The 60,948-nt window shown below is 47.9% G+C and overlaps 3 protein-coding genes across 4 annotated transcripts; 1 reads left to right on the forward strand and 2 right to left on the reverse strand.

Moving 5' to 3' along the window:
- Positions 1 to 207: 207 nt before the first annotated feature.
- On the reverse strand, positions 208 to 14,860 carry LOC137300234 (cytosolic 5'-nucleotidase 3-like). Its single transcript, XM_067969335.1, has 9 exons — positions 14,614 to 14,860; positions 11,534 to 11,632; positions 10,395 to 10,464; positions 10,034 to 10,080; positions 7,325 to 7,410; positions 5,497 to 5,586; positions 4,801 to 4,963; positions 3,534 to 3,734; positions 208 to 851 (listed from the first exon to the last, which is right to left on the reverse strand). Exons 1-9 carry the CDS (start codon positions 14,614 to 14,616, stop codon positions 714 to 716), a joined length of 897 nt encoding a protein of 298 aa, XP_067825436.1. The 5' UTR covers positions 14,617 to 14,860; the 3' UTR covers positions 208 to 713.
- Positions 14,861 to 22,368: 7,508 nt separating this feature from the next.
- On the forward strand, positions 22,369 to 40,360 carry LOC137300236 (kelch-like protein 10). Of its 2 annotated transcripts, XM_067969337.1 has the most exons (4): positions 22,369 to 22,803; positions 24,440 to 25,057; positions 36,297 to 36,446; positions 39,916 to 40,360. In XM_067969337.1, the coding sequence occupies exons 1-4, from the start codon at positions 22,384 to 22,386 to the stop codon at positions 40,291 to 40,293; spliced, it is 1,566 nt and encodes a 521-aa protein (XP_067825438.1). In that variant the 5' UTR covers positions 22,369 to 22,383; the 3' UTR covers positions 40,294 to 40,360. The 2 variants fall into 2 exon arrangements, with proteins under 2 accessions (XP_067825438.1, XP_067825439.1); XM_067969338.1 differs by lacking the exon at positions 36,297 to 36,446.
- Positions 40,361 to 42,877: 2,517 nt separating this feature from the next.
- Positions 42,878 to 60,457, reverse strand: klhl11 (kelch-like family member 11). The gene is made up of 2 exons (XM_067969336.1): positions 60,041 to 60,457; positions 42,878 to 49,756 (listed from the first exon to the last, which is right to left on the reverse strand). Exons 1-2 carry the CDS (start codon positions 60,424 to 60,426, stop codon positions 48,172 to 48,174), a joined length of 1,971 nt encoding a protein of 656 aa, XP_067825437.1. The 5' UTR covers positions 60,427 to 60,457; the 3' UTR covers positions 42,878 to 48,171.
- Positions 60,458 to 60,948: the final 491 nt, after the last annotated feature.

The following is a 60,948-nucleotide window of genomic DNA, read 5'->3' on the forward strand; positions in this document are numbered from 1 at the left end:
ACTGATTCCAGATTTTATTTAATTAATTGAATTTAAATTCCCCAGTTGGTGGTCATCGAGGTGGGGTTCTGTGGAGCTCCGTAATCCACCCGGAGTGAATACCTTCAGAGGTTAGAGAATCAGAAGGGAGAATAATGGCAAAACCAGAACAATAATTCACGGCAGGTTACCAGGGCAACCTGCAATCAGTAACAAAAGACCCACCGATCCACACGTCCCTTCTCGGGCCTGATTTATTGCCTCGTCTCTCCACGCTCCCAACTAAACATTTAGACATTCCTTAGAATCTTGTTTTACGTTGCAAAACTTTTATTTAAAATCAGAACTGTGAAGTGTAAGGACGGCCAGTGACAGGGACAGTGAGGGAGACCGAGAGTTCCTCCATTTTACCCGTGACTGCTTTAAAAAAAATTTCACACATAATTTCCCCACACAAATAAGCAAAACACTGAATGAAGTAGATTCTCCGAGGCCTGTTTAGACATGGGACTCTATGGTCGAACTGTAAGAGTCTCCAGAGGCCTCCGTTTGGCCTCTGCTCATTTAAAATACTGTACAGAGTGGGTGGTCCAATTGTCCCAACCCTGTTTAGCAAGGGTGCCTTGTTTGTGCATCACAGACCACTTTGATCAAACCCCCTCACATCTCTCCAGGCCTGGCCCAACTCTATTTTGTTGGATAATACAGGTAGCTCAACAGTTCTTGCCAGACGCCTAATCGTCCAGACAGTTACGTGACGATGATACAGTTTGGAGAATGTGCTCGAGGATTCCATTCACCACGTCCAAGGTCTCATCCTTCACGAGGACAATGTCGTAGGAGGCCAGGTATTTGTCTAGGAGTTCATCCACCTGCAGGAGAAACATGGATACTGAACACAGGCACGGGGCAGGGAGTGGCACGGGCGCGGCGCCGGGAGTGGCACGGGCGCGGCGCCGGGAGTGGCACGGGCGCGGCGCCGGGAGTGGCACGGGCGCGGCGCCGGGAGTGGCACGGGCGCGGCGCCGGGAGTGGCACGGGCGCGGCGCCGGGAGTGGCACGGGCGCGGCGCCGGGAGTGGCACGGGCGCGGCGCCGGGAGTGGCACGGGCGCGGCGCCGGGAGTGGCACGGGCGCGGCGCCGGGAGTGGCACGGGCGCGGCGCCGGGAGTGGCACGGGCGCGGCGCCGGGAGTGGCACGGGCATCATAGTAGGTACAGCACAGGAGGAGGCCAGTCGGCCCATCGTGCTGTGCTGGCTCTGTGAAAGATCTATCCAATTAGTCCCAATCCCCCTACTCTATCCCCAGAGCCCTGTAAATTTTTTCCCTTCAAGTATTTATCCAATTCCCTTTTGAAAGTTATTATTGAATCTGCTTCCACCGCCCTTCAGGCAGCGCATTTCAGATCAGAACAACTCGCTGCATAAAAAAGGTTTCCTCATGTCGCCTCTGGCTCTTTTGCCAATTACCTTAAATCTGTGTCCTCTGGTTACCGACCCTCCTGCCACTGGAAACAGTTTCTCCTTATTTACTCTCCTAAAACCCCTCATGATTTTGAGCACCTCTATCAAATCTCCCCCTAACCTTCTCTGTTCTAAGGAGAACAATCCCAGCTTCTCCAGTCTCTCCACATAACTGAAGTCCCTCACCCCTGGTACCATTCTGGTAAATCTCCTCTGCACCCTCTCTAAGGCCTTGACATCCTTCCTAAAGTGCAGTGCCCAGAATTGAACTCAATACTCCAGCTGAGGCCTAACCAGAGTTTTATAAAGGTTTAGCATAACTTCCTTGCTTTTGTACTCAATGCCTCTATTAATAAAGCCCAGGATTCCATATGCTTTTTTAACAACCTTCTCAACTTGTCCTGCCACCTTCAAAGATTTGTGTACATACACCCCCAGGTCTCTCTATTCCTGCACCCCCTTTAAAATTGTACCATTTAGTTTATATTGCCTCTCCTCATTCTTCCTACCAAAATGAATCACTTCACACTTCTCTACTTTAAATTGCATCTGCCATGTGTCTGCCCATTTCACCAGTCTGTCTCTGTCCTCCTGAAGTCTGTTACTATCCTCCACATTGTTCACTACATTTCAGAGTTTCGTATCATCTGCAAACTTTGAAATTACACCCTGTATATCCAAGTCCAGGTCATTAATACATATCGAAAAGAGCAGTGGTCCCAATACTGACCCCTGGGGAACACCACTGTAAACTTCCCTCCAGTCTGAAAAACAACCGTTCACCACTACTCTCTGCTTTCTGTCACTTGGCCAATTTTGTATCCACGCGGTCACTGTCCCTTTAATCCTTGTGATTTAAGTTTGCTAACAAATCTATTATGTGGTACTTCATCAAATGCCTTTTGAAAGTCCATATACACAACATCCACCGCACTACCCTCATCAACCCCCTCCTGTTACTTCATCAAAGAACTCAAATCAATGAATCAATCCACAGTGCAGGGAGTAACACGGACCGCGAACACGGGCACAGCGCAGGGAGTAACACGGACCGCGAACACGGGCACAGCGCAGGGAGTAACACGGACCGCGAACACGGGCACAGCGCAGGGAGTAACACGGACCGCGAACACGGGCACAGCGCAGGGAGTAACACGGACCGCGAACATGGGCACAGCGCAAGTGCAGGGAGTAACACGGACCGTGAACACAGCGCAGGGAGTAACACGGACCGCGAACACGGGCACAGCGCAGGGAGTAACACGCACCGCGAACACGGGCACAGCGCAGGGAGTAACACGGATACAGAGAACACGGGCACAGCGCAGGGAGTAACACGGATACAGAGAACAGGCGAGGTGTGGGTGCACAGACACTGCTCTTGCAGTTTTTATATTATAATCTACAATGAACCCGCCCCAATGGGTGAACACCCTGCCCATTGTGTACCAAGACTTGGAGACAGGGCAGCTCCCAGGTTTGCTCCCTGGTCTGTGCCAGGGCAGTGGTAGCAACACTTAATCTGGCTTCAGTGACTCTGGGATTTGAGAGAGGATCAGCCCCCGTTCCAGTGACCCCTTGCTGGAAAAGGTGTGTGGCTGTGGGGCGAGGACAGGATTGGGTGTTGGCTGTGATGCTCCCCCTGGTTGAGCAGTTTGCCCACACTCACTGTCTGGGTACATGAAGAACGTCTTTGTGGGCGAGAACCCCACGTGCGTAGCCGTACCCCGACGTGGGCTAGCAAACGGACTTCGAACATGAGCAACACCTGAGTTAATATCCTGCAGGTCCTGGGACGCCAAATATCTTTGACTGAATCCCACTGCCGAGGGGCAAAGCCAGGAATGTGCGCTCCTCGCTCACCGGGCCTCTCCCCACCCCCCGCCCCACTCTGCCCACCGGGCCTCTCCCCCCACCCCCCCCACTCTGCCCAACGGGCCTCTCCCCCCCACTCTGCCCAACGGGCCTCTTCCCCCGCCCCACTCTGCCCACCGGGCCTCTCCCCCCACCCCCCCCACTCTGCCCAACGGGCCTCTCTCCCCCACTCTGCCCACCGGGCCTCTCCCCCCCGCCCCGCCCCACTCTGCCCACCTTGTCATTCAGAAATCCAATTTTCAGGATGTTCTCCTGGTTCTGGACTCCGTCGGCCATGTTGAGATCTCCCAGCGAATCTCCCAGGAGAAAGACATTACTGTAATTCTCCAGGTTCTGGAAATGTTCTGCGTTCCTCAGTGCCGCTTCCCGCTTGTTGTAAATGTGGATCAATTCACCTTTAAATCCTTTCAGAACTCCCTGAGCAATAAAAAAACAAATGGAATGATAAACTTGTAACAGGAAAGGCCACAGGTCCATCGAGTTCATCCCCAGTCTAAAGTTGTTCTCGACACTGTATCATTATGGGATGTTTAGGCATCGCTCTCCCACTTTCACTCAGCAGTCCCTGTAGCTCGACTTCTATTTGAAGACTCGCAGAACAAACCCACAGGATCAACTCCCCATTGTTTACTTCACAGAAATCAGCACCCCCACCCCCACCCTCCCTCCCCCTCCCACCCATACCCCACCCATACCCCACCCCCACCCTCCCTCTCCCACCCATACCCCACCCCACCCATACCCCACCCCCACCCTCCCTCTCCCACCCATACCCCACCCCACCCATACCCCACCCCCACCCTCCCTCCCTCCCCCTCCCTCCCTCCCCCTCCCATACCCCACCCCCACTCCCCCACCCATTCCCCACCCCCACTCCCCCACCCATTCCCCACCCCCACTCCCCCACCCATTCCCCACTCCCCCACCCCCACCCCCACCCTCCCTCCCCCAACCAGACCCCACCCCCACCCATACCACACCCCTCTTCCCCTCCCCAACCTCCCACCCCCTTCCCCACCCACTCTCGCACCCCCACCCCCCAGAAGCAGGAAGGTTCACGTGTGTAAGTTTCTCTATTTGCGTTCACACTGAGTGTCACCAACAGGGGGGGGGCGGCGGGGGAGTCTTCAATTGCGCCCCAGTGTCAGTATTGGTACAGACCTTTCCACAATCATTAAACTCCCCGCCTCATTAACTGTGATATTAGATCCTGAAGATTCCCAAATCCGCCAGCAACTCATCAACTCCTCCCCCGCACTCGATTACCCCGGGGCTACTCCCAAGAATCAAAGTCTCGAACCAGCCCCAGAAATACTTCACTTCGCACCTCACCTCCCAGAGGACCCCACACGAGAAGCCCCGCCCCCACCTCAGCCCCGCCCCCCACACGCACCTCAGCCCCGCCCCCCACACGCACCTCAGCCCCGCCCCCCCACACGCACCTCAGCCCCGCCCCCCACACGCACCTCAGCCCCTCACTCACATTCTCATCAAAGTCCATGAAGTTTGACACCACTGTGATGTTGGAGGAATAGACCTCGACCTGTTTGATTATTTCCATCAAAATGTCACCAACACCGGCCGAGAATATGAAGACAGGAATTCTGCACTGGTAAAGTTTATGGAAGAAATCCTTGTACCCGTCTCTGCGAGAGAAATCAATACATCACACACAGCAATCAGTCAGCGTCTCACAGCTGAAAGAAAGGGAGTTAGAGAGAAAGGGAGGAAAGAACTAACTAACTTGCATTTATATAGCGCCTTTCACGACCTCAGGACGTCCCAAAGCGCTTTACAGCCAAATAAGTACTTTTGAAGTGTAGTCACTGTTGTAATGTAGGAAATGCAGCAGCCAATTTGCGCACAGCAAGATCCCACAAACAGCAATGTGATAATGACCAGATAATCTGTATTAGTGATTTCGTTTGAGGGATAAATATTGGCCCAGGACCCCGGGGAGAACTCCCCAGCTCTTGTCCACCTGAGAGGGCAGACGGGGCCTCGATTTAAAGTCTCATCTGAAAGACGGCACCTCCGACAGTGCAGCGCTCCCTCGGTACTGGCACTGGGAGTGTCAGCCTGGATTATGTGCTCAAGTCTCTGGAGTGGGATTTGAACCCGCGACCTTCTGAGTCCAGGGCGAGAGTGCTGCCCACTGACACCTAAACATCTCAGTTACCTCAGCACAGCATTCGACTCCCTCACGGTTTCTGCCAGCTTGTTCTTTTGAATCCTCTGTCCCACGAGCAGCTCGTGTGCCTTCGTCCACCTGCCAAGAGAACAGAGATCCCTCGGGATCAATCCGGGGCTGACCAGCAACATTTCCACCAGTTACCTGGCACTTGTAACAACAACACTCGAGAAGCTCGACACCATCCAGGACAAAGCAGCCCGCTTGATTGGCACCCCATCCACCACCCTAAACATTCACTCCCTTCACCACCGGCGCACTGTGGCTGCAGTGTGTACCATCCACAGGATGCACTGCAGCAACTCGCCAAGGCTTCTTCGACAGCACCTCCCAAACCCGCGACCTCTACCACCTAGAAGGACAAGAGCAGCAGGCACATGGGAACAACACCACCAGCACGTTCCCCTCCAAGTCACACACCATCCCGACTTGGAAATATATCGCCGTTCCTTCATCATCGCTGGGTCAAAATCCTGGAACTCCCTTCCTAACAGCACTGTGGGAGAACCTTCACCACACGGACTGCAGTGGTTCAAGAAGGCGGCTCACCACCACCTTCTCAAGGGGCAACTAGGGATGGGCAATAAATGCCGGCCTCGCCAGGGACGCCCACATCCCGTGAATGAATTTTAAAAAAGCAGAGACCTCAGGTTACTGGTAATGATCAGAAGTGATTCTGTTTCTGTCCCTCCCTAACCCAGGTCCTGAGGCCAAATGCAGCATCCCTCCCCTCCCCCTTCCCTTCCCCATCCCCCTCCCAGCACCCCTCCCCCTTCCCTTCCCCATCCCCCTCCCAGCACCCCTCCCCCTTCCCTTCCCCATCCCCCTCCCAGCATCCCTCCCCTCTCCCTCCCACTCCCACTCCTCTCCCTCCCCCCCCCATCCTCCTCTCCCTCCCCATCGAGATTAGATAACTCAGGACATATATGAGTTGCTGGATGAAAGTAGTTCACCTTCTCCCATCCTGCTAGTCACCTGATCCAATGTTAGAGTTGTTGACTAATCACAGTAATCAATCTCCATCAATTAGACTCCAACTGACCCAGACACGAGGCGAGGAAAACCCCCAGTGGGGGAGAGCTTTGGGAACCAGAGGTCCAAAGTCACCAGTTTTTCCCGAGCCTGTTACACTCACCACACATCATGTCTCAAATTACTCACATACTGGATCCCAAAAAGTTATTTTCATTTGAATCAATACAAACTGCTTCCACCGTCTCCCGACAACAACAACTTGCATTTATATAGCGCCTTTAACTGAGTAAAATGTCCCAAGGCGCTTCACAGGAGCGATTATCAAACAAAATTTGACACCGAGCCACATAGAGATATTAGGACAGGTGACCAAAACCTTGGTCAAAGAGGTAGGTTTTAAGGAGCATCTTAAAGGAAGAGAGAGAGTGGGAGAGGTTTAGGGAGGGAATTCCAGAGCTTAGGGCCGAGGCAGCTGAAGGCACGGCCGCCAATGGTGGAGCGAAGGAAAATCAGGGATGCGCAAGACGCCAGAATTGGAGGAGCGCAGAGATCTCGGAGGGTTGTAGGGCTGGAGGAGGATACAGAGATAGGGAGGGGGGAGGCCGTGGAGGGATTTGAATGCGGGGGTGAGGGAGCCTGTTCCATACATTGCCCACTCGCTCGCTGAAATATTGTTTCCGCGGATTAGTTTTGAATTGAACCCCCTTCGAGCGCAGGCCGTGTCGCCTGGTTCTACAGTTCTGGACAAGGCCAGGATGGATCCCAAATCCTTTCTGCTCCAAGCGGTTCGGTGGTTGGGAGGGGGGAGAACAGAAGGAGACTCTGAGCATCGTGACCCTACCATTCAATCATCAGCGGCAGCTTCTCCTCGATGCTGCGAGAGGGGTCGATCTCGATGGGATAGTAGGTGTTGAGAAGGTCCTTCAGCTGCAATGGGAGGAGGAGAATCGTTAGCCCCCTGTGGTACGGTGGAGTCACTCCTGTTTATTTTACTTTTCCCAGCTTCGATCAGCCCTCCGCACTGACTGGACCCCCCGGGATGGGGCGGGGGTTCCCGTGTCAGAGACGGTGATTTGAGCCTGCGATCCCTAGAGCTGACTCTCCCTCCTTGTGTCGACAACTGCTCCGCGCGGTAGAACTCATCAGGAAACTCACTGCGAGGGCTCGTAGAATCGACAGCACAGGAGGATCCCATCACAACCAGTGCTGGAGGTGTGAACTCTAACCCCATTTAAACTCTCCCCGAATCATAGAAAGAAAGACTTGCATTTATATAGCACCTTTCACAACCTCGGGATGTCCCAAAGCGCTTTACAGCCAAAGAAATACTTTTTGAAGTGTAGTCACTGCTGTAATGTAGGAAACGCAGCAGCCAATTTGCGCACAGCAAGATCCCACAAACAGCAATGTGATAATGAGCAAATAATCTGTTTTAGTGATGTTGGGTGAGGGGTAAATATTGGCCCCAGGACACCGGGGAGAACTCCCCTGCTCTTCTTCAAAATAGTGCCATGAGATCTTTACACGGTGACTCGGTTTAAAGTCAAATCCGAAAGACGGCACCTCCGACAGTGCAGCGCTCCCTCAGTACTGACCCTCCGACAGTGCAGCGCTCTCAGTACTGACCCTCCGACAGTGCAGCGCTCCCTCAGTACTGACCCTCCGACAGTGCAGCGCTCCCTCAGTACTGACCCTCCGACAGTGCAGCGCTCCCTCAGTACTGACCCTCCGACAGTGCAGCGCTCCCTCAGTACTGACCCTCCGACAGTGCAGCGCTCCCTCAGTACTGACCCTCCGACAGTGCAGCGCTCCCTCAGTACTGACCCTCCGACAGTGCAGCGCTCCCTCAGTACTGACCCTCCGACAGTGCAGCGCTCCCTCAGTACTGACCCTCCGACAGTGCAGCGCTCCCTCAGTACTGACCCTCCGACAGTGCAGCGCTCCCTCAGTACTGACCCTCCGACAGTGCAGCGCTCCCTCAGTACTGACCCTCCGACAGTGCAGCGCTCCCTCAGTACTGACCCTCCGACAGTGCAGCGCTCCCTCAGTACTGACCCTCCGACAGTGCAGCGCTCCCTCAGTACTGACCCTCCGACAGTGCAACACTCCCTCAGTCCTGACCCTCCGACAGTGCAGCGCTCCCTCAGTCCTGACCCTCCGACAGTGCAGCGCTCCCTCAGTACTGACCCTCCGACAGTGCAGCGCTCCCTCAGTACTGACCCTCCGACAGTGTATCACTCCCTCAGTACTGACCCTCCGACTGTGCAGCGCTCCCTCAGTACTGACCCTCCGACTGTGCAGCGCTCCCTCAGTACTGACCCTCCGACAGTGCAGCGCTCCCTCAGTACTGACCCTCCGACAGTGTATCACTCCCTCAGTACTGACCCTCCGACTGTGCAGCGCTCCCTCAGTACTGACCCTCCGACTGTGCAGCGCTCCCTCAGTACTGACCCTCCGACTGTGCAGCGCTCCCTCAGTACTGCCCTGGAGTGCAGGCCTACTGCGACCCACCAGGGGGCAGTCCGTGGCCCCGGACCGTACCCCAACTGGGTCGGGGCAGGTGGGCGGGGCGGGGAAGAGACGGGGGAGGGGGGTGGCGGTGGGCATCTGTGACTTCAGCAGAGGAAGGGAGAAAATTGGGGAAAATCTCAAACATTCGGGGATTGAATCTGCACAGAGGCAAGTAACAGGGCAGGGAATTGTAATCCTTTCCCACTTTACATGAGCCTAAGATACAGCAGATTCTCCCACCCCCAAACTCACAAGCACCCAGAATTTCACTATTTCCTTTTTACAAAATGGCCACTCAGGAAACGAAGGCAATCGGGAGGATGGGGCTGTTCCTGTCGGTCCTTCATTGGGTGTGAACGGTGTCTCGGAGATTAGTGACTGCTGACACCAGGAGGCGACCGGCAACATTGCAATGGGTGAACAAAATTAATTCACAGAAAGGCACCTATTGGAAAGAAATATATAAAGTCTTGCCTTTATACAGCTCCGAAACACAGCACAAGACATCCTGAAACGCTTCAGGTGCAATGAACCATTTTGAAGTGCAGTGACTATTGCTATGTAAGCAAACACGGCAGCTTCGGTACACAGGGGGCTGTTCGACTCCTCGTTTCTGTGACAATGCTAGCCCCTCTCCTGGAACTATTAATTCTACTCCCATTTCTCTGCTCTTTGTGTTTTAAATAAATTCAACAAGGATGTTTTCAAGGGTAAAATAAATGTTACATCCTCGGCAGTCACAATTCTCTCTCTTATTTGTCAACAGAGAATCTAAAGGCCAAATTCAATCCCTCTGAAATTCAACAGGAATTTTAACTTCCTGCTTCACCTGCATTTTTCTGCACAGTGAGAAAGGGCAGGGAATTGGGATTAAAATGACAACAGTTGGGTGAGGTATTCCAAACCCACGATCCTTCCCCGAGAGTTCAGGGCACTGAAATTGTTCCTAATCTGGATTCTAATGTCACTGACAATCCGCTGCTCCTCCCCAAGTCCTGGGGAGAGCCACGGTTTATGTAAACGTGGAGACACCAGTTACCTTTCTCCTGCATTCCTCGCTGACTAATTTGCTGTCATCAATAATATCTGCAAATAATCAAAAAAAAAACACAAAAACAGAGATATCACAGGTCTGACCGAGAGCGGAACATTAAACAATCATCTGACAAAAAAATAAGCAAACAATAAACAACGAGTGGGTTTTCCTCTGCTCCCAGGATCCATCCCCTTGGAGACTCTTTGTGTCCCCAGGAGATCCCCTGTATCCCCCCCCCCAGGAGACCTCCTTCTTACCCCCCCTCCCCCAGGAGACCCTTTGTCCCCTCACCCCCCAGAAGACCCTTGCCCCCCTCCCCCTCCTCCAAGAGACCCCTGTAGCAGAAACGGATAACAGAACTCACTGTGACAGGTCGGGCTCCTTTTCCCATTGCAGGCGAATCGAGTTAAAGTCATATCGAAATCTGTAATGACCTGGAACAGAAAAAGCAGCCCAGCGGTGGGAGCAGGTCGCACTGACATTTCACAGCTCTAACATCCCCTAAAACATAGAAAAACATGGACCGGAGACCCTGCATAGAATTCAGCTCCTGCCTTTTATACAGAGCCCCCGTTCCAATTGCCCCCCACACACCAATACCCAGACCCTCCACGTACACACCCCACCCCACGCGGACACAGAGACTGATGTGATGGTGTTTAATTCATGGCTAACAGGCAAAGTTATTCTCTTTTTAACCTCAAAGTTGCCATAACTAAAAGACAGAACAAACAAACGATGATACATTGAATTTCATCACATCGTGCTCTGTACGTGAAAGGGGCTGTGTTATTTCCATTTGTTCTTTGGGCATCATTGGCCAGGCCGGCATTTATTGCCCATCCCTAGTTGCCCCTTGAGAAGGTGGTGGTGAGCCGCCTTCTTGAACCGCTGCAGTCCGTGTGGTGAAGGTTCTCCCACAGTGCTGTTATGGAGGGAGTCCCAGGATTTTGACCCAGCGATGATGAAGGAACGACCAATATATGTCCAAGTCGGGATGGTGTGTGAACTGGAGGGGGTGGTGTTCCCATGATATTGCTGCTGTTGTCCTTCTAGTTGGTGGATCGCAGGTTTGGGAGGTGCTGTCAAAGTAACCGTGGCGAGTTGCAGCAATGCATCCTGTAGACAGTACGCACTGCAGCCACGGTGCGCCGGTGGCGGAGGGAGTGGATACTGAGTCTGGTGGTCAAGTGAACTGCTGTGTCCTGGATGGTGTCGAGCTACGCAAGTGTTGTTGGGGGAGATGGTCGGGACTTTCTGTGTTGGACGTGGTCACTTGTACGGTGCAAATGTTTTACCTGCCGCTTGTCAGCCCAATCCTGAATGTTGTCCAAGTCCTGGTGCAGGCTGAATAGGTTGTCTTATTACTGCTCAACATAAACCCACAACTCAGGGTAACTAAAGAGCGCCCACCCACCCATTGAGGGCCGTAACTAAGGGCTCTTTAATCCCTGAAACCCACACTAGGAGTAACGAAGGACTGCTCCCTCACTGTAAACCCACCTGCAGTTTGGACGCTCCCCCATCACGGAGGGAAGAAATTATTTCTCTGACCCGCTCCGGTTCCCGGATGTGAACTGTGCTGTTTTTTAATTCTGGTACCTGCAGGAAAATGAAAACAGTCACCCAGAGAATATTAAATCAATCACTCCGAATAACGTCAGACACAGTATATCATCATATAGAGGGGAGCGATAAACCCAGTGACACATGGCGTGTTACAATTTATTATATATTAAGTACGGTGAGTGCTCTCGAGATTCTGATGGTATTTGAACTGTAGATGGTGTCGATGTGTAACGTTATGTGACCAAGTGATTCTAATGGGATCGGCCCAGCGTTAAGCAATGGACCCTGAACCAGATCACAGAAACTATAGCCACCTGTCCCCTAGGTAAAACTTCTCCCCCCACCCATGAACAAAGATTTCATGCTCAATCTCCCCCCTCCCCCACTGAGCAAATTCTTGCCTCTTAACTTCTCACCCCCATCACCAAGCTTCAGAATCTCCCCCGCCCCAGCTCCTGCTGTAATTCTCGCCCTCAATGTCTGGCTGTTCTTGGGCTCAATTATCCCTACCCCACTGATCTCAATCCCCCTCACCCTCCCACCGTCTTCTCCCTCCACCACTGCCTCCTATTTGCCCCCCCCCTCCTCTTGTCTGCTCCCTCCTCCCCTTCCCCCACATTAGCTCATTGTCCCCCACTGTTTAACCCTACTTGATCGGAGAGATTCAAACTGAACATAGGTAGTCGATCAACGCCACGGGAGATCGACAAGTATAATAAACATGTATACACATACGCGCACACAAGTACATGTACATGCACCGATGCACACCCACGCATAAACACGCACATACATATGCGCATATACACGCACACATGCATGCACAGGCACATATACACACGCACATGTCCACATACACACACACGGATACACAGATGCACACATACACATATACCCGCAAGCACAAGTGTTACACCCAGTTAACAGTGTTACTATACAATACATACACACGCTGTAACTCACGGTGCCTTACATGCACGAGCTGTAACGCATGGTGCATTATGTACACACACATGCATTAATACACGGTGCATTGCGCGCGCAGTAACACGGTGCATTGCGCGCGCGCGCCCGCGCAGTAACACGGTGCATTGCGCGCGCGCGCCCGCGCAGTAACACGGTGCATTGCGCGCGCGCGCCCGCGCAGTAACACGGTGCATTGCGCGCGCGCGCCCGCGCAGTAACACGGTGCATTGCGCGCGCGCGCCCGCGCAGTAACACGGTGCATTGCGCGCGCGCGCCCGCGCAGTAACACGGTGCATTGCGCGCGCGCGCCCGCAGTAACACGGTGCATTGCGCGCGCCCGCCCGCAGTAACACGGTGCATTGCGCGCGCCCGCCCGCAGTAACACGGTGCATTGCGCGCGCCCGCCCGCAGTAACACGGTGCATTGCGCGCGCGCGCCCGCAGTAACACGGTGCATTGCGCGCGCGCGCACGCAGTAACACGGTGCATTGCGCGCGCGCGCACGCAGTAACACGGTGCATTACATGCGCACGCACGCAGTAACACGGTGCATTACATGCGCACACACGCAGTAACACACAGTGCATTACATGCGCACACACGCAGTAACACACAGTGCATTACATGTGCACACACGCAGTAACACACAGTGATCACTGGCCACTTTGACACTAAGGCCACTTGTTGATCACAAGTTTCTGGAGCATGCTGTACTAGTAGGGAGTAACAATCACTACAGATACACATCTGTGAACCTTGCCCATCTAACAGGCTCATCTAACACAGGAACGGCACAGCACTCAGTTACCAATGCAGGGTCTGCGATGGTCACTGCAATGGAATTAAACAGAGGGGCTGGAGTCACCCTGTGCCACATTAATGAACACCCTTCGTTAAAATGGGGAGGGGCAAAGGAATTTAATACAAAAATATATAAACACTTGTATTACTAAAATCGCACAGCATCATCAGCCACTGTGCAATGCACACCTGGGAGGCAACAGCATAAAAACACCCAACAAATGCCATCTCCACCTGAGAGGACCTCTCATCTGAAAGACAGCAGCTCCGGCAGTACAGCACTCCCTCGGTACTGCACCGGGAATGTCAGCCTGGATATGTGCTCAAGTCTCATATCGTAGTAAGTACAGCACAGGAGGAGGCCGTTCAGCCCATCGTGCCTGTGCCAGCTCTTTGAGAGAGCTCTCCAACTAGTCCCACTCCTCCTGCTCTTCCCCCAAAGCCCTGCAAAATTTCTCCTTTTCAAGTATTTATCCAATTCCCTTTTGGATCTGCTTCCACCGCCCTTTCAGGAAGCGCATTCCAGATCGTAACAACTCATTGCGTAAATAAAACGTTTCCTCATATCGCCTCTGGCTCTTTTGCCGATCACCTTAAACCTGTGCCCTCTGGTTACCGACCACTGGAAACAGTTTCTCCTTATTTACTCTATCAAAACCGTTCAAGATTTTGATCACCTCGATCAAGTCTCCCCTTAACCGTCTCTGTTCCGAGGAGAACAATCCCGGCTTCTCCACATAACTGAGGTCCCTCATCCCTGGCACCATTCTAGTAAATTTCTCCTCCGCCCTCCCCAAGGCCTGGACATCCTTCCTGAGGTGCGGTGCCCACAATATTCCAGGGTTTTTATAAAGGTTTAGCACAACTTCCTTGTTTTTATAGCCAACGCCTCTGATGATATAAAGCCCAGGCTCTGGAGTGGGGCCTGAATCCACGGCCCTCTGACTGAACCTCCACCCACACCTTCCAATGGGCTATTTGACCATGAAGGGCATCGCAGCCTGATCCTCGCTCAAAATCAACTCAAACCTTCCAACAGGATCAGCTCCGGGGGGGGACCCGGGGCCCGGACCCGACCCGCCGGCGCTGGGGCTCGATGCAACTTTAGATCGTGTCGAGCGCCTGGATCTGGGCCCCGGGGTCGAGTCTAAAGGCTCGCCCCCCCCCCGCCCTCTCCCCCCTTATTTAGGGGGTGCCCCCCTCCCCCCTCCCCTTTACCCGGTCTCCCGGCGGGTTTGCGCCGCTCACCATCTTTGTTCCGGCTCAGGATCCAAAACTCGGCAACCGGAGGCCCCGGGACAGGGGACAGGGGGTCGGAGGCCGCAGACTGGCCGGCTCGCAAGGCCCAGAGTCCGGGGTGGGCTCTCGGCGATCCCGGGGTCCGATCCCGCCTCTGATTCCGGGGTCGAAGCAAATACCGAAAAAAAAACCCCCGACTTCAGACCAAACAATGCGGCGCAGGCGGAAGCGGCAAACACCCTGACCCCGCCCCGAACCCCACCCCTGAACCCCAAACCCCGCCCCCGAACCCCACCCCTGAACCCCAAACCCCGCCCCCTGAACCCCAAACCCCGCCCCGAACCCCCAAACCCCGCCCCTGAACCCCGCCCCGAACCCCCAAACCCCGCCCCTTGAACCCCGAACCGCGCCCAGAACCCCAAACCCCGCCCCCTGAACCCCAAACCCTCTCCCCAAACTCAAACCCCACTCTGAACCCCAAAGCCCACACCACACCCTGTCCTTCACCCCAAACCGCCGCCCTGATCCTCACACCCTGAACCCCACACCCTGCCCTTCACCCCGAACCCCATGCCCCGCCCTTCACCCCACACCCTGCCCTTCACCCCGAACCCCATGCCCCGCCCTTCACCCCAAAACCAAACCATGCCCTTCTCCCCGAAACCTACACCCCACCCTTCACTCCAAACCCCACACCCCACCCTTCACCCCTCACCCCTATCATTCACCCCGAAACCCTCACCCCCACCCTTCACCCCACTCCCTACACCCTGTCCTTCGCCCCGCTTCCCAAACCCTACCCTTCACCCCACTCCCCACACCCCGTCCTTCGCCCTGCTCCCCACACCCCGTCCTTTGCCCCACTCCCTACATCCCACCCTTTGCCCCGAACCCCACATCCCATCTTTCACTCCTCTCCCCATGGCCCGCCCTTCGCCCCACTCCCCACACCCCACTCTTCAACCCACAACTTTCTGACTCCGAGGTGTGAGCGCTATCACTGAGCCAAGGCTGACACTTAAATTGTTTTAACAACTGGCCGATGGTGAACGGCTCACAAGTCAAAGTTTGATGCCTCTTTGCAAATTTAAGAAGATGAAACTCATGGGCAGCCCTCAGAAGGACCATTAAACTCAAACACAGTTTGTGAGGGGTTAAATGAGGAGCTGACTGTCAGAGCTACTTTTGTGAGTCTATATTTTAGGGCCATTTGTGATTTATTGCCCATCCCTAATTGCCCTTGAGAAGGTGGTGATGAGCCGCCTTCTTGAACCGCTGCAGTCCGTGTGGTGAAGGTTCTCCCACAGTGCTGTTAGGTCGGGAGTTTCAGGATTTTGACCCAGTGATGATGAAGGAACGGCCGATATATGACCAAGAGTGCTACCAACTGAGCCAAACAGAAACACATCTTTGGATCGGGAGTTGGAGTAAAAAGTGGAAGGAAATTAGAAGAAGTGTCAAAAAGTGATGAAATTTGGGTTCATTGAGAAAGACAAAAGTAGGTTGACCAGAGATGGAAATGGTCAGCATCAAGGCGATGCCAAGAATGTTGCAGAAGAGCAGCTAAAATGGAGAAGCATCAGCAGTGGGTGGGAAAGTATGGTCCTGGGTATCTCAATTATACTCCGACTGTGTAATGTACCATATGCTTTAAGTCAGACTTTATTACAGTACACTTACTGTACTCTCATCCATGCCATTGTTACCTCTAGATTTGACTATTCCAATGCTCTCCTGGCCGACTTCCCATCTTCCACACTCCATAAACTTAAGCTCATCCAAAACTCTGCTGCCCGTTTCTTAACTCACACCAAGTTCCGTTCACCCATCACCCTTGTGCTCGATGACCTACATTGGCTCCTGATCCAGGAACGCCTCACTTTTAAAATTCCCATCCTTGTTTTCAAATCCCTCCATGGCCTCGCCCCTCCCTATCTCTGTAACCTCCTCCAGCCCTACAACCCTCTGAGATCTCTGCGTTCTTCCAACTCTGGCCTTGCGCGCATCCCTGATTTTAATCGCTCCACCACTGGCGGCCGTGCCTTCAGCTGCCTAAGATCTGGAATTCCCTCCTAAAACTCTCCACCTCTCTATCCTCCTTTAAAAGGCTCCTTAAAACCTACCTCTGTGACCAACCTAGTGTGGCTCAGTGTCAAATTTTGTTTGATAATCGCTCCTGTGAAACGCCTTGGGACGTTTTACTCCGTGAAAGGTGCTCTATAAATGCAGGTTGTTGTCGTTACACCATAATCTGCACCACACCATGGTATATAATGACCTGTATATTATACACTTAACTACACAAAGCTCATTATATATTTCATGCATTACAATGACCGATTGAAATTTGTCATTTCCGTTCCTTCGCTGATCGCTAAGAATGGCATTCGCCCTGTAAACATTAATAAACGTGTGGGTAGAGTTGGAATCCAGTAGAATGTTGGTAATTGGAAAATCTCCTGCCTCCTCTTACATAAAAAGGGTCGGATTCCCTCTTCCTTCCTGTCTTTTTTTTTCACGATAGAAAGTTAGTTACCCGACAGCCTGTAAATTACAAACATTGTCTTTTGTTGTGTCATTTTAAAACGTACACCCTCAATGTTTACGTTATGAGAACAATCAATAATAGGGTTACATACAAACCAAGGGCACCCACAAATCCTAGCTCACAAATACACGATGTGAGTTGATAGGAGCAGGGAGTTGGTCGGCGGGGTCTGCTGGGGAATGTGAGCGGGTAACAGTACTGACTCGGGGCCCAGTAGATGCTGAACGATCAGCCATTAAACTGAGGCAAGGACCTTTGATTGTCCATGTCACCAAATGGAAGTCCACCAGATGTGCTGGGGACCTTCTCCTTAGTGATGTTACAATTGGATGTGTTCTGGAACCCTGAGCAGCGCCTCTAAAAACACAAATCGTGACAACCAGCTCACACACTGACCTTTTCCACCACATCCACCCAATCTCATTGGGAAAAGTTCTTTTCGCTTTTAGTTTGAAAGCTTCATTATGGAGGAACCCTCAACCTCAACTCGGCAGTTAAGGCAGAGCACTATGGAGAGGAAGATGAGTGCCATGGCTTGTACCATCTTCAACGAGCTTCGCCTTGAGGGAAAACTCTGCGACGTGGTTATCAGGGTGAACGGCATCGACTTCAACGCCCATAAGAACATCTTATGCAGCTGCAGCTCGTACTTTCGGTCAGTAACTGCAGCAAATAGGCTTCCTCCTTCTCCCATTCTTCTTAGTGTGTTTTAGTCCCGAAAGTGACGATGCTGAAGAGAACAAAGTGTTCGAGATGATTCACCATAAATTATTCTTTGAAGCTCAACTAATTCAAATTGTAAAGTGAAATTCAGAATTCACCCGGATTTCGCCAAATGATAAGTTGCAACCGTTTTAATGCAACACAATTGTTGTATAGCCCGCCTGAGATGGTGTTAATCTGAATACATAACTTTGTAACACCTCACAGAAAGACCATAATATTCCTGGAAATCGCCTACACTCATTGCAAGAGAAAGTGCTGAGCAATGAGTATCTTCTATTCTTATCTATCCAGTCCCAGACAGGCAATCTCCTACAATGGCTTCTCTTCCCGCTCCCATACTGTTACCTCTGGAGTCCCCCAAGGATCTATCCTTGGCCCCTTCCTATTTTTCATCTACAGTCTGCCCCTCGGCAACATCATCCGAAAACACATCAGATTCCACATGTATGCTGCCGACACCCAGCTCTACCCTACCCCCATCTTTCTCCACTCCTCCACTGCCTCTGATTTGTCACGTTTGTCTTACATCCAGTATTCTTCAAATTTCTTCCAATTAAGTATTGGGAAGACCAAAGCCATTGTCTTTGGCCCCTGCCACAAGCATCATTTCCTCACCACCGACTCCATTCCTCTCCCTGGCCACCGCCTGAGGCTGAACCAAACCGTTTGCAACCTTGGCATCCTATATGGCCCTGAGCTGAGCTTCAGACCCTGTAACCTCTCCATCACCAAGACCACCTCCTTCCACATCCATAACATCGCCCGTCTCCGCCACTGCCTCATCTCATCTGCTGCTGAAATCCTCATCCATGCTTTTGTTAACTCCAGACTCGACTATTCCAATGCTCTCCTGGCTGGCCTCCCATCTTCCACCCTCCATAAACTTGAGCTCATCCAAAACTCTGCTGTCAGTATCCTAACTCGCAGCAAGTCCCATTCACCCATCACCTCTGTGCTCACTGACCTACATTTGCTCCCATAGGAACATAGGAACAGGAGTAGGCCATTCAGCCCCTTGAGCACGCTCCGCCATTTGATAAGATCATGGCTGATCTGTGATCTAACTCCATATACCTGCCTTTGGCCCATATCCCTCAATACCTTTGGTTGCCAAAAAGCTATCTTATCTCAGATTTAAAATTAGCAATTGAGCTAGTATCAATTGCCATTTGCGGAAGAGAGTTCCAAATTTCTACAACCCTTTATGTATAGGAGTGTTTTCTAATCTCACTCCTGAAAGGTCTGGCTATAATTTTTAGACTGTGCCCCCTACTCCTAGAATCCCCAACCAGCGGAAATAGTTTCTCCCTATCCGCCGTATCTGTTCCCCTTAATATCTTATAAACTTCGATCAGATCACCCCTTAACCTTCGAAACTCTAGAGAATACAACCCCAATTTGTGTAATCTCTCCTCAGAACTTAACCCTTGAAGTCCGAGTATCATTCTAGTAAACCTACGCTGCACTCCCTCCAAGGCCAATATGTCCTTCCAAAGGTGCGGTGCCCAGAACTGCTCACAGTACTCCAGGCGCAGTCTAACCAGGGTTTTGTATAGCTGCAGCATAACTTTTGCCCCCTTGTACTCTAGTCCTCTAGATATTAAGGCCAGCATTCCATTAGCCTTACTGATTATTTTCTGCACCTGTTCATGACACTTCAATGATCTATGTACCTGAACCCTAAGTCCCTTTGGACATCCCCTGTTTTTAACTTTTTACCAGTTAGAAAGTACCCTGTTCTATCCTTTATTGGTCCAAAGTGGATGACCTCACATTTGCCTACATTGAATTCCATTTGCCACAGTTTTGCCCATTCACCTAATCTATCAATGTCCCTTTGTAATTTTATGTTTTCATCTACACTGCTTACAGTGCCACCAATCTTTGTGTCATTGGCAAACTTAGATATGAGACGTTCTATGCCTTCATCTAAGTCGTTAATAAATATTGTGAATAACCGAGGCCCCAAGACAGATCCCTGCAGGACTCCAGTAGTCACATCCTGCCAATGTGAGTACCTACCCATTATCCCTACTCTCTGTCGCCTTTCGCTCAGCCAACCTCCTAACCAAGTCCGTACTTTTCCCTCGATTCCATGGGCTTCTATCTTAGCTAACAGTCTCTTATGTGGGACTTTATCAAATGCCTTCTGGAAGTCCATATAAATAACATCCATTGACATTCCTCTGTCCACTACTTTAGTCACCTCTTCAAAAAATTCAATCAGGTTTGTCAGGCATGACCTACCTTTCACAAATCCATGCTGGCTCTCTCTGATTAACTGAAAAATTTCAAGGTGTTCAGTCACCCTATCCTTAATTATAGACTCCAGCATTTCCCCCACAACAGATGTTAGGCCAACTGGTCTATAATTCCCTGGTTTCCCTCTCACTGCCGGTCCAGCAATGCCTCGATTTTAAAATGCTCATCCTTGTGTACCTAGTTGAAAACACTGATAAACTGAGTGCCTAGTTGGTGCATTGATGAGCTGAGTACCAGCTACACAATGTAAAAACGAGGAAAGTCCCCCTCTGTTTATCCAGTTCACCCCATTATTCAGTTTCTGTTTCAGAACTCAATTTGTCCATTTTCATTTTTTCCCACTCCAATACTCATATGTTTCTATTTCCTATTGAACCAGGAATCTATCCAATTGGCTTTTCAATGTTTCAATTGATGTGCCAGGTACATTCCCAAATTCAAATTGTCCCTTTTGCAAATTAAAGGGGAAAAGTCTTCCTTAGTGAAGAGGAGGACCAGGCAGAAGAGCTGTGTATTACTGAGTCATGATGAAGTACCAGCGATGCAGAGACACTTTCACAACACAACAAACCATCTCTACCTGATTTAGGTAACCGTGTGGAGTGTTTATCAATCAGTTTTTGCATAAAGAATGCATGCTTTTAAGAGAAGTAGTGAACCCAATTTTCTTCATCACTTTCTAAACTAGCACCCACACTACTCCACTCTGGCTTCAAAGGCTCCAGATCTGCCTTTGAAATAGGAATCTAATGTTCAACAAAAGCCCGTTGATTCTTTGGATATTCTTGAGTAAAACAAAGTCACCTTTCCCTCGGCCAGGTGATCCTCAGATACTTCTAGATTTTATCAATATGAATAGAAAATTGGGTTGTTACTTTTTATCCAGATTATTGACCAATAGTAATCACATGATTGTGGTGGCACTTTCTAGCAATCTCATTGAACAGTAGTAATGACATGAATGTTCTGTGAGCATTTCCCATTACTTCATTGGCTAATACTAGCTACTTGACTGTTTTGAGTATCCTGTTTTAGCAAAGTAAAGGCTGAACAAAGTGAAGAACTCCTTGAAAACCAACAACTGATGACACAAAACAAATTAAATTAATGTTGTACCAAGAAGCCAAACTATCCAGCATTACCATGTCCCATTTTGGCCTGAACCAGATTGTCTATAAGCCCAGTGGACCAGTGGAACATCAATCACTGACCAATTGGTTTTGGTACTCCATAGATAAACTATTTCTTCTCCGTTGTCTCTTTTATTGGTAAGTGGTCATTCTGAACTGAATATACAACACAGCCAGATGACATTGGTATTGAGACAGCCAATTGGGGCAGGGTGCTGGTACTCACATGTTATGTCACAAAGAGATAAAACGTTTCTCTGTGGTTTCCCACATAAGTGAGTTCCAAATTTAAATTAAAGTGCATTGAGTGAAAGTGACACAAGACACAAGCTACTATTAAGGTGAGTCGATGCACACTAATATAAAGCAACAGGTCATCTTCCCAATCTTATAGTAGCGAAATGACAGGGGAAGAAAAATAACTTACAGTGGAGGAAGGCAATTATCAACAACACATGTTAGCAAACAATCTTTTGCTACTGGATACGAGTCCAGATGTAAAAGTTTTTATTGTTGTTAATACAAATTCCAGGTTAAAATATAGAAAAGAATACTTTCATATTGTACGGTAATTTGACTCTCCAATTACACTCCATCACATCAGTAGAGCAGGACCTACCATGTAAAAAGCTTTGAGGGGAGAGAAAGGGCAGGGAACATTCTTTCTGTCCTTCCCATTTTCTCCTGTAGGTGCCAACTCCTTCAGGAGTCTGGTTCAGGCACGAGCTGTTCTCTGGCACTTTATCCAAGGGCCATTCAACAAGAGTGAGCCGGAACAGTGAGTGTCAATAAGCTACTTAGCAAGAGGAAACATCACGCCAAGTCCAATCCTGGACAGGGAGCACCGTGCAAGGCTTGGTGTGGATTTAAGTCCTCTTGCACTGATTATTTTTTTACCTCGTCCCCTGTTATTTGAAGCATGCTTGTGTTAAAGTACCCACAGGTGGATTAGTATAGAGCAGCCCCAAAAAGAGACAGGTGGAGTGGTTAGGTAAAAGCTTACTCTTATTTATCCTAAGATTTCTGCTTCCTTTGCTTTGCAGGGCTCTATTTACTAGTGGCTGGAACAGCATAGAGAAGAAGGTATACAACATCCCAGGGGTGTCCCCCGATATGATGAAGCTCATTATAGAATATGCATACACTCGAACAGTACCAGTCACCGTGGAAAATGTCGAGAGGCTCCTGGCGGCTGCGGATCAGTTCAATGTCCTGGGAATTGTCAGAGCTTGTTGTGAATTCCTTGAATCCCAGTTATGCCTGGAAAACTGCATTGGGATCTGCAAATTTGCAGATTATTACTTCTGCCCAGAGCTCCGGCACAAAGCTTACATGTACATCCTGCACCATTTTGAGGAGATTGTGAAGGTGAGTGAGGAGTTCCTAGAGCTGTCAGCCTTTGAGCTCAGAGACATCATTGAGAAGGATGAGTTGAATGTGAAACAAGAAGATGTAGTGTTTGATGCCATTCTCAAGTGGATTGCCCAAGACCCAGACATCAGGAAAAAGTGCATTGTCATACTGCTGCCCAAGGTACATTATCAGCTAGATTCACCTTCATTTCTACCAAATAAATATTTTTGTTGTAAAAGAGAAGGATTGAAGAGACTGGTTGGAGCCATGGTTAGCACATTGTCCCTTCACTTACTGCACCCAAGCTTGAGTCCTATCTAGACTGGGAGAATTAGTTTTCTCTCATGTTGGCTCTGTCGGTCCTACATTGGGGCAATTTCAATCCAATTGCTAGTGAGCACTGGTCCACAGCAGAAAACTGCCATTAACCTGGCATTAAATGGGCAACCTTGCTCAGTGAAGCCACAAGGGCAGCTGGTATGGGAAATGGAAAGGTCACACTGTGGTTGATCTGGGGTTGGAGTTCTCCTACCAGGCCATTAGAATCAGGGAGGAGCAAGAAAGACTTGCATTTATATAGCTCCTTTCGCAACCTAAGGCTGTCCCAAAGCACTTTACGGCCCATTAAGTACTTCTGAAGCGTAGTCACTGTTGTAATGTAGGGGTTGACCTGTCAGAGGCTGAAATATATGGGTAATGTACAATGCAAACATAACATTTAGCTTCAAGGTTTGGTGCTTTAAAAAAAAATTAAGTTATTTTACATTTTCTATCTTTGCCTCTTTGGAATCATCCTCCCCACCCCCTGTGGTACAACCCATTCCTCAGCAGAGAGGCAATGAATGGGTCTTCTTCACAGGAATATGCAGCTTTCTTCCTTGTGAGGCAGTACCTGGCACAGCTAGGATCAGGAATTCAACAGTTGGAGGAACCCAGCAGTGCCGATGGGTGTTGGAGCTCGAGCCCATTAACCACTTAATGGCATTTTGTGAATCTTTATGTTTCTTTCTTTAAACTCTTCAGACAGATGATAAATGGGAAGAAAAATATTATTTTATTATTACCCATATTTCTAATTACCTAGTTGCCCTGCGTTAGAGAGCCACATATCCTTGGATGGTCGAATAACTATGGCTGTGTGGTATGAGCTGCTACCTCCAGTTGGTTAGGCTGTCCAGCAACCCACCGACTCCACACCTTTAAGTATAAGCAGGGGCTGGGTCTGGGACTTACAGCTCAAGTTTCCACCTCATGAGCACGTGCACTAATGTGTGGTGCTGCCCAGTCACCATAATCGTTGATCTGCATATCCATTTCTTTTACTGTTTTCCTCCCCTTCTCTCCCAAAGGTGCTGACTCGTGCTGGGGTATTGCACGTCACCCAAGTGGTCATTCTTTGTGGCTGAGCCTAGATGGTGAGTGTTAGGAGGAGGATATTCAACCATAGAGAAAATCAGAGCCAAATCCCAAGCTATCCAGAGCCAACCTCCAGAAGTGTACTTTCCAACAGAGATCATTGGGTAACAAGGTGGAGTGAACCTGGGCTGGTTTTTCTCCTTCTCTATAGCCCAGGGACACTGAGGCCAATGTCAGTGCCCCAATTGCCACCATGGCTGAGATCAGCAAACTCCGCACAGACCAGAGTTCAAACCTGGGCCCTTCCAAGTCTTAGCCACTGAGTTCCACACTGGGCGGTGGATGTACCACATGAGCCATTTTCATGTCAAAGATATCAAAACTGGGCAATAATAGGGACTGGGCAGAATTAATAATCGTGTTCTCAGAACTGATGGATATTAACATTTCTCACTTTCAGGTAAGACTGGCTTTAATGAACGCTGAATACTTCATGAACAACGTTAAGAACAATGACTATGTAAAGGACAACGATGACTGTAAACCCATCATCATCAACGCGCTTAAGGCCATGTACGATCTCAATATGAATGGACCGTCAAACTCGGACTTCCGCAACCCCTTGACCAGACCTCGCCTGCCTTACTCCATCCTCTTCGCAATCGGTGGCTGGAGCGGGGGCAGCCCGACCAACGCCATCGAGGCGTACGATGCCCGTGCAGATCGGTGGGTCAATGTGACCTGTGAGGAGGAGAGCCCGAGAGCTTACCATGGGGCCGCCTACCTCAACGGCTTCGTCTACATCATTGGTGGCTTCGACAGCGTCGACTATTTCAACAGCGTCAAGCGCTTCGACCCGGTCAAGAAAACGTGGCAGCAAGTGGCGCCCATGCATTCCCGCCGGTGCTATGTCAGCGTGACGGTCCTCGACAGTTTCATTTACGCCATGGGAGGATTCGACGGCTACGTTCGGCTGAACACCGCTGAGAGATACGAACCTGAAACAAACCAGTGGACGTTGATTGCTCCAATGCACGAACAACGGAGCGACGCTAGTGCGACAACACTGCACGGAAAGGTAAGCCAAGGGGGGGAAGTGAAGGCTGACTGGGAGTGGAAGCAGGTTGGGTTTTGGTCTTCAAATCTTTAGAAAGGCCAATTGATTCCTTTTTTTTGGTACCAATTCCAACCCTTCGGAACCCAGGCTGATTTTTTCATTCCCTAACCCATGAACACCAAGGCCAATTGCAACACCCAGTTCCTGCTCTCAATGAGATTGGCTAACTTGAACCTGGAACCTTCCGCTTTGCAGGACTCCCTACCACTTGAGTACAAAAGAAAGATTGTGTTACTCCTTATAATGTAGAAACTTAATGCTGACACGGGCCTTCCATATAATTTTTTTAGCTGGCAGAGTAGTCACCGAGATGGTTTCCGTGATTGATGGTATGTTAGAGCTGAGGAATGGAACTTTCCATTTATTTGGGGCAGGGTTGATGGACCAGCTGGTCTTTTTCTGCCCGTCAATTTCATATGTTCATATTTCAGGCACTCAGGCATCAAGCAATCCAAGTCAGGCATCACACAGCTCCCTCGGCCTCAGCCATTTTTGCTATATCCCACTGTGAGATTGCCAATTTGTGCCTGCTTTGAGCTATAAACCCATGCCCAATGGAATTGGATTGAGATTGCTGAAACTCATTTCACATAAGAGCCTTAGAGTCATCAGACGGAGAAGACTTTGGACCTTTGTCCTGGCTCGATTTGAACCCAGGTCCCAGAGGTTAAAAGTCAGTGTTTAACTCACTGCACCACCACCAGTTCCTCCAGAATTCCATTCTCTTGATGCATTGCTCCCTGGTATGCTGCTGCAGACTATTATCCTCTGCATAAGATTTACTGAAATTACATTGATACTCCACACACTACCACACCGTATGACTGACTGACTCCCTGACCATATCACCATTGCTCACTGTATTAGCTCACAGGGTTATTGAGCGATCCAGTAGGATGCAATGGTCATAGAATCCGGTCAACACTGTTCTATCCTCAGTCCCTGCCGGCATAACACCCTGCTGGAACTGCAGGAGTGGAAATTACCGTTAATATTCCCACCTGCCCCATGGAATTTAGGACAAAAGGTTTTAGCTGTTTTGCAACTGAGGGTTCTTGATGGGGCCCATCATTCTTAGACGCCAAACATTTATGCAGCAACATAGGTACTGCAAGACAGGACTGCGGTATGGAGCCTGTTCCAAATGTTAGCAGCCCAACAGGCAGCGGAGAATATGTCAGGAAAATTGGGGTGAAGTAATTGCCCTGCAAACGAGCTCCAAAGTTGTCAACACATTCCCCTAGGAAGCTGGCAATCAGGCGAGGGTCAGACTCTATAGTCAACCCACTTCTCCCTCTGTATTCACATGTGTACACCTTGGCAACAACCAGCCGAGGTCCAAAGTCCCCTCAACTAACTGAACCTTTCCCCCCCGATATAACATTAACCACCTCCAGAGATGGCTTGAAAGGTTCAACCTGAGACACTTTTATTTTCTCATCATCCAACAAAACCACCTCCTTTAGTGTGAATTACCTCCCAGTGACCTCCACCTCCACTTGGAGTTGAGCAGAACCCTTGACGTTAAGTACCATGAATAATAAGTAGCTACTGGAAGACAGGATTAATGCAGGAATAATTAGTACTTATCACTTATAGTAACAGGGCTATGCAGATGAGTCCTCAAAGAGCCAAGTTCCATAAATGCAGCCCAAATAAAGCTTCGAGTGCTCACTCTGAATCGTCCTGCAGCCGGAACCATTTTTTAAACCACTTTGTAAGTCTTTTTTAAAAAAATGTTACAAACTCCACCAGTGGTAAATGCAGTGTCTGGGGTGGTACTGAACCACACAGTCTGTGCTCAGTTTGATATCAGTGAGGATAGTGGTGCGGTTTTACAATTGGTTTCAGCATAACTAGGCTGGGACGATGTGGGGGGCCGGGGGGAATCAGTCAAGGATCTTGCTTCTAACTCCCGTCCAGTGACTCCTGCTGCAATGTGTGTGTGTGTGTGTGTGAGCGTTGCATGAGAACACGACTGGGCTCTATTGCGATACCGGCCATGGGTGAAAGGTCCTCTGACACTTTCTAGATTCACATCTGATGAATAAGCAATTGGGTGAGTTGTGGTGGGGGTTCTGACGCCCATGAAAAATGTGCCTTAATAAGAGTTACAGCTTCGAGAAGAGAGGAAAGGGAGAAATGTGGGATGGGGGGAACAAACTTGGCACCAAATTATTAAAACTTTCATGGTTTTTAAAATTACTATTAAAACCTATTATTCAAATAAATAAATAACCTGGGGCAGACCTATAATTATCTTCAAAGTTAAATGAAAGTTACACCACAGAATGAATAGAACATTGCAGTGAAGCAAGAAGAGTAGAGGGATAGAGCCAATTATAGCTCCAGAAAGCCAAACACACCACATCAGTAAATGGACAAACCTTGGGGCTGAACTCCATCAGCCATGATTCACAGTCATTCTGCTGACCCTTGGTGATCAAATTAAGTCGCCATTCTGTGAGGTTGTCGTGACTGGTAAGAGTGAACACCCAGCAAGATTCTGAGATCCTTATTGAACGCTCAGCCCTAATCACAATTCCATCGAGCACTCTGAAACTAGCAGGCCCATTATCCAATCCTCAGGAGTTCAATAATGGAGAGAAGATTGCTATGGTAATGCTGTTTTGCTCCAGGTTGCTTTAAGCAGACTTTGAAAATATAACAGATTGCTCTTACTTAATGACATGCTACTGACATTTAGTGGCAAAAGAACAATACCACTCAACTTTGATTCTATTTGTACTTGCCAATCTCCAATGGCGTTGCACATGGGGAGTCAAGACCAGGTGTAGTTTTCAGGTGAAGTAGGGTTAGAAGCATAGAACCATAGAAAAGGTACAGCACAGAAGAGGGCCATTCGGCCCATCGTGTCCACGCCGGCTCGAAGAACAACCTGGTGTCCAGTCTAATCCCACCTTCCAGCACCTGCAGCTTACAGCACTTTAGGTGCAGGTCCAGGTACTTTTTAAAAGAGTTGAGGGTCCCTGCCTCTACCACGAATTCAGGCAGCGAATTCCATACACCCACCACCCTCTGGGTAAAAAAGTTTTTCCTCATGTCCCCTCTAATCCTTCTGCCAATCAGTTTAAATCTATGTCCTCTAGTTCTTGAACTCTCCGCTAGGGGAAACAGGTACTTCCTGTCTACTCTATTTAGGCCCCTCATAATTTTGTACACCTCAATCAAGACTCCCCTCAGCCTCCTCTGCTCCAAGGAAAACAACCCCAGCCTATCCAATCTCTCCTCGTAGCTGCAGTTTTCAAGCCCTGGCAACATTCTTGTAAATCTTCTCTGCACTCTCTCCAGAGCAATTATGTCCTTCCTGTAATGTGGTGACCAGAACTGCGCACAATACTCCAGCTGTGGCCTTACCAGTGTTTTATACAGTTCCATCATTACATCCCTGCGTTTGTATTCTGTACCTCAGCTAATAACGGAGAGCATTCCGTATGCCTTCTTCACAACCTTATCTACCTGCACTGCCACCTTCAGGGACCTGTGCACATGCATTCCAAGGTCTCTCATTTCCTCTACCCCTCTCAATATATTCCCATTTACTGCGTATTCCCTTTTACTGTTTGCCCTCCCTAAGTGCATTACTTCACACTTCTCCAGGTTGAACTCCATTTTCCACTTTTCCGCCCACTCCACCAACCCACTGATATCTTCTTGGAGACTACAGCTATCCTCTTCACTATCAACTACATGGCCAATTTTTGTGTCGTCTGCAAATTTGCCAATCGTGCCCCCTACATTCAAGTCCAAATCATTAATATATACCACAAACAGCAAGGGACCCAACACTGAGCCCTGTGGCACACCACTGGAAACGGATTTCCATTCACAAAGATGGTGGGGAATAACTGTACCTGGGTTCAGTCCCCATTCTACAGTTATACAGGCTGGGGAGCTGGGAGATGCAAAACTCAGGTGTTACAATGCTGCCGCTGGTGGAAGGCGCAATTACAGTGTGACACGTTTACATAGGCAGTTTCCATTTTAGAAATGGACATAGGAATTAATAATGGAAAAAAAGTTGACACAAACATGACAACAGGAAGTAAAGTTTTATATACAGGAAGTTTTTTAAAATTGTTCATGGGATGTGGGCGTCACTGGCAGGGCCAGCATTTATTGCCCATCCCTAATTGCCCTTGAGAAGGTAGTGATGAGCCGCCTTCTTGAACCGCTGCAGTCCGTGTGGTGAAGGCTCTCCCACAGTGCTGTTAGGAAGGGAGTTCCAGGATTTTGACCCAGCGACGATGAAGGAACAGCGATATATTTCCAAGTCGGGATGGTGTGTGACTTGGAGGGGAACGTGCAGGTGGTATTCTTCCCAAGTACCTGCTGCTCTTGTCCTTCTAGGTGGTAGAGGTTGCGGGTTTGGGAGGTGCTGTCGAAGAAGCCTTGGTGAGTTGCTGCAGTGCATCCTGTGGATGGTACACACTGCAGCCACTGTGCGCCGGTGATGAAGGGAGTGAATGTTTCGGGTGGTGGATGGGGTGCCAATCAAGCGGGCTGCTTTGTCCTGGATGGTGTCGAGCTTCTTGAGTGTTGTTGTAGCTGCACTCATCCAGGCAAGTGGAGAGTCTTCCATCACACTCCTGACTTGTGCCTTGCAGATGGTGGAAAGGCTTTGGGGAGTCAGGTGGTGAGTCACTCGCCGCAGAACTCCCAGCCTCTGACCTGCTCTCGTAGCCACAGTATTTATATGGCTGGTGCAGTTAAGTTTGTGGTCAATGGTGACCCTCAGGATGTTGATGGTGGGGGATTTGGCGATGGTAATGCCGTTGAATGTCAAGGGGAGGTGGTTGGACTCTCTCTTGTTGGAGATGGTCATTGCCTGGCACTTGTCTGGCGCAAATGTTACTTGCCACTTATCAGCCCAAGCCTGGATGTTGTCCAGGTCTTGCTGCATGTGGGCACGGACTGCTTCATTATCTGAGGGGTTGCGAATGAACATAAGAAATAGGAGCAGGAGTAGGCCAATCGGCCTCTCGAGCCTGCTCTGCCATTCAATGAGATCATGGCTGATCTGATCCTAACCTCAAATCTAAAGAACACAAGTAGGAGCAGGACCCGGCCACTCAGCCCCTGGGCCCGCTCCGCCACCCACAGGGCCTTGACCAATCCGAACTCAGCTTCATGTCCAATTTCCTGCCTGCTCCCCGTAACCCCTAATTCCCTTTACTTCTAGGAAACTGTCTATTTCTGTTTTAAATTTATTTAATGATGTAGCTTCCACAGCTTCCTGGGGCAGCAAATTCCAGAGACCTACTACCCTCTGAGTGAAGAAGTTTCTCCTCATCTCAGTTTTGAAAGAGCAGCCCCTTATTCTAAGATTATGCCCCCGAGTTCTAGTTTCACCCATCCTTGGGAACATCCTTACCGCATCCACCCGATCAAGCCCCTTCACAATCTTATATGGAAGTGAACACTGTGGAATCATCAGCGATCATCCCCATTTCTGACCTTATGATGGAGGGAAGGTCATTGATGAAGCAGCTGAAGATGGTTGGGCCTAGGACACTGCCTTGAGGAACTCCTGCAGCAATGTCCTGGAGCTGAGATAGTTGGCCTCCAACAACCACTACCATCTTCCTTTGTGCTAGGTATGACTCCAGCCACTGGAGAGTTTTCCCCCTGATTCCCATTGACTTCAATTTTACTAGAGCTCCTTGGTGCCACACTCAGTAAAATGCTGCCTTGATGTCAAGGGCAGTCACTCTCACCTCACCTCTGGAATTCAGCTCTTTTGTCCATGTTTGGACCAAGGTTGTGATGAGGTCTGGAGCCGAGTGATCCTGGTGGCACCCAAACTGAGCATCGGTGAGCAGGTTATTGGTGAGTAAGTGCCGCTTGATAGCACTGTCGACGACACCTTCCATCACTTTACTGATGATTGAGAGTAGACTGATGGGGCGGTAATTGACCGGATTGGATTTGTCCTGCTTTTTGTTGACAGGACATACTTGGGCAATTTTCCACATTGTTGGGTAGATGCCAGTGTTGTAGCTGTACTGGAACAGCTTGGCTAGAGGCGCAGCTAGTTCTGGAGCACAAGTCTTCAGCACTACAGCCGGGATATTGTCGGGACCCATAGCCTTTGCTGTATCCAGTGCACTCAGCCGTTTCTTGATATCACGTGGAGTGAATTGAATTGGCCGAAGACTGGCTTCTGTGATGGTGGGGATATCGGGAGGCGGCCGAGATGGATCATCCACTTGGCACTTCTGGCTGAAGATGGTTGCAAACGCTTCAACCTTGTCTTTTGCACTCACGTGCTGGACTCCCCCATCATTGAGATGGGGATGTTTACAGAGCCTCCGCCTCCCGTTAGTTGTTTGATTGTCCACCACCATTCACGACTGGATGTGGCAGGAATGCAGAGCTTTGATTTGATTCGTTGGTTGTGGAATCGCTTAGCTGTCTATAGCATGTTGCTTCCGCTGTTTAGCATGCATGTAGTCCTGAGTTGTAGCTTCACCAGGTTGGCACCTCATTTTTAGGTACGCCTGGTGCTGCTCCTGGCATGCTCTTCTACACTCCTCATTGAACCAGGGTTGATCCCCTGGCTTGTTGGTAATGGTAGAGTGAGGAATATGCCGGGCCATGAGGTTACAGATTGTGCTGGAATACAATTCTGCTGCTGCTGATGGCCCACAGCGCCTCATGGATGCCCAGTTTTGAGCTGCTAGATCTGTTCTGAATCTATCCCATTTAGCACGGTGGTAGTGCCACACAACACGTTGGTGTCCTCAGTGCAAAGACGGGACTTCATCTCCATGAGGACTGTGCGGTGGTCACTCCTACCAATACTGTCATGGACAGATGCATTTGCGACAGGTAGACTGGTGAGGACGAGGTCAAGTAAGTTTTTCCCTCGTGTTGGTTCGCTCACCACCTGCCGCAGGCCCAGTCTAGCAGCTATGTCCTTCAGGACTCGGCCAGCTCGGTCAGTAGTGTTGCTACCAGAGCCACTCTTGATGATGGACATTGAAGTCCCCCACCCAGAGTACATTCTGTGCCCTTGCTACCCTCAGTGCTTCCACCAAGTGGTGCTCAACATGGAGGAGGACTGATTCATCAGCTGAGGGAGGGCGGTAGGTGGTAATCAGCAGGAGGTTTCCTTGCCCATGTTTGACCTGATGCCATGAGATTTCATGGGGTCCAGAGTCAATGTTGAGGACTCCCACGACCACTCCCTCCTGACTGTACCGCCACCTCTGGCTTCTGGTGGGGATATCGGGAGGTGATGGAAGAGTCTGGGACGTTGGCTGAAAGGTATGATTCTGTGAGTATGGCTAGGTCAGGCTGTTGCTTGACTAGTCTGTGGGACAGCTCTCCCAATTTTGGCACAAGCCCCCAGATGTTAACGAGGAGGACTTTGCAGGGTCGACTGGGCTTGGTTTGCCTTTGTCGTGTCCGGTGCCTAGTGGTCCGATGCCGGGTGGTCCGTCCGGTTTTATTCTTATTGTGACTTCTTTTAATGAGATTTTACAACTGAGTGGCTTGCTAGGCCATTTCAGAGGGCAATTAAGAATCAACCACATTGCTGTGGGTCGGGAGTCACATTTCGGCCAGACCGGATAAGGACGGCAGGTTTCCTTCCCTAAAGGACATTAGTGAACCAGATGGGTTTTTACGACAATCCGGTAGTTTCATGGCCACCATTACTGATACTAGTATTTTTATTCCAGATTTTATTTAATTAATTGAATTTAAATTCCCCAGCTGCCGTGGCGGGATTTGAACTCATGACTCCGGATTATCAGTCCAGGCCTCTGCATTACTAGTCCAGTAACATAACCACTATGCTACCGTACCCCATTTACGATGTACTGACTCTGGCTGGGGTAGTTTTCCACAGGTAGTCAGCTTCATTTGTGAACCTTGAGCCTTGTAAGTATAGCAGGCTATTTGACTGTTGGGGGCATCACAGTAAAGCCTGAATCATTCCTTGCCCGACATCCATACACGTGTATGGATAATGCATAAAAGGGTTAAATTATGAGGACAGGTTGCATAGATCAGGCTTATATTCCCTTGATTATAGAAGACTAAGGGGTGATTTAATTGAGGTGTTTAAGATGATTAAATGATTTGAAAGGGTAGATAGAGAGAAACTATTTCCTCTGGTGGGGGGAGTCTAGACCAAGGGGGCATAACCTTAAAATTAGAGCTAGGCCGTTCAGGGGTGATGTCAGGAAGCATGTCTTCACACAAAGGGGAGTGGAAATCTGGAACTCTCTCCCCCAAAAAGCTGTTGAGGCTGGGGGGTCAATTGAAAATTTGAAAACTGAGATTAATAGATCTTTGTTAAGCAAGGGTATTAAGGGTTACGGAACCAAGGCCGGTAAATGGAGTTAATATACAGATCAGCTATGATCTAATTGAATGGTGGAACAGGCTTGAGGGGCTGAATGGCCTCCTCCTGTTCCTATTTTCCAACAGGAGCCACCAAGGAGAGATCAGGAGAGTAAGCCCTGGCTGATTTTAGCCCAGAGGTGTGAAATTCAATATTAAGAGCCAGAGCTGCTGTACCAGACTGAGATCAGCTAAGTTAGCAGAGTCTGGGGATCAGACCTGGGATCTTCCTGATCTGCGAGGTGCGGTACTACACCAGGCAACACGTTTACCCATCAATCCATTGGGTCAGCTATTAACTTGAGCACTTTGAATTCTTTCCATGATATCTGACTAGAATGTCAACTGTCCATTGGACACGAGCACTCTCAATAATGCAATGTCTTATGGAATGGAGACAATCATGGGTTCATCCATCGGTAAGTTATCTCAGTAAACTGCCTCCCCACCGCATTTCTGGACTTCAAGTATCATCGATGTAAACATCTCCACTAAACAGGTAAAGTTCTGCAGCCAGAGCTCAGCTTTTACTTTGACAAGGTTAATCTTAGCAGCATTGTTTAGCCAAAGAACTTAAGAAAGATGGAACGAGAAAACATCAATCAGCCCATCAAACTCACTCTCCACAAACTATCTACCATCCACCCTATCAGGGACTCTGCCCCAGCCATTTAATCTCTTCCACAACCCATGTACATTCTATTCTCTCATGGACCCCACCCCACCCCACCCATTTAGTGGGGATTAAATTGGATGAGGCCCAAATCCAGGCACGGATATCATACGTTAGAATCATGCTGCCTCCTCATTTAGCTGATTGAAGCGCAGCATCAAGGCCGAGCTGCAACGTTCTCTCCAGCATCCGCACTTCTCACCGGCAGGGGGTCCCGAATATCGCATGAGTTGCTCGCACCTCTTAAAGGCAGCCTGTACGTATATATAAGTGCAAAATATAAGATACAGATCCACACGGAGTCTGAACGGAGATCAGACATCGCACATGTAAAATACAGATGCAGGTCCAGTCCCTACGTTTACAAACTGATGAGTTATGTTAAAACATTGAATAAAGGTTGTGCACTACTAAATCGCACATCCTCCAATCTGCACACCAGACCTCACCAATCTGCCGATCTGAGTTTGTACCAGGCCTACGAGAGAGCGTGCACCAAGGTTCTCTGCTGATGCACTGGAGACCTTGATGCAAGCGGTGGACAGGAGGGGTATCCTCTATCCGCAGGGAAGCAAGAGGCCCTCCAGACATATGCTCAAGAGGCAGTAGGGGACGAAGTTAATGCCAGGGGCATAGCACCACGAACATGGATGCAGTGCAGGAAGAAGTTCAGTGCTTTGACACGAGTGGTGAAGGTGAGTGAGGTCAACTGTCAAGTGGCATCTCCTACCAACTGCACCACTAGCCGCATCCACTGCTCCACGCACTACAGCCCTATCTCCCACATACCGACAAACTCTTTCAATCAGTACTCAGCTCTTACAATCAGATGCGTCCTCTCACCCTCGCACATTACCACTGTTTTAAGCTGCATACTGACAACTCACAAATCACACACACTGGCAGCTATTCAACCATGACAGGCACATCACCCAAACATCCTGCAGGACACTCACCAACACACACCCGCTTTCTCGTAGCAAGTGGCAGTTGCATTTAGCCCCTCGAGCCTGTTCCGCCATTCAGTGAGATCATGGTTAATCCGTGACCTAACCCCATATACCCTCTTTAGCCCCATATCCCTTAATATCCTTGGTTCACAGAAATCTATCAATCTCAGACTTAAAATTAAGAGAGCTAACACCAATTACCGTTTGAGGAAGAGCGTTCCAAACTTCTCCCACCCTTTGTATGTAGAAGCATTTTCTAACTTCACTCCTGCAAGTCCTGGTTCTAAACATTAGGCTATGTCCCCTCGTCCTAGTATTCAAGTATAGGAGACCTCCAAAAACGGGTACAACTACATCAGCAGCCTGAAGCAACAATCCAGCAACTAACCTGTAAATCCTGCATGGTCCCTTTAAATAGCACTGGTGGGGGGGGGGGGGTCCTCCAGGCCATCTAAGGCATATTTAGATGGTCGTGGTTAAGACAGTGCATTGGCTTCAGTGTTAAGTGCCAAAATAGTGTCTATCCCTTTAAAATCAGCGTTGCACACTGATCAAACGCATATTCTCCTTACTTTACATGCTGCCGGTGTTCATTATCTGCACCTCCGCGAACCCCTTTACCAGGATAGCTTCCGGCACGTCACGCTAGAAGTGTGTGCGTGCATTTCGGACATAATTTTGGAACTTCAGCAGGCCACATAGCGCCTACACAATGGGCGCGACACAGCCCAGTGTCTTCAGGGAAAGCTGTATATCCACTCCCTGACCACCAAAAGGAATCGAGCAAAACTCCCAAATATTCACCCATCCTCACAGCTCCACTATTCAGCCCTGGCCTCCTGCCCCACACTGAGACCCAGAACAATATTTAACTGAGGCCGAGTTCTAGGGCACAGACAACCTTTTAGGGACCAGCTTGGCAGCTGCTGAGCTTGGGTGTGGAAGGGGACTGTAACAAAACTGTTTCTCTCATTGCTGGTTGTATTTAACCATCCATATTGTTACAGAATTACTAAATTTCAAATTCAGCAATCAGTTCTGATAATTGGCCCTTTATGCCTGAGTTCTGTTGCAACACCTCCTCTTCCCTTGTATTTAGCTCCTCTTCTGGTTTTCCTAAACAATGCCTGGTGTGCCACATCTGACACTCAACACAGCCCTTCCCACTCACGGCCATCTAGCTGTGCTTTCCTCTTCACCTCAGGTCTACATATGCGGAGGATTCAATGGTAATGAGTGCTTGTTCACAGCCGAGTTCTACACTCCCGAAACCAACCAATGGACAACCATAGCGCCCATGAGGAGCAGGCGTAGTGGCGTTGGCGTTATAGCTTACGGTGAATGCGTATACGCAGTAAGTGACAACAGCTTGCAATTATAGAGCACTTTTAATATAGCAAAACATCCCAAGGTGCTTCTCAGCTTGGGGTTAGGAGTAAGAGGGAAAATAGGGGTGAAGTTGAAGAGGTAGGTTTTGAGGAGACATTTTGATGTGGGAGAAATGTGGCAAGGGAAAGAATGAGTTCCAGAGACAGGATGGCCGGAGGACTGAAGGCACTGGCACCAGTTGGAGAGGAGGGAGGGGAACACATTAAAGAAAAAGTCTTGCATTTACATAGGGCCTTTCATGACGTCAGGCCGTCCCAAAGTGGTTTCCAACCAATGAAGTGCTTTTGAAGTTTAGTCACTGTTGTACTATAGGAATAGACCAGAGATTAAGAATAGTAAGGGGTGCAAGCCAGTACATTGGGCTGGAGGGAGTATCAGAGGTAGAGAGGAGTGAGGCCATGGATTTGTAGACAAGGATGAGGATTTTGAAGTAGATGCACTGGAGGGACAGCGGTGGGGGTCATGACCCACCCCACCCAAATCATTTTGAGGTCGGCCAATGGGGCTTTGGAGAACTGCTTCCCGGGAACCTCCATCACTGGTCTCCTAGTTCCAGGTCCCGGCCTCCAGGTTCCACCTGCGACTCTGTGCAGTGCCCAGCTTGGCCTTTGGACTAAGTAAGTGAGCATTCCCCAGTTCTCAGCTCAGTCCTCTTCCAGCTAAGTCGGCCAAATCTTGAGTTCGACCCCCACCGTTCAGCCAAACCTTAGCTCTGCCACTGCAGAGGGACAGGGAGCAAATCGGGGTCAACAAAGACATGGGGTAAGAGGTGAGCAGCACTTTATACGGAATGGATGTCATATGCTTTCCTCATTCTTTTACATTAGTGTGAAGGTTGTTGGGATAACTCACAAACCCTCCCATTATTCAAATGACTTGTTTAGACTTTCCTCACTCCAATATTTTGCCCCAAGTTTCACCACGGGCAGACTGCATTCCTTGGCCAAAGGAATTTTCAGGTAAGAAGGACCATGATCTCCTACACTTCCATGGTGTCTAGCAAACCTCTGGGTGCATGAGAACAGGAGATGCTAACATTCTCTCCCTCTGCCTAGCAGCCAATCAGCTAGGTAAAAAAGCAATTCTGGCAGCATAATGAAGCTGCATATTAAGAGTCCAATCATCTGGATGTTGGAGTGTTAACCATCCAACATCAACTTACATTTGTATGTTTTTAAAATTATGAACAATCCATGGAGTTTGTGAGGGGGGGGACACTAAGTTACTATCAACAAGTTAGGGGAGAGAGATAGAGATGCCCAAAAGTACAGTCAAAAAGGCAGATTTTGAGAAAGCTTTTAATGGCATCAAGGAGGAAGAGGTTAAAGATGAAGTTCTAGAGATTAAAGCCGACAGCTGAAGGCAGAAGTGGGGGGCGGCGGGGGGGGGGGATGAGGGAGAAGCAAGGCACAGGAGGCCAGAGCCAGAGAGCATCCCTCCTGTCCCAAATTCCCAATCTCACTCTCGGCCATACCAGAATAGGGAGGTGGCAAGTGAAGACTGTGGCAATTTAACACTCGGGCTGTTTGAACTTGAATTCCCTGAGCCAACTTCCTAGACACACAGTATTAAATCCACACCTTTATCCCAGCAGGAGACCTAGTTTTTAAGCTGTTCCTGAGAGATGGATGGGAGGGAGGATAGAATGGGGGAGGGGGGGGTGGAAAAGAGTGCCTTTTCTGGGGAGGAGAGGGGCTGTTTTCAGTGAGCTGTCCACATTTACCAGTACAGAACTCTACCTACCAATTGTAAACAATTTTACAACACCAAGTTATAGTCCAGCAATTTTATTTTAAATTCACAAGCTTTCGGAGGCTTCCTCCTTCGTCAGGTGAACGATGTGAAAATGAAATCCTCAAATTTTCGAGGATTTCATTTTCACATCGTTCACCTGACGAAGGAGGAAGCCTCCGAAAGCTTGTGAATTTAAAATAAAATTGCTGGACTATAACTTGGTGTTGTAAAATTGTTTACAATTGTCAACCCCAGTCCATCACCGGCATCTCCACATCATGTCTACCTACCAAAGTCTGGAATGAACCTGTAACCAAGAGATGTAACTAACCACTAACAATGACTGAATTAATGCACAGAAGCTCCTGTATACTCCTCATTCTTCAATACAATGCTTCATCTTAAAATGTGCATGATAACAAGTTGATACTGAGTAAGGAAGACAAATTTAAGGAACAGCTGAACAACCCCATGTCTTTTTGATTGATCTTAACCCCACCTACCCATCTTTGCATCCCATCACAGAATCATAGGAATTACAACACAGGAGGACATTCAGCCCATCCTGTCTGTGCCAGTGTTAGCTTTTCAGCTAAAGCTATCTATTCTAACCAAATTTCCACGCTCTGTTCCTGTATCCCAGCCTATTTCTTCTTTTCGGGTATTAGCCTTGGCTCAGTGGGTAGCACGCTCGCCTCCGAGTCAGAAGGTCATGGGTTCAAGACCCACTCCAGAGACTTGAGCCCATAATCCAGGCTTACAGTTCAGTGCCAGTACCGAAGGAGTGCTGCACTGTCAGAGGGACAGTACTGAGGGAGTGCTGCACTGTCAGAGGGACAGTACTGAGGGAGTGCTGCACTGTGGGAGATGCTGTCTTTCGAATGAGTCGTTAAACCGAGGCCCCGTCTGCCCTCAGGTGGACATAAAAGATCCCATTGGCACTTTGCAAAGAACAGGAAAGTTCTCCCTGATGTCATGCAATATTTATCCCTCAAACAATATTACTAGAACAGATTGTCTGGTCATGTTTGTGGGGCCTTGCTGTGAGCAAATTAGCTGCCGCGTTTCCTACATTACGACAGTGACTACACTTCAAAATTACTTCATTGGCCGTGAAATGTTTTGGGGCATGCTAAGGCCATGAAAGGCGCTATATAAATGCAAGTTCATTCTTTTGTGTCCTTTCAAATATTTATTAAATGTTTCTGGAGAAGGAATTGGGAGATACGGTAAGTTGGTAGGTCTCAGAGACAGGATTTTTGAACTTTTCCCATTTGTGAAAATTCTTCCTTAGCTTCCTAGCTTTTAATGTATGCCATGGTATTTAAACCCTTCACTAGTGAACAACGTTCCTGGATTGGCTTTGATAATCTCCTTCATAATCTTGAATACTCTATTTAAGTCATCTTGAAATCTCTTTGCCAAAGAGAATTAGACCATTTTTAAAAAAAAACCATTTCATAATTAACTTTATTCCACCCATCTCAAGGACACTAATACTCTTTCTTCCTAATGATTAGCTGACCAGATGACACAAAAGTACTCCAGATGGCATCTGACCAACTCCCTATTCACTATAACATTATGTAGGCTTGAAAGTAAGACTGAACATAGTAAACCCATTTCATACTACTTACGTAGTCAAAAAAAAGTAAACCATTTCTCTGTAGTGAACGGCTGCTTTCCCTTTTGAATGGCAGGTCGGAGGCTTCGATGGAGCTAACCGTCTCCGGAGTGCTGAAGCTTACAGCCCACTCACCAACACTTGGCGTACCTTGCCCACCATGTTTAACCCGCGGAGCAATTTTGGCATCGAGGTGGTGGACGATCTCTTGTTTGTCGTGGGTGGCTTCAACGGCTTCACGACGACGTTCAACGTAGAGTGCTATGACGAGAAGACGGACGAATGGTACGACGCCCACGACATGAGCATCTACCGCAGCGCCCTTAGCTGCTGCGTGGTACCAGGACTACCCAACGTCAGAGAATACGCAGCGCCCAGAGACAGCCTGCTGGGATTACTGTCCCGCGAGGAACAAATAAAATACTCTGCCTCTACCAGTCTCTTAGCGGTATGATCTCTGCACTGACAACCCATTACTCTTTTGCTGTTACCAATAAAATATTTTCCTGAAGAATCAACAGTGTAATAACCATAAATAAAACTTATTTTTAAATAAAATTTTAAGCACGGTGTGAAGATTGGTCTGCATATGTTCACTGGTTGTAACGAAGATTCCCAAAGGATGCTTGTGGAACAGTGAGATGAACATCACCATCAATGTGTCTTTTTTCAAAAGGGAACCGGTGTTCTAGGGGCAAGTAACAGTGTCCACGTTGGCTTTAACGCTGGATCTACACGAGGAAGCGTGCATCCATCCCTTGTCACCTCCCCTTTACAGACAAGAACCAAGAGACTGATCCATAGTGGTAACGATCTGAGGTAAGAGAGAAGACTGAAGAAACTTGGGCTCCTCCGCTGAAGGAAAGTGTCTGAGAAGTGATCTTATTTGAGGTTTATAAGATGGGTAAGGGAATGGAAAAGGTAAATCTGGAATAGTTCTTTAAATTAGATTCCAGGAGTGTAGAACAAGGGGACAGAGATTTGAACCAGTAAAAAGGTAAATGTAGGACTGATATTAGAAAGAGTGATCAACTCATGGAATGAAGAAAATCCTGGATTTTAAAAATATTTGTTCTCAGTAAAGTATTAATGGGAGCAAATTGAGGTGATAATTTGTGATCGCAAGAAGCATATTGGCAAAATATTTACTGCAGGAAAATTCAATGTTTATCAGCGGATTAAATAAGCCTAGTTGAAACCTCCTAGAACACAGTGCCAAAGAGCTGCAAAGTGTATTTACTGCAACAGCAATTTGCACTAATACCTAATGTGAGATTGAGTTTGACTTTGGGAAATCTACAAAACCAGTTAATAACAAGGATCTGTCGGACTCTAAAGTCCACAAGGATGGCTGATATAGGAAATGCAGATATCACATTTGTGCAGTTGCTGAGCAGTGGTAGTTTAAATAGATTCATCGTAAAGCTCTCATCTATTCTAGGTGCCCAAATTGTTCCGTGTCCAGACATAATAGCAGTTCAAGAGACAGGGTAGAGGTTGATACTGAATTAGAAAAAGCAACACCTGCCACTGAGCAGACTTCTTCAGCTGGAAGATTCCTTCAGCTGCCTGTTCCAGTGGGCTTTAACTATCCAGTGAGTTTGTTCAAACAGCAGCAGCAGCAGCGTTTTTCCAGCATCCAAGCCTTAACTAACCACCACCTTAACTAACTGATCAGCTGTTCTTTCATCTCATTGCTGCTGTGGGATCTTGTAAACAAAGCACTCTTGTTTTTCCACATACTAAGTTATTGCATTGCAAAGTAATTCAATTCATGAAGCCATTTGAATAACAGGGCAAGATGCTACAATAAATGCAAATCTTTCGTATCCTGTGCCCTCAATGGTTACCCTTGTCAGTGATGTTCAAGATGCAGCCCATCAGCTTCTTTGATCTGGCCCGAGCTCCTGCTGATTCCCTATTTTCTTTGCACTTGTGTACATAAACCTTCAGCACCTGCAAGCTATTTAAAATTCCATGCCTGGAGGACTGGAAAAAGGTTGCTACCCGACTGTCCAAAATTCACCAGTCAGGGAGCAGTCTTTTCCAGCCCAGGAACCATTCTCGCCCACGCCCCGTGCTTTAGTATTTGTCTCCGTCTGCAGCACCCAGAACAGACTTCAATTGTCAAAATGATTGCCAGTCATCTCTACGATATTCTGAAGCTCCTTAATCTTCATGGTAATCGTGATTGTTGATGGTCCATTCTGCCTGGAAAGCTCCAATTTCAACCGAAGTCAGTGAAGGCATTGCAGGCCGGGGACCAACAGCCTGGGGAGGGATGGAGACATCATTTAACAGCAGCAAATCAAGAGCAGGTCCAAGCTGAAGTTGAAGTCACTGAAAATTTCAGGCTTTACTCTAATTATTTTTTTTGCAGTGTTATTCCTTTCTAAAGTGAATTTATACACCCATGGGCGTAAAACAGCAAGAAGACTCAAAAGGATCCAATATGTGAGGAGCACCACAATTAGGGGGAAAAATGGGCGGGGGGGGGGGCCTTATTATTGTGTAATAACTCAGTTTTTGGCAAAGCCCCCATCTGAAGGATATGCAGATAGGGTTAGTTGAAGTAAGGTTATGATGTGGAGATGCCAGTGATGGACTGGGGTTGACAATTGTAAACAATTTTACAACACCAAGTTATAGTCCAACAATTTTATTTTTAATCCCACAAGCTTTCGGAGGCTTCCCCCTTCCTCAGGTAGTGTGGAAAATCCACACCACCTGAGGAAGGGGGAAGCCTCCGAAAGCTTGTGGGATTAAAAATAAAATTGTTGGACTATAACTTGGTGTTGTAAAATTGTTTACAGAAGTAAGGTGAGAGGAGGCTCGTGTGGAGTATAAACACAGGCATGGACCAGTTGGGCCGAATGGCCTGTTTCGGTGCTGTAAATTCTATGTAATCTCCAAGGGGTTGGATGGCCTTGACCAAACTCCAGCCACAGTAGCAAGGCAGGTAATTGAGATTTAATTCTGCCATATCAACTGTGCACAACACCATCCTCAGCCCCCCTAAAGAAAGCAAGACACACATATTGATGATAAACTTAAACTCCTTTATTGACAAGCTACTGTATAATATTTTAGAAAAACAAGAATGCTTGTGTAGTGCACGAGTATCACATTGCTGAACACACGGTGAACATGCATGTGAATGTTAGAATGGATTTGGACAGTCTGAACAATCCAGGTGACAGATATTTCAACTAGTACTCACACAATGACCCCTCTATTTGTAAAATACGCCTTCCCTTACCCCCTTTAATTCAACGTTAGTCATGATCACACTCAGCCAGCTGCACAATGTATTTAAGAGAGTGGTGAAAAATTTTTTTTAGGCAAAGCTTTTTAAAGAAGGGACAGGAACACACATCATGCCTGAATACAAGACAGAAGTACAGCTCATAGCTCCAAGATCAAATCACATTCCACATTGGAATTGAAAGTCATTACTTACAGACCCACTACGACATAGTAGCAAAACATCCCATCTCCTCAGGCAGAGGGCACACCCACACACACAACCAATCACCCAACCACACTGGTGTGCACCTTAGCATCATTCCTCAGTGCACTTCTGTGACAAGCAATGAGGCCGGGGGTGGGGGGGGAAAAAAAGAGAAAACAACCAAGAAAGGGTTGAGTAATTAAAAAACATTTAACAATTAAAAGTGTACAGATTAGCACCACCCAAAAAAACAGGAAATTAATTATCTAACAAAAACCAATGGTTGCAGTTTGAGAATGCTGCTACCCAAACATAGCTCAGTACTCCCTTTCTAAACAAACACACAAGGTTAGTCTTTTGAACCAAGTACAGATGCAGGTTTAGCTCTAGTAACGGTGCACACTTACAGAACAGCAGAATGGGAAATGCCAGTAGCACTTGTGTACATGTCAAGTAATTTGCTGCTTATTAATGAATCTAAAGCCACAGAAGAAAAATTCACCAAGGGGAGGCAGCCCAGGGCTGTACAACAACTGACTGAGGGCACTGTACTGGAGGTGGGCGCATAGAGGAGTCTAATGTTAAAATACATGGGGAGCCTGTTATAACGTGTGCACATTAACAGAGGCATGTTGTTATTTAGGAAATTGAAGAACGGCAGTACTGATGTTCTCCTCACTGGCCCTGTGGCAGGCTCGGTACATCTCACCCTTCTTGATGAGGAAGGAGAGTGGGTTTCACTTCTACTCCTGTATCAAGGGGAACACAATAGCCCAGGAATGTACAAAATACCTGCACTGTGGTGCCACTAGCTGACCAGCAATACCCTATGGCAGAGCTGCCAACATCAAGGACATGGTAGGCATGCCACAAGTTGCATCATGTAAAACAGGTAACTTTAAAAAAAGTGGCCCTCATTCCTAATAACACGGCAAAGGGATGGTGAATGAAGGTCAGCCTGTCCTTGATGACTAGCCCACAGAGGGCTACCATTAATTGGTTTGAGCCTTCAACTGCCTCCAAATTGGTTAAGGGAAGGATTCCTGCCCAATATTCACCTCTCAACCAACACCAACCAAAACAAATGAACTAGCCTTTCAACTCACGCCAGCTTTTGGGATCTTGCTATGCGCTCGATGGCAGCTATGTTTGCCTATAGAAGTTAAAATTCACTCCAAATTTGTATGCGAAATGCTTCGAGACATTTGAGATGCGATGAGGCACCACATTAAAAACAAGACCTTCTGTAAATCACAATAGCACGCGGACACAAAAACTAGTAACAGGCCACCACAATGGACTGTTTACAGGCAGCAATGTTTCATGTTAGAAGTCATACCTGAAGGAAACAATTATTGCAGCTTGAACTTTTGGGATTATAAAGTGAGGTGCAGTGTAACATTTCCCACTCCGTGTTTAGTGCCCTATGTCAAAAAGGCAGAGATCAGTCCTCTGTTAAACCATGCTGCTGTATCACTTACCATTGCTTGCGACATTGCATGAGCTGAATCTAAAAATAAAATGCCTCATTAGCACAGAATAGTTCAGTTTAAAAAAAAGACACCAGCACCTGGTTTCAAACTGCACAAAGAGATAATTATTTAGAGATTAGACGAATATAGTGGGAATGTTTTTTCCTGACCCAGAGCCTTACCGTTACACAGCTCTTCAAGTTGGAGGGACAGGTCAGGACATTCGAGTTTGATCCCTTACGTGGACAATATCCAGGGCTTTCCCAGGGCAGAAACACTCCACCCAGTAGGCACATCTCAGTGAATGAAACCCTCTGAATACACCCTCAATTCTGTCATCAGCATTACTTCTGGTTGGCTTTGTCTAATGGCACAAATACAAATTGGAACGAAGAAATCAAAGGCTAGGACCATTCAAATACTGGACAAAGGCGGATACTGAAATTGTGCATACAGCAGCCAAGGAGGTCACTAGGTTTCAGTAAAGCAGAATGGAGGGTGTATGAAGTTTCTTTCCCCTATCATGTCTACTTGAACTGTGACAAACACTCAGCAGTAGAATTACAGAACCTGTCCTTCCAAACATGGCTCGTGTCTCGTGCAAGCATTTTGAGCTGTATAACATTAAGTGGGTGCAGGTGGGCCATTGGGAGTGGCGGGAACAACGTGAGATTAATTCAGACCATGAATATCAGACAAGCAGAGTATCACAACACTAAAAAGTGAGATTTTTCTCTATACAGGACACATATATCAAAGTCTAGTGAGTATACAGATACTTATGATTCCGATTCAATTTAAAATTTGAACAGAAAAGGGAAATACTAGCAGTGTGAAACACCTGGATGTTTAGTGAAACTTTTGATAATCAACACTAAGCCCACAAAAAGAGAATGGCCATGCTGCCACAGAAGGCAAGAGCATTGGGTTAAAAACACAGCAGCCAGCAATGGAACTTGAGCATGGTTTCAAACTTTACACGGGCCACTGATTAAAGACAAATGGTGCAGCAAAGAAAAAAGTCCTCAGTTTTGGAAACTAGTTGCCCTGAACAAATCTTAGGACATCGCCAATCATGTATCAAAGTGAGTTTATAACAGTTATATTTAGAAAACAGGAACTGTGCAGGCATCGAGTCAATCTACAGTACATGCACTCCACAAAAGACAACAGCGGAGACAGACTGAGGAGCGGGTCATACCCACAAAACAAGGACAAGACCATACCCTCTTATATATATGCCAAAACTACTGTGCCAAGTCATCTTACAAATGCATTTACAAAATACAAATCAAATATCCTACTTAAAGCACTTACACTACTTAAAAACAAAGTGACTTCTGATACAGAAATTAGGATGGCCAATTTAAATGTAGGCTTCTCCCTCCTCCAAGGGCAGCTTCATACAAGGAATGGAAATATATAGATCTATACAGGGAAAATACTTCAGAATCCGATAATCATACAAGTCAGTGTACATATATACACAGCTCAGCATAAAGTGATAGCACCACAGGAGACACTGCAAGTAAAAGCTATATTCTACACACCCATCCTCACTACACCTTGGAAACACAATAAATTGGTATGATTGAGAACCATTTAACATCCTTGTATTTCAATGTTTCCTAATTAAGACTAACTGTTGGGGATGGAGTGCTCAAATAAGCTGCACAAAAGGAGGTTGGGTAGGGCACTTTCTCCTTACCCACCCCAAGGAACAAGGAACTTTTCCTCTTGCTTTTCCATCTATTAAACGCAGCTCATGAGTTCAGAGGTCTGCAAAAAGTAGTGATCGGATAGGGCAGGACACAGAGTTCAATGAAGCAAAAATGTAACACAAGTGCGATTGAATCCAAAGTACTGTGTACAAACCAAGCTCAACCCAATTCCCAGCTGTGACCGAGTGTGGGAAGGAAGGGGGAGAAACAGAAAAGATGCATTGAATCGTTCAGAGCAGTGGCTCCACCAATCAGTGAGTAAGTGAGCCCCCCCTAAACCCCAACAAAAAATTTTTCATTGCAACTCCACCATCAGGCCCCTTATTGGAAAGCTGAGCCCTTCCCTGCTCAGCCCAAGTTGAATGCCAAAACTAAGATGTAATCTATACCCACCATGCCAGATCCTAGGTTCCTGGGCCAGTGAATCAGTATTCGCTGACCTATCGTTTGGTCAAACTAAAAAAGCTGCGTATGACTGAATGGCGAGCGCTTTTAAAGGCCAAACATGAAATGGAAACCACCTCTTCAAGAGGTTGAATAGGTTCAGTGTGGTGCTCACTGTGTGCTCCATTCAAGTTAACAAGCATCAGCTTAAAGTGCTTTTTGCAATAAGTGCTCAGGGAATCCATTGCTGGTTAGTATCTGGCCGAGGTTTTCCAATTGTAATGTCAAATGTAACACATCCCATTTAGTGGGTTATGACTGGAAATCCCAGCCTAAATTGTCTAGGTCTCCAAGTCAGTTGTGCCACTTTAAATCAACAGGATACGTGTAGATCCTACCAATTGACTTCTACTGTTCAGCCAAATACACTCTAGACCACTCCAGCAGACTAGCTCCCCAATCTTACATCGGCCTGTCAGCAGATACAGAGGAAAGCTGTCACTCAGCCACATGGAGTGGAGCAAGTGGCAGTGCCCATGTCCACATGGTTCAGTGACAGCCTAAGGTAATTCCTATGTCTCAACAGAACAGACTCCCCCCACTTGCCCCATCTTAAAAAAAAAGTTACTTGAAGGGGCAGAAGAAAATCTGGAATTTTTGCACTTTTAAATAAAAGTGGGGTTTGTGGAACAAGTAAAATTTGGTCTCAACAAATACAAGGTGTGGGGTTTTGCTGGGGGGGGTTGAGAAAGAGAAGAAATATCAATGAAAGGTTACATGGATAACATCAAGGCCGGACTTTTTTTAGAATTGGCACATAACCACCACTTGGCTGGGAATGGAGTGTGGTGCGGGAAGAGGCAGCGTCCCTGAGAAATAAACCCAAGTGTCTGGATGCAGTGAACCATCCTAAAGGGATCACCCCATAGTTTCAGGAATATTTCCTGTGCTGCATGGTGTCACCCAGAAAGAGAGAAAAAGATAGAAAGGGGGAAAAAACCTATAAAGGTCAGTCTTATTCGATGACTGATTCAGTCCATTTGGGGGTGACACTGACCCCTATTTCCATTATAGAACAGCTGAGCATCTGGAGAGATACTCTTCCTTAACACACTGCCCCCACTTTCAACTGCTTTTAAATTTGTGTTGACAGCAGCTTTTAAAAAGAAAATTGGGGAGAGTCAGGGATTCTGATTAGCATTGATCTCCAACAAGTTCCCCATCGAGTTTCCTTGATATTTAGCTGCGGAGATTCAGATTTGGACTGGAATGTTTGATGTTTTTTTTCTGAGGAATGCTTAGGGTTAACATTCGACTTGAGGTTGCAGCTGCCTCCTGAGGCTCAGAGACCTCCGATGCAACTGCTGCATCTGCTGCAGCCGTTCTCGCTGCCTGGCCAGGTTCTGCGGCATTGGATACCTCTGAGCTCCGTACAGGTACCTGTACGGTATCCTCACGTGGCAAGCAGTTGCCCGGCAACGCGGCTGAGGCATCGGAGGCAGCAACATCCAGCGCTTTCTCTCCGAGCAGTAGCGATACGCCTCCTTTCGGTACTGTTTGTCCATGTCATCACTGTTCTTCCAACCACCGATTATGAAGACATCGTCCCGGAAGTAGCAGATCGCCGCCCCCTCGATACTTAGCACTTCCGGTGGCAAGCTTTCGAGGATTTCATCGGCTGTCCTGCTGGAGATTTTCTGCTTGGCTTCTCCGTCTGTCACGGGGTAACACTTGGGGCAGCAGGACGCCGTGTGGTAAAAGTTTGTGGTCGCGATGGCCATCTGAAAGGCGCAGTAGTTATCAAGCAGCGGCAAAGACTCCACGTCCTGCCACTGCCTCGTGTCAGTATCGTACTTTGCATTTACAGTCTCCAAACCATCCTCATTATCGGTGTCCACAGGTGTGCGGGCGGTGACGTACACAAAACGATCTTCAACGCTGATGGCTTTGACGTCCCTTAATATTTTGGGGGCCGACTCCAGGTGGTGCCACCTGTCCTGTTCAGGTTCGTAAACATCAACATCCTTGAACCCCGGACTGAAATTCCCATGCCCCCCAATACTGTACAAGTTCTGTTTCACAGCTGACAGGCCAAAGGAATGCTTCCTTGTGATCAGGTTGTTGACCTGCTCCCAGCTGTTTCGGTTTGGGCTGTACCGCTCCACAGTCTTTGCAAACCCAGGCTCCATGGAGCCAGCCACGTACACGTGGGACTCTGTGATGGCCATAGCGTGACCGTCTAGGTGGTTGTGAATGTGGGGGAGATTCACCCATCTATCTTCATCAACAAAGTACCCTACACACTCGCTTAGGTAATCCCCACCTTCCGACACCCCACCCACTACCATGATGATGTCCATGTTCTGCCCAAAGCGGGGCTGGAACGACACAACGTGGGACGCCCAGTGCTCCAAGTTGGCAGGCTGAAGATTCTCTGACCTCAGCGCATGACCTTCCACCGCTTCAGAAACGAGCCTGAGGCAGCTGCCGTTTTCGGCCACAAGCCGTTCGGACTTGATGATGCGGGTTAGGTAAGTGGGCTTCATCTGAGGCAGGCGCAGCAGCTTGAACAGCTCTTCAAAGTGCTTCTCCCTCTCCTCTGGGTTGCGCTGCACCCACTTCACCACAGCCTCAAACAGAACTTCCTCAGAGTCCACCGTGATCTCAGAGTCCGATAGCCAGTCTCTGACCAGGTGGAAAGGCAGGGTGTAGAACTCGTCATCTTGGACCACCTTGGAGAAGTCCCTGCGGACCATGTCTGCTGCTTTCAATGCCAGCTGGTCTAGGGAATACATGTGGGCCAGGCTGTGAACTGCCACACAGTTGGTGAGGTTCAGCTTTTTCTTGAGAAACTCCCCACAGAATTCCTTCAGCTGGAGCAAGAGGAACCTGGAACAAGGAAACAGCAGTTTGGAAAATCTTGTAAATGCCACTAATGGCATCACATGCTAAACATTCTATTTTATTATTAAAGTTACCACATTATCTTTATATTGCATGAAGTAGAGGGTAAGAGAACATCACCTAAAGCAGTTTTATTCCACGCCTCCGGAAAGTAGGACCAGAGACATAAAATTTAAACGGCTACCACAGGCAAAGCTGCTGTTTAATTCTGGTCGTGAACATGCAGTAATTCCCCTTCAGCCAGCTATACAATGCATGGCCTGTAAAGATCCTCCCACAGCATCAGGGAGGTCCATGGCCAGAACAGTAGCGAAGCACTCATTGTTTGTTCCCGAAGTTGGATAAAAAGGGGTTATCTGGATCACTGCACAGAAGCACTTCTGCAATATTAAAACAGGGCATCAAAAAACACGCTTCAAGTTTACAGTCACAGCACCAAAACCGCAAGCCGGTCAAAATCACCAACATCTTATACGACCATTCTCTGGTCTCTGTTGTGTCGTGGGGGACTGCTGTTCAGCAAGGGCCCTTGAGTATACCCTTTTAATTGAAGTGAAATTGGTGGGATTCATTTAATTTGAATTAATTAGTTAAAGGGTAAGTCATGTCAGGACAGTCCAGCCCCGTGTTATGCTCTTCCTGCTCTATGTGGGAAATCAGGGACCCTTCCGGTGTCCCTGACGACCATGTGTGCGGGAAATGTATCCAGCTGCAGCTACTGACAAACCGCATTGCGGCACTGGAGCTGCGGATGGATTCATTATGGAGCATTCGCGATGCTGAGAACGTCGTGGATAGCACGTTTAGTGAGATGGTCACACCGCAGGTAAAGGTTGTACAGGCAGGAAGTAATTGGGTGACCACCAGGCAGAGTAAGAAGAGCAGGCAGGCAATGCAGGGGTCCCCTGTGGCCGTCCCCCTCTCAAACAAATATACCGCTTTGGATATTGTTGAGGGGGATGACTTATCAGGGGAAGGCAGCAGCAGCCAACTTCCTGGCACCAGGGGTAGCTCTGCTGCACAGGCTGGGAGGAAAAAGAGTGGAAGAGCTATAGTGGTAGGGGATTCTATCGTAAGGGGAACAGACAGGCGTTTCTGTGGCCGTAAACGTGACTCCAGGATGGTTTGTTGCCTCCCTGGTGCCAGGGTCATGGATGTCACTGAGCGGCTTCAGGGCATTCTCAAGGGGGAGGGTGAGCAGGCAGAGGTCGTGGTCCACATTGGGACCAACGACATAGGTAGGAAGGGAGATGAGGTCCTGCATCAAGAATTTAGGGAGCTAGGTAGCAGATTAAAGAGCAGGACCTCAAAGGTTGTAATCTCTGGATTACTCCCAGTGCCACGGGCTAGTGAGTATAGAAATAGGAGGATAGAACAGATGAATGCGCGGCTAAAGAGTTGGTGCAGGAGGGAGGGTTTCAGTTTCCTGGATCACTGGGCCTGCTTCTGGGGAAGGTGGGACTTGTACAAGTCGGACGGGTTGCACCTGAACCAGAGCGGGACAAATATCCTTGCGGTGAGGTTTGCTAGCACTGTTGGGGGGGGTTTAAACTAACTTGGCAGGGGGATGGGATACAGAGTGGAGCTACAATAGGGGGTAATGTGCAGCCAAATATAGAGAAAAAAACAAGTCAGCTTGGAAGACAGGGCAAATATGTGAGGGCAAGGCTGGATGGCATCTATTTTAATGCAAGGAGTCTTGCGAATAAGGTGGATGAACTGAAGGTGTTGATAAACACATGGGAGTATGATATTGTTGCTGTCACAGAGACATGGTTGAGGGAGGGGCAAGACTGGCAGCTCAATATTCCGGGGTACAGAATCTTCAGGCGAGACAGAGGGGGAGGTATAAGAGGAGGGGGGGGGTCGCAATATTAATTAAAGAATCAATTACTGCCATAAGGAGGGATGATATATTAGCAGGTTCCTCAAATGAGGCCATATGGGTGGAGCTTAAAAACAAAAAGGGGGCAAGCACTTTGATGGGAGTGTACTATAGGCCCCCAAACATTCAGGGGGAGATCGAGGAACAGATATGTAGGCAAATCTCAGAAAATTGTGCAAATAATAGGGTAATAATAGTGGGGGATTTCAACTTCCCCAATATTAACTGGGATACTCAGAGTGTAAAAGGCTTAGAGGGTACAAAATTCTTAACGTGCATCCAGGAGAGCTTTTTGAGCCAGCATGTAGAAAGTCCTACAAGAGAGGGGGCGGTACTGGACCTAATTCTAGGGAATGTGGCCGGCCAAGTGGAAGAAGTGCTAGTAGGTGAGCACTTTGGTGACAGTGACCATAATTCGGTGAGATTTAAGGTGGTCATGGAAAAGGACAGGGAGGGGCCGGAAATAAAGGTTCTAAATTGGGGGAAGGCCGATTTTAATAGGATAAGGCAGGATCTGGCCAAAATGGACTGGGATCAGCTGCTTGTAGGAAAATCCGCATCGGAGCAATGGGAGTCTTTCAGAAGTGAGATTGAGACCATACAATGGCAACATGTTCCCGTAAAGGTCAAGGGTGGTTCCAAGAACTCCAGGGAACCTTGGATGTCAGGGGATATACGAGAATGGATTAGGAAAAAAAGGAGGGCTTTTGGCAGATACAAAAGGCTAAAGACGGAGGAAGCCCTAGAGGAGTACAAAAAGTGCAGGGGGATACTTAAAAAGGAAATTAGGAGATCAAGGAGGGGCCATGAAATAACACTGGCGAGCAAAATAAAGGAAAATCCTAAGATGTTTTATAAGTATATTAAGGGTAAGAGGATGACTAGGGAAAAAATAGGGCCCATTAGGGACAAAAATGGCAATGTGTGTGTGGAGCCGGAAGATGTAGGAGGGGTTCTAAATGAATTTTTTGCATCTGTTTTCACTATGGAGAAGGACGATGTAGACATAGAAATACGGCAGGGGGACTGTGATATACTCGAACATATTAACATCGAGCGGGAGGAGGTATTGGCGGTTTTAGCAGGCCTAAAAATGGATAAATCCCCAGGCCCGGACGAAATGTATCCCAGGCTACTGTGTGAGGCAAAGGAGGAGATTGCGGGGGCTCTGACACATATATTCAGAACCTCTCTGGCCACAGGGGATGTGCCAGAGGACTGGAGAACCGCTAATGTAATACCATTATTCAAGAAGGGGAGTGGGGAAAAACCGGGGAACTACAGGCCAGTGAGCCTAACATCAGTGGTAGGAAAATTATTGGAAAAAATTCTGAAGGACAAAATTAGTCTCCACTTGGAGAAGCAAGGATTAATCAGGGATAGTCAACATGGCTTTGTCAAGGGAAGATCATGTCTGACTAATTTGATTGAATTTTTTGAGGGGGTGACTAGGCGTGTGGATGAGGGTAACGCAGTGGATGTGGTATACATGGATTTCAGTAAGGCCTTCGATAAAGTCCCCCACAGGAGACTGGTCAAGAAGGTACGAGCCCATGGAATCCAGGGTGCCTTGGCACTTTGGATACAAAACTGGCTTAGTGGCAGAAGGCAGAGGGTGATGGTCGAAGGTTGTTTTTGTGACTGGAAGCCTGTGGCCAGTGGGGTACCACAGGGATCGGTGCTGGGTCCCTTGCTGTTTGTGGTCTACATTAACGACTTGGATATGAATGTAAAAGGTATGATCAGTAAGTTCGCTGATGATACAAAAATTGGTAGGGTGGTAAATAGCGAGGAGGATAGCCTCAGTCTGCAGGACGATATAGATGGGTTGGTCAGATGGGCGGAACAGTGGCAAATGGAATTTAACCCGGAAAAGTGCGAGGTGATGCACTTTGGAGGGACTAACAAGGCAAGGGAATACACAATGAATGGGAGGACCCTAGGCAAGACAGAGGGTCAGAGGGATCTTGGTGTGCAAGTTCACAGATCCCTGAAGGCGGCGGAACAGGTAGATAAGGTGGTAAAGAAGGCATATGGGATACTTGCCTTTATTAGCCGAGGCATAGAATATAAGAGCAAGGAGGTTATGATGGAGCTGTATAAAACACTGGTTAGGCCACAGCTGGAGTACTGTGTGCAGTTCTGGTCGCCACACTACAGGAAGGATGTGATCGCTTTGGAGAGGGTGCAGAGGAGATTCACCAGGATGTTACCAGGGCTGGAGCGCTTCAGCTATGAAGAGAGACTGGGAAGATTGGGTTTGTTTTCCTTGGAGCAGAGGAGGCTGAGGGGGGACATGATTGAGATGTACAAAATTATGAGGGGCACAGATAGGATGGATACTAAGGAGCTTTTTCCCTTCGTTGAGGGTTCTATAACAAGGGGACATAGATTCAAGGTAAAAGGCGGGAGGTTTAGAGGGGATTTGAGAAAGAACTTTTTCACCCAGAGGGTGGTTGGAGTCTGGAACTCACTGCCTGAGAGGGTTGTGGAGGCAGGAACCCTCACAACATTCAAGAAGCATTTGGATGAGCACTTGAAATGCCATAGCATACAAGGCTACGGACCAAATGCTGGAATATGGGATTAGAGTAGACAGGGCTGATGGCCGGCGCGGACACGATGGGCCGAAGGGCCTCTATCCGTGCTCTATGACTCTATGACTCTGACTCTATGACTACAACCTCCTCATCCTCCCTGCTGCCTTTGATACTGTTGAGCACTCCATGCCCCTCGAATGTTTCGCCTCCACTAATACATCTGTGGCACTGCTTTCTCCTAGTCCCAGTCTTAATTGTTGCACCACAAACTTTGTCTCACTTCAAATAGTTTCTCTTCCCGTTCCCACGTGGTCACATGCTATCCCTTGGCACTGCTGTTTTGAAGCATGGAGTCAGCTTTCACATGTATGCTGATGATGCCCAGCTCACAACTGTTGCTCCCATCTTCAATTGCTTATCCAACAAAGAAGACCTGAATGAGCCAAAACCTCCAGTTTAACGGGCAAAATCAAAGTCATGCTCTTCAGCTCCCGCAGACACCTTTATACTTCCAGCCTAGACTCCATCTCCCCTCCTTGGCTGTCACTTCAGGCATAGCCCAGAGACATGGAACCTGGGTGTATGGCTTGATCTAGTGCTCAGCTTCCTCCCTCCTATCAAATCTGTCACAGACGGTTTTCTTTCACTTCCCAACACTATCCCTCACCACCTCTCCCCCTTCCCCTCTAAACTCTGATCCACACTTTTTTTTTAAACTCATGTTGGACTTCAACTCTCTCCTTGGTAGGTCTCCCTGCCATAAACGATGTCATCTAGAATTCGATGACCCATGCTCTCAGGCACAATAAAGCCCACATCCCCATCCTTGCCAAGCTCCATCGGCTTGAGATTCTCTACCTCACCTTAAAATCCCACCACAGCCTTGTCACTTCCCGACCTCTGTGACCCCCTCTAGCCTTTTACCCAGTGCACACCTTCCAACCCTGGCTTACTTCTTGTACACTCTCCCTCCATTCCACCATCAGCAACTGCTCCTTCAGCCACATTTGGAACTCCCGCCCCCAAATATCTTCACCTTGTGATCACCTCTCAGCCTCAAGAACCTCAAGACCACTCCCCTTCATTATTTGCCCTCTCTTGATTATCTCCCTCCATGGACTTGGTGTCCATTTGCTAGCCACCGTCCTGTAAAGTGCTTCAGAGCACCCTTTGTATGTAATGAACACAGCAGAAATGGAAATAATTGATGTAAAGTACAGTTAACAACAACTTGCATTTATTTAGCACCTTTAACGTAGTAAAACATCCCAAGGTGCTTCTCAGGAGTGATCATCAGCTGAATGGTGGAGCGATTAAAATCAGGGATGCGCAAGAGGCCAACATTGGAGGGTTGTAGGGGCTGGAGGAGGTTAGAGAGATAGGAAAGGGCAAGGCCATGGAGAGGTTTGAAAACAAGGATGAGAATTTCAAAAAAAAAGAGCCGATGCCAAAGTAGATCAGCAAGCACAGGGGTGATGGGTGTTTGGGACTTGGTGCAAGTTAGTCAGTCAGTATTAAATTAATCAGGCACTCATCACTGTGCTCCTTCAGGTTTATCTGCTGGCTGCACAGTCCATAAGCATCTGAAGCTAGATTAGACTCAGGAGCAGCCACCCAGTGACAACAGAGAAAAAGGCAGTACAACACAAGATAATTATGCAACCAGCTCCTTTTTTTAATATAAAAAGATCATATTTTCAATAGGAAGTTACAGAGCACAGCATCAGAAAAAACTGTTATATCAACTTCAAAGCAATCGTTCCAGGACATCACTCATGGCGGAAGTGTTTCTGACCAAGTTCTCACAAAAGGAGGCATCTCCATTCTTGATGTCTCAGTTACTAAGTTCTATGCTCAATTTTCTTTTTTTTTTCCTTCTACTCTGCTGAAGGTGCTGATGCTTGCTGGGATATAAATCCAGTCTCTGGCTATCCCCCTCCCCCTGCTACTTCACTTAAGCTGCTGACGTGGGTCAGAGCTGAACCCACTCGACATCCACACACTTACACTTTCTAGCCGGGGCTGCGGGATAGCAATCAGGAACACAAACTCCAACTCATTTTTATCTTCCCTAGCTCAGGGACACTCTAGGTACAATTGTAGTGTCCCTTCTACCGCTTTAACTCCTTATCTCCCCCTACAAACCTTCCATTTGAAAAAAGGAAAGAGACAGGGAAAAAGAAACGTAAATGTGAAGCTATCACCATGCAGCAATAAATTAGTTAACAGCTCCATACAAACAGCATGTTGTCTCAACCGTGTGATTAAGGTTTTTGTTTTAAAAGCAGACACGTTACATGTACATTGCTCAGTCCAACTCACCGTACCTACTTCCAATCTGCATTGCAGCAAGTTGCCGTCCAGCTGAGGTTGCTTTTAAATCAAACTAATTTGCACATTAATGATGATCAGGGAGTTTTGTGGGATTCCTCTCTTTAGGAATAGAGCAAAGTTTCTGGGACCCGATTGTAAAATACAGCACACTCAGCTACCTATTATTCGTGTACTAAATGTTACCGGATTTTTGTATATTCAAAATGTTAACGAGCACTCAGCTTTCTCGTCTCTTTTTATCAACACTACAATACCCACTGCTCATCACTCACTTACAACGCACTTAAGTACTCGTCCATCTCCTGGTTGAAACCATGAGTGACACACATCTCCTGCTCCAACTCATTCTTTCCCAGAGTCTCAAAACTCCCTGCCTCCTTCAGTCTTTTCTTCCTTCTCCAATCCACAGGTTTTTAAAAATGCAAACTTGGTGTTTCCTACACACCAGTCCTTGATCTGCCTTGTCTTCTTGCTTTGATTTCAATCTTAAGGAGTGTCCTGCGCTGAGGGCAATAATCTTTCACCCAGGTTTCTCAAATTTAAATAACAATTCCTAAATTCAACCCATTGATAGCAGCTTTTAAACATTAATATGCTAATGCAGACAGGTCTGTTTATTAAATGATTTGACACAGGCTGTGATGTAAATTTGCACTTGTATCTTTTTAAAATCTGCAGTTTAGATAGAAAGTCTCATATCTAAGTTTGCCGATGACACAAAGATTGGTGACATTGTAAGCAGTGTAGATGAAAACATAAAATTACAAAGGGATATTGGTAGACAAATGTGAGGTCATCCACTTTAGATCAAAAAAGGATAGAACAGGGTACTTTCTAAATGGTAAAAAGTTAAAAACTGTGGATGTCCAAAGGGACTTAGGGGTTCAGGTACATAGATCATTGAAGTGTCATGAACAAGTGCAGAAAATAATCAAGAAGGCGAATGGAATGCTGGCCTGTATATCTGGAGGACTAGAGTACAAGGGGGCAGAAGTTATGCTGCAGCTATACAAAACCCTGGTTAGACCGCACCTGGTGTACTGTGAGCAGTTCTGGGCACCGCACCTTCGGAAGGACATATTGGCCTTGGAGGGAGTGCAGCGTAGGTTTACTAGAATGATACCCGGACTTCAAGGATTAAGTTACAAGGAGAGATTACACAAATTGGGGTTGTATTCTCTAGAGTTTCGAAGGTTAAGGGGTGATCTGATCGAAGTTTATAAGATATTAAGGGGAACGGATAGGGTGGATAGAGAGAAACTATTTCCGCTGGTTGGGGATTTTAGGAGTAGGGGGCACAGTCTAAAAATTAGAGCCAGATCTTTCAGGAGTGAGATTAGAAAACATTTCTACACACAAAGGGTTGTAGAAGTTTGGAACTCTCTTCCGCAAATGGCAATTGATACTAGCTCAATTGCTAAATTTAAATGTGAGATAGATAGCTTTTTGGTATTAAGGGATATGGGCCAAAGGCGGGTATATGGAGTTAGATCACAGATCAGCCATGATCTTATCAAATGGCGGAGCAGGCACGAGGGGCTGAATGGCCTACTCCTGTTCCTATGTTCCTCACCTGTGCCAGACCTTTATTGGTGATCCCTTTGCTCAGTCTGGTGAAATGTGTTATTCTGTACTGCAGCAGCTTTTAGCACCAGAAACGCAGCACTGAATATAAAATGTAGATCACAAAAACTCTGTCTGGTCACCATTTAACCCATACCATGCTGAATCATGCAGCATGCAAGGTTTTTTTTAACGAAAACAGGGACTTGAAGCATGTTGCACGCAGTTGCTAGTGTCCTATTGCTGTAGGGGACCGCCTGTAGGCTGCTTCCAACCAACATTAATAAGCCACAAGTGGACAAATGTCCCATTATAACATTTATAATTATGGGCAATTTAAGATTATGACAGTTTATTACAATATAATTGTTAACCGTTCAAAGGATTGCACTGCCCTTAATTCCGACTGCCCAATGATCACAAAGCTCCTATTTCCGAGGATTATGCTGCACCAGTGATATACCAGAACATCAGATATTGCCTCTTAAAAGATAATTAACTGGGTGTGATGTGTTTTGGAACATCCTGAGGGAATAAACCACTACATAAATGCAAGTTTGTTCTTTATCCCAATGATTGCCATGCCCCCATCTCACTGCTTAATCAACGCACAGCCTGGGCTGTGCTGCCACCAAATGATCTCCTCCCCCTCCGTACTTCCTTAAAAACCGTTTAATCTTCAACTTTTTCCAGTCCTGACAAAGGGTCACCGACCTGAAACATTAACTCGGTTTCTTTCTCCACAGATGCTGCCTGACTTGCTGAGTATTTCCAGCATTTTCTGCTTTTATTTTCTACATGGCAGACAGGTCAAAAAAGTAAAAGCCCATGTGATACAAGGAAAAGTGGCAAATTGGATCCAAAATTGGCTCAGTGGCAGGCAGCAAGTAGGTAGACTGGTGTTTTTGTGACTGGAAGACTGTTTCCAGTGGAGTTCCGCAGAGCTCAGTACTGGGTCCCTTGCTTTTCGTGATATATAATAATGATTTAGACTTAAATGTAGGGGGCATGATTAAGAAGTTTGCAGATGATACAAAAATTGGCCGTCTGGTTGATAGTGAGGAGGAAAGCTGCAGACTGCTGGAAGATATCAATGGACGGGTCAGGTGGGCAGAAAATTGGAAAATGGAATTCAATCCAGAGAAGTGTAAGGTAATGCATTTGGAGAGATCAAACAAGGCAAGGGAGTTCACAATAAATGGGAGGATACTGAGAGTTTCTTGAGGAACCTTGGAGTGCATGACCACACGTCCCTGAAGGTAGCTTGGCAGGTAGATAAGGTGGTCAAGAAGGCATATGGGATACTTTCTTTTATTAGCCGAGGCATAAAATATAAGAGCAGGGAGGTTATGCTGGAACTGTATAAAACACTAGTTAGGCCACAGCTTGAGTACTGCGTACAGTTCCGGTCACCGCATTATAGGAAAGATGTGATTGCACCAAAGAGGGTACAGAGGAGATTTACGAGGTTGTTGCCAGGACTGGAGAATTTTAGATATGAGGAAAGATTGGATAGGCTGGGGTTGTTCTCCTTGGAACAGAGGAGGCTGAGGGGAGATTTAATTGAGGAAATTTTTTTTCACCCAGAGGGTGGTGGGGGGGTCTGGAACTCACTGCCTGAAAGGGTGGTAGAGGCAGAAACCCTCATGAAGTGCCGCAACCTACAAGGCCAGGGACCAAGAGCTGGAAAGTGGGATTAGGCTGGATGGCTCTACTTCGACCAGCACAGACACGATGGGCCGAATGGCCTCCTTCTGTGCCGTAAATTGCTTATGTTTCTATCTCCGACCGTAGGGATTTTGCTTTGGAAATGATTGCAGTCGTCGGGTGTCCCCTTTTCCCGCTATCCAGTGTCATTCACAGAATGAGGCCGCTCGGCCCCTCGAGCCCCTGCCGGCTCTCTGCAAGAGCAATGCAGCTGGTCCCAGGCCCCGGGCGCGCACTCACCTGTCGGCCAGCTCCAGGACCTCGTGCACGGTGCCGGTGCAGACGCGGATGGTGCCCGTGTACATGTACTGGATCACGGCCTCCACCGTGTCGGGTTCGGGCCCGGGCTCCGTGCTCCATTTGCGCATCTCCACCCGCTCCGAGCGCGACTCCTCGAAGTTGCCGCCGAGCAGCGGCTCGAAGTACTCGGTGGCGGCGGCCAGGACCGAGCGGTGGGCGCGGAACTCGCGGCCTCCCACCGCCAGCGTCAGGTCGCAGAACAGGCCCCGCTTCCTCTGCTCGTTCTGGCGGCGGGACAGCTCCAGGCAGTGGGTCTTCGAGTCGAACTGCTCGGCCTCGGCATCGCCGTCGTCCGCTTCGCCCGTGCTCGGGGCCGCTGCCGCCATCGCACTCCCTAACGGGCAACCGCCTCAACGTCACTGGCCACGCCCCTTTAATACGTCACCAAAACCCGCGCTTCATACGTCATCCATCACGGTGCACTTCGCCAGCCCCGCCCCGCATTCTATTATTTAAAGCTGAATTACAGTTGTTATACTTTTATTCAAACTCACTGAAGTTTTCAATAAAAAGTAAAAGACTTTTTGTTGCATCAGCATTAAAAAGGCTCCTGCCTTAGTGGGTAACTAGACTAATTCATACATCACTAGGGATAGCACATATACCCTCAACAGCCAGGAGCAGTATTTATTAAACAACTATTTAATTTAAAGGGGCAGGATTAGGAGTTTTGCCTATAATGATTGCATCCTGTAGAAATGACTCAAGAATTATGAGGCTGTGAAATTCAATTCCAGGATTAGTAGTTGAGGCAGAAACTATATCAACATTCAAGTTAAGATTGGATAGGTGGATGAAAAAGAGGAAGAAGGGATATGGGAACAGGGCAGGTAAATGATTAGAACTAT

This window comes from Heptranchias perlo, chromosome 30 (genome assembly GCF_035084215.1).
Source record: "Heptranchias perlo isolate sHepPer1 chromosome 30, sHepPer1.hap1, whole genome shotgun sequence".
NCBI classification, from domain to species: Eukaryota; Metazoa; Chordata; class Chondrichthyes; order Hexanchiformes; family Hexanchidae; genus Heptranchias; species Heptranchias perlo.

Excerpts from the sequence above, each read along its gene's own strand:
- LOC137300234 (XM_067969335.1), bottom strand. Across the intron at positions 7,411-10,033 it reads GCGAGGAATGCAGGAGAAAG|CTGAAGGACCTTCTCAACAC; the intron begins GTAACTGGTGTC and ends CTCCCATTGCAG. Across the intron at positions 3,735-4,800 it reads TCATGGACTTTGATGAGAAT|GGAGTTCTGAAAGGATTTAA; the intron begins GTGAGTGAGGGG and ends TTTATTGCTCAG.
- klhl11 (XM_067969336.1), bottom strand. The coding sequence starts at position 60,426 with ATGGCGGCAGCGGCCCCGAGCACGGGCGAAGCGGACGACGGCGATGCC. Across the intron at positions 49,757-60,040 it reads GTCCTGGAGCTGGCCGACAG|GTTCCTCTTGCTCCAGCTGA; the intron begins GTGAGTGCGCGC and ends TCCTTGTTCCAG.
- LOC137300236 (XM_067969337.1), top strand. The coding sequence starts at position 22,384 with ATGATGAAGCTCATTATAGAATATGCATACACTCGAACAGTACCAGTC. Across the intron at positions 25,058-36,296 it reads CGACAACACTGCACGGAAAG|GTCTACATATGCGGAGGATT; the intron begins GTAAGCCAAGGG and ends TCTTCACCTCAG. Across the intron at positions 36,447-39,915 it reads ACGGTGAATGCGTATACGCA|GTCGGAGGCTTCGATGGAGC; the intron begins GTAAGTGACAAC and ends TTTGAATGGCAG.